Source organism: Hemibagrus wyckioides, unplaced genomic scaffold, assembly GCF_019097595.1.
Source record: "Hemibagrus wyckioides isolate EC202008001 unplaced genomic scaffold, SWU_Hwy_1.0 Contig23, whole genome shotgun sequence".
NCBI lineage: Eukaryota > Metazoa > Chordata > Actinopteri > Siluriformes > Bagridae > Hemibagrus > Hemibagrus wyckioides.
In genome coordinates this window covers 111,983-184,071 of record NW_026690784.1, presented here as the reverse complement: position 1 = coordinate 184,071, position 72,089 = coordinate 111,983, and the positions used below count along the sequence as shown (strand labels likewise).

Here is a 72,089-nt window from a genome sequence, read left to right as displayed (position 1 = left end):
CCTACACAAATCTCTACCCATCTACACCCCACCTACACAAATCTCTACCCATCTACACCCCACCTACACAAATCTCTACCCATCTACACCCCACCTACACAAATCTCTACCCATCTACACCCCACCTACACAAATCTCTACCCATCTACACCCCACCTACACAAATCTCTACCCATCTACACCCCACCTACACAAATCTCTACCCATCTACACCCCACCTACACAAATCTCTACCCATCTACACCCAACCTACACAAATCTCTACCCATCTACACCCAACCTACACAAATCTCTACCCATCTACACCCAACCTACACAAATCTCTACCCATCTACACCCAACCTACACAAATCTCTACCCATCTACACCCCACCTACACAAATCTCTACCTATCTACACCCAACCTACACAAATCTCTACCTATCTACACCCCACCTGTACAAATATCTCCCTAGCAGGGATAACTAGCATGCACAGGTCTGGTGAGCGGTGAGCAGAGGCCGCCGGGCTAGGTAGGCAGGCGGGGCGGGCCGGACGGGCCAGGCAGGGCCAGGGCAGACTACGTGGACAGGCAGAGCAGGGCAGGTCGGGGGGGGTTAGCCATATGGGGCAAGCTGTGTGAGCTGGGCTGAGTGGGGCAGGCTGGGTGATGCAGGCCGGGTGATGCAGGTAAGGTGAGGCAGAATAAGTGATGTGAAGTACGCTAGCTGAGGCGTGATAGGATAGGAACGGTAGGAATAAACTTACATATTAGAATTGTTTTGATTATTCTCAACAATTTTGATCTGAACTTCAGTTCTCAGTTCAAAGAACTCAATATCCAATGTCAGGTGATGTACACGTGATGTCAGGTGTAATAATAATAATGTAAATATTATAGACATCACTTTTCATAATACATAATGTTTAGTCTGTGTACTTGCCAGTGATGTTTTATAGTAAAAAAAAAAAAACCTTAACATTTATGACTGCATTAATAACTATAGCACTGATAACAAAATCTTATCAAATAAAATCTAAATGTAAAGGTGATGAGGAGAGTTTACAAACTATACTGAAACTCTAATATCACAAAATCTCCTCAGATAAAATCTAAATGAACAGTCTGTACAGGTGATGAGGAGAGTAATGGGCTTTGGTTTTGCCTGAGTGATGAACTTCATCCATCTACATCTGGAGAGCAGACCATCACGCTCACCAGGACAGAACCACAGGCCAATGGTGATTCAACATCTGGAGGACAGACCATCAGGTTCCCCAGGACAGAACCACAGGCCACTGGACATTGATGAATCATCATCTGGAGGGCTGACCATCAGGTTCCCCAGAACAGAACCACTGGCCACTGGTGAATCATCATTCATTCGTTTATCTGCCTTACGGACTCCAGTGTAGACCGACACACACACATACAGTAATTCAGTTAGTAATCCATCCTGTCTCAATGTTGCTCTGAATATGAACATCTGGAGTAAATATAAGAGTCTGAATAGAAAATGATACGAATCCTTCACTAGCTACTCGGCAGTGTAGATACCTTGCTAAGTGATTTAGAAATGTTAACAATAGTCTGTGAGGATTGTAATGTACTGTGAACTGAAGGGTCGAACTCCAGATGTTGCTCAGATTTAAAGCTGGACTCTTTCTGTTCATCAGAAGGGCTACAATGTTCTGTATTGTCTGGCAGCAGCTGGCGAAGTTTCATCAACCACTTGGGTTCTTCTGCTTTCTGCCTTCGCAGCACCTTCTCAGAGAGCTAACAAGACACAAGACTTCCCCTGGAGTCAAAGTGAGCGAGAAGAAGAGGAAGATATGTTGTGATCATGGCTGGAAGGAGCTAAAAGGACAGTGAGGTTGTGGAGCTCAGGATGTTCAGTGTGTTTTAGATTCACTGCATGAATAACGTTCATCTTCTTCTTCTACAGTATGAGGCACAAAAAACTCAACGTGTTTTCTCATCACCTTCGTTGCAATAATCTTCACTGAACTTCTACCAATCCGCACAACAGCAGAATTTTATAGAACAGGACTCTCCAACCTGTTTTCCTTTAAGACCTACTTTGACTAAATGGATAATGTTTTCATTTAGATCATTAAATTAGAGTTTTAAACACTTGTCAGTTTGAAGACACAAAAAAAATCTCTCTTAACTCAGTCTGAAAGTGTGAACCGTCTCCAAAGTAGAAACATGTCCTAACACGCCCTCAGTCACATGTCCTAACACGCCCTCAGTCACATGTCCTAACACGCCCTCAGTCACATGTCCTAACACGCCCTCAGTCACATGTCCTAACACGCCCTCAGTCACATGACGTCAGTCACACGCCGTCAGTCACATGAAGATTTAATTAATCCGTTTCTTAAATGTGTGTCTATTGTAGTATCGTGTCAAACTTCCTGTTATTATGCTAAAGAGTATTTTAATGAACTGGACAAGTGTATCATTGTACAATCATTAGCATCATAGCATAACATTATTGTTGCTCAAACAGTAGAGTAGTGCGCTAACAGCACTAAGCTCATGTGTTCAGTTTCATCATGATGAAATGTAGAGCTTTAAAGTAATGTCATTCACTTTGTGTTTACTCTGATCTCTGTATTAACCCAGACTCTTAATCAGAGTCCTGTATCACCATGTCCACAGGTTCAGGTCAGCCAGATACAGGGTCAAATACAGGCTCAGGTCAGTCGGATACAGGGTCAGATACAGGTTCGGGTCAGTCAGATACAGGGTCAGATACAGGCTCAGGTCAGTCAGATACAGGGTCAGATACAGCCTCAGGTCAGTCAGATACAGGGTCAGATACAGGCTCAGGTCAGTCAGATACAGGGTCAGATACAGGCTCAGGTCAGTCAGATACAGGGTCAGATACAGGCTCAGATCAGTCAGATACAGGGTCAGATACAGGTTCAGGTCAGTCAGATACAGGGTCAGATACAGGCTCAGGTCAGTCGGATACAGGGTCAGATACAGGCTCAGATCAGTCAGATACAGGGTCAGATACAGGTTCAGGTCAGTCAGATACAGGGTCAGATACAGGCTCAGGTCAATCAGATACAGGCTCAGATACAGGCTCAGGTCAGTCAGATACAGGCTCAGATCAGTCAGATATAGGGTCAGTTCAATCAGATACAGGCTCAGGTCAGTCAGATACAGGGTCAGATACAGGCTCAGGTCAGTCAGATACAGCGTCAGATACAGGCTCAGGTCAGTCAGATACAGCGTCAGATACACGCTCAGGTCAGTCAGATACAGCGTCAGATACACGCTCAGGTCAGTCAGATACAGGATCAGATACAGGCTGAGGTCAGTCAGATACAGGGTCTGGTCAGTCAGATACAGGCTCTGATACAGGGTCAGGTCAGTCAGATACAGGGTCAGGGGCTGCAGGATCAGAGACGGACACATGCACTAATCAGGACATGGCCATTCCAGAAACCAGGAAAGATAAAAGCTTTAGTCTGAATGTTCATGGCTGCCATTACAGCAGTGTTCTTGCTTATACAAGATCTACATGTTTGATATATAAAATACAGTTGTTGGTTTGTTTTTTTTGCATAATGTTTTTAAAGTATTTGACTCTGCACTTCTGTTTCTGCCCATTGCAGTAGTTTTATCATTTATAATAAGTTTTTTTTAAGTTTTTGTAATTCTGTGTCAAGGGCTGTTACTGCTAGTTCTGTCCTATGTTGAAAAAAAGAAAGAAATAAAATAAAGTTTTATTAAAGCGGTGAGTGTGATCATGTATAACAGTGCAGTGTGTGTTACAGTGTGATCATGTATAACAGTGCAGTGTGTGTTACAGTGTGATCATGTATAACAGTGCAGTGTGTGTTAGTGTGATCATGTATAACAGTGCAGTGTGTGTTACAGTGTGATCATGTATAACAGTGCAGTGTGTGTCACAGCGTGATCATGTATAACAGTGCAGTGTGTGTTACAGTGTGATCATGTATAACAGTGCAGTGTGTGTTACAGTGTGATCATGTATAACAGTGCAGTGTGTGTTAGTGTGATCATGTATAACAGTGCAGTGTGTGTTACAGTGTGATCATGTATAACAGTGCAGTGTGTGTTAGTGTGATCATGTATAACAGTGCAGTGTGTGTTACAGTGTGATCATGTATAACAGTGCAGTGTGTGTTACAGTGTGATCATGTATAACAGTGCAGTGTGTGTTACAGTGTGATCATGTATAACAGTGCAGTGTGTGTTAGTGTGATCATGTATAACATTGCAGTGTGTGTCACAGTGTGATCATGTATAACAGTGCAGTGTGTGTTAGTGTGATCATGTATAACATTGCAGTGTGTGTCACAGTGTGATCATGTATAACAGTGCAGTGTGTGTTACAGTGTGATCATGTATAACAGTGCAGTGTGTGTTACAGTGTGATCATGTATAACAGTGCAGTGTGTGTTACAGTGTGATCATGTATAACAGTGCAGTGTGTGTCACAGTGTGATCATGTATAACAGTGCAGTGTGTGTCACAGTGTGATCATGTATAACAGTGCAGTGTGTGTCACAGTGTGATCATGTATAACAGTGCAGTGTGTGTTACAGTGTGATCATGTATAACAGTGCAGTGTGTGTTACAGTGTGATCATGTATAACAGTGCAGTGTGTGTCACAGTGTGATCATGTATAACAGTGCAGTGTGTGTTACAGTGTGATCATGTATAACAGTGCAGTGTGTGTCACAGTGTGATCATGTATAACAGTGCAGTGTGTTACAGTGTGATCATGTATAACAGTGCAGTGTGTGTTACAGTGTGATCATGTATAACAGTGCAGTGTGTGTCACAGTGTGATCATGTATAACAGTGCAGTGTGTTACAGTGTGATCATGTATAACAGTGCAGTGTGTGTTAGTGTGATCATGTATAACAGTGCAGTGTGTGTCACCCTGTGATCATGTATAACAGTGCAGTGTGTGTTAGTGTGATCATGTATAACAGTGCAGTGTGTGTTAGTGTGATCATGTATAACAGTGCAGTGTGTTACAGTGTGATCATGTATAACAGTGCAGTGTGTGTTACAGTGTGATCATGTATAACAGTGCAGTGTGTGTCACAGTGTGATCATGTATAACAGTGCAGTGTGTTACAGTGTGATCATGTATAACAGTGCAGTGTGTGTTACAGTGTGATCATGTATAACAGTGCAGTGTGTTACAGTGTGATCATGTATAACAGTGCAGTGTGTGTCACAGTGTGATCATGTATAACAGTGCAGTGTGTTACAGTGTGATCATGTATAACAGTGCAGTGTGTGTCACAGTGTGATCATGTATAACAGTGCAGTGTGTTACAGTGTGATCATGTATAACAGTGCAGTGTGTGTTAGTGTGATCATGTATAACAGTGCAGTGTGTGTCACAGTGTGATCATGTATAACAGTGCAGTGTGTGTCACAGTGTGATCATGTATAACAGTGCAGTGTGTGTCACAGTGTGATCATGTATAACAGTGCAGTGTGTGTTACAGTGTGATCATGTATAACAGTGCAGTGTGTGTTACAGTGTGATCATGTATAACAGTGCAGTGTGTGTTACAGTGTGATCATGTATAACAGTGCAGTGTGTGTTACAGTGTGATCATGTATAACAGTGCAGTGTGTGTTAGTGTGATCATGTATAACAGTGCAGTGTGTGTCACAGTGTGATCATGTATAACAGTGCAGTGTGTGTTACAGTGTGATCATGTATAACAGTGCAGTGTGTGTTAGTGTGATCATGTATAACAGTGCAGTGTGTGTTACAGTGTGATCATGTATAACAGTGCAGTGTGTGTTAGTGTGATCATGTATAACAGTGCAGTGTGTGTCACAGTGTGATCATGTATAACAGTGCAGTGTGTGTTACAGTGTGATCATGTATAACAGTGCAGTGTGTGTTACAGTGTGATCATGTATAACAGTGCAGTGTGTGTTACAGTGTGATCATGTATAACAGTGCAGTGTGTGTTACAGTGTGATCATGTATAACAGTGCAGTGTGTGTTAGTGTGATCATGTATAACAGTGCAGTGTGTGTTACAGTGTGATCATGTATAACAGTGCAGTGTGTGTTACAGTGTGATCATGTATAACAGTGCAGTGTGTATTACAGTGTGATCATGTATAACAGTGCAGTGTGTGTTAGTTTGATCATGTATAACAGTGCAGTGTGTGTTAGTGTGATCATGTATAACAGTGCAGTGTGTGTTAGTGTGATCATGTATAACAGTGCAGTGTGTGTTACAGTGTGATCATGTATAACAGTGCAGTGTGTGTTACAGTGTGATCATGTATAACAGTGCACAGGTATAAATGTGATTCACAGGATGAATGTCATGTCATATGCACAGACAGTGTACAATGCACAGTGTGTTCACAGCCTGTGCATATGATTGCAACAGAGCATAGAAATAGAAATCACATTCATTTAACTAACATTGTGTGTGTAATAATCGGGAGACTTCGCTGGAAGCAGGGACCAAACCCAGATCTCTGTGGTCGTCTCCAAAGTAGAAACATGCCCTAACACGCCCTCAGTCACATGACGTCAGTCACACGCCCTCAGTCACATGTCCTAACACGCCCTCAGTCACATGACGTCAGTCACACGCCCTCAGTCACATGTCCTAACACGCCCTCAGTCACATGTCCTAACACGCCCTCAGTCACATGACGTCAGTCACACGCCGTCAGTCACATGACCTCAGTCACAGCTGGTAAATAACACCTGAATAGCAGTGAATAAACCCCTAACTAGACACTAATAATCAATTAACTAATTATTAACTAATAATCGCTGCTATTAAAACTGATCAGAACTAAAGGTTGTGAAGTCTAAATGTACAAACTACAACAACATGACAGAAGTACACCCAATCAATACAGGAGCTTTCTGAACTAATAGATTTGATCAGATCATTAATCTCCAGCTTTTTTGGACAAACTCTTGCTAAATGTCATGCATGTGCACACCGGACACGGCACGTGCTTTTGCAGCTCACGGTCTCGTGCTCGTGCCGCTGTCCGGTCAGTAACCCCTCTGTCAGAAATACACCGTCTTTCTCATGGCATATGCAGGACTAAAACCCTACATGGGGAGCAGAAGCACGGTCTTGGTGCCGGACGAGAATCAGGGATCGATCCACTAACATTAGTGTCTGTCACAGTATCTTTAGGAAGCAGAAATCTGTACATTTCTAGTGCACAAGGCGCAGTCTCTGCTACTAGCTCGTGTGTAGCTAGCCTGAACTAGCTAATGTTAGCTAAATTAGTATTAGGGAGAAACTACGTGTTAAAAGGACGATAATAAAAAAGGAGAACTAGAACAAAAACCTTAACGTGTTTTCTCATCACCTTTGTTGCCATCATCTTCACTGAACTGCTACAAATCTACACAACAACAGCAGAACTTTATAGAACAGGACTCTCCAACCTGTTTTCCTTTAAGAGCTACTTTGACTAAATGGATAATGTTTTCGTTTAGATCATTAAATTAGAGTTTTAAACACTTGTCAGTTTGAAGACACAAAAAATCTCTCTTACCTCAGTCTGAAAGTGTGAACCGTCTCCAAAGTAGAAATGATCAACCCTTCAGCAGTTCCACGTCACTGTTCTGATTCTGTAACGTCAGAACATTTCCATGGTAACCAGGGGCGTGGCTAGGGCTAATCCTTATCAATAGCTCTCGAGACCGGAAAGAGTTTAATCCAGCCCTGAATGTTTTATATAGCGCCAAATCCGCACCATAAATATCGTACTCGTAAAAATAAATAAAACACGTGAATCACAAGGATGCTAGTTTGTTCTTTCCAGCATGCTAGTGTTTGTTATTCCATAAATCACGCGTAGAATTTTATGCAGATTAGGGGGCGGGATAAAAGTCCCCATTGGTCCACTGCTCAACCTACTGCCCTATCACAGCCTATCAGTAAAGGGACGTCACTGACGCGCTACTCTGCCGGTTAGTGTTTGAACCTGTCTTAATCAAGTGAGAAGATTTAATTAATCCGTTTCTTAAATGTGTGTCTATTGTAGTATCGTGTCAAACTTCCTGTTATTATGCTAAAGAGTATTTTAATGAACTGGACAAGTGTATCATTGTACAATCATTAGCATCATAGCATAACATTATTGTTGCTCAAACAGTAGAGTAGTGCGCTAACAGCACTAAGCTCATGTGTTCAGTTTCATCATGATGAAATGTAGAGCTTTAAAGTAATGTCATTCACTTTGTGTTTACTCTGATCTCTGTATTAACCCAGACTCTTAATCAGAGTCCTGTATCACCATGTCCACAGGTTCAGGTCAGCCAGATACAGGGTCAAATACAGGCTCAGGTCAGTCGGATACAGGGTCAGATACAGGCTCAGGCCAGTCAGATACAGGGTCAGATACAGGTTCAGGTCAGTCAGATACAGGGTCAGATACAGGCTCAGGTCAGTCAGATACAGGGTCAGATACAGGCTCAGGTCAGTCAGATACAGGGTCAGATACAGGCTCAGGTCAGTTAGATACAGAGTCAGATACAGGCTCAGATCAGTCAGATACAGGCTCAGGTCAGTCAGATACAGGGTCAGATACAGGCTCAGGTCAGTCAGATACAGGGTCAGATACAGGCTCAGGTCAATCAGATACAGGCTCAGATACAGGCTTAGGTCAATCAGATACAGGCTCAGGTCAATCAGATACAGGCTCAGATACAGGTTCAGGTCAGTCAGATACAGGCTCAGATCAGTCAAATATAGGGTCAGGTCAATCAGATACAGGCTCAGGTCAGTCAGATACAGCGTCAGATACAGGCTCAGGTCAGTCAGATACAGGGTCAGATACAGGCTCAGGTCAGTCAGATACAGCGTCAGATACACGCTCAGGTCAGTCAGATACAGCGTCAGATACACGCTCACGTCAGTCAGATACAGGATCAGATACAGGCTGAGGTCAGTCAGATACAGGGTCTGGTCAGTCAGATTCAGGCTCAGATACAGGGTCAGGTCAGTCAGATTCAGGGTCAGGGGCTGCAGGATCAGAGACGGACACATGCACTAATCAGGACATGGCCATTCCAGAAACCAGGAAAGATAAAAGCTTTAGTCTGAATGTTCAGGGCTGCCATTACAGCAGTGTTCTTGCTTATACAAGATCTACATGTTTGATATATAAAATACAGTTGTTGGTTTGTTTTTTTTGCATAATGTTTTTAAAGTATTTGACTCTGCACTTCTGTTTCTGCCCATTGCAGTAGTTTTATCATTTATAATAAGTTTTTTTAAGTTTTTGTAATTCTGTGTCAAGGGCTGTTACTGCTAGTTCTGTCCTATGTTGAAAAAAAGAAAGAAATAAAATAAAGTTTTATTAAAGCGGTGAGTGTTACTGTTTCATATTAAGGCCAGAGAGAGAGAGAGAGAGAGAGAGAGAGCTGTTTATTCATATTAACAATGGCTTCTTGTCAGAGTCAAGCTCAAAACAACTCTTTAAATTAGAAATGATTTCTAGACTCTTTATTTATGTCTGTGTGTTAGAGACAGATCAACATCATTATGGAGTTGCATGCCACCATAAAAGCTGCAGAAGGATTTAGGGTTAAATGCATTGCAAAATGATGCTATAAACGTAATTAAAACACATTTTTTCCACAATTTGCTGCACATAGTTTAAAACTAATAAATACAGATCTCTTCCAAAGTCTCAGGATGGGGAGTTTGGGTCAGTGTGTGTCCTAAACTGTGCCTGTGGTCACAGCATCCACTCAGTCTCTGTAAGCACAACCCCAGCACTCTGCTCCTCTAGAAAGAAAGCACCATGTCCTCCACACCTACACAAAACAACTGGGGTCATTTAACAACCATTTTAGACATATTATACCTGATTCCTTGGACAATAAGGGCATCTAACTAACGTATACATTGATATGGATTACATGTAGCTGTGTGGAATCGCCCATCTTCTCACTTGCTTAAGACTAGCGATGTGTCGTTCATTTTGAACGAATCTTTCCCATGACTCGAGAACATCGAGTCGTCTCGGGGAGTGATTTGTTCATTTTGTGTTCACCGCGCATGCGCAACATCGCATAAGATCAGTAAACAGAAAAGATTAGTTCACCTTTCGAGTCTTCGGGTTCGAGTCTTTCGTTTTTGTACCGTGACATGACCGCTTTATTGGATACAGAAATGAGTTCATTCTCAACCGTCCTTACAGTTTTTTTACTTTTACTTTCATGTGATGCATTATAGCTTTTTATTTCCTACAGACTATAAATGTGTGAATATCTGTCATTATGGTTCTTTTCCATAACACTAAATGTTTTAATAAAGAGTTGGTTAATGCTTTAAACTTCATTAGGGAAAATCTTTCTTTCTTTCTTTCTTTCTTTCTTTCTTTCTTTCTTTCTTTCTTTCTCTTGTTTATCTACTTACTTTTTATTTTATTTTATTCATCAACTTACTGTTTATTTATTCTTTGTATTATTTATCTGAATAAACATCAGCTAACCCTGCAGTGTAGAAAATAGAAATGTATAAATTCATGCATAAATCTGAGTGTTGTTTTTAATCCATATGCAGTTATTTAATAATATAGATTGCCTGTGTAACCTACACCTTTGTAACATAGCATATTATAACAATGTACAGACTCTTGAATTGTTGTTTATTGTTTATTTTTATTCATAAAGATTTATAGCAAAGGAAATAACTATCCCAAAATGAATTTAAATAAAATCAGTGAAAACTCAAGCAAACTATAACGCCACAGAGCCTAATAGTCATTACCATTTAACTTTTGCAATATAAAGCCTAAAACAATATTGAACAACAAATTGGGCTTTTAAATTATTTAGAGATTGTCTGTGTAACATACACACTCTTGAATTATTACAAAACTGGAAGCTTGGAAAACTGGAAATTGAAGCTTTTCTGCTGCTGTCCCAGGTGGTAAATTCATGTCACAGCCAATTTAAATTTATTAAAACGTTTGTCAGGAACGGGGTTCGAATCCCACTCAGTGCAAATGAATGAAATTTTTTAACTGAGTGAAAATTGCTGCAATGCTACAAAAAAATGCTGCATACGGCTTTGTGAACTATAAGCACAAAGACAGCATGCAGTTCATGAAAGAGTTTATGTAAACACACATTTATGAATAATATATAATGAATTCTGTAAATAGAGACACAACAACAAAGAAATCAGTGTTTATCAATCAATTTATTTATTTGACATTTTTAACACTAAAGAGCAATCGAAACAAAAGACACAAAAAATGTGAAAAAACACACACCAGAGACTGCACACACATATATACATATTATTGCAAACTTTAAACACTAATTAATTTAATACACATTAAAATAAAGACAAAATATATACAAAATATATCTAAAAATAAATACAAATTCTATCTGAAAATCTATAGAAAAGTCTGGGTACACTACCAGTCAAAAGTTTGGACACACCTTTTAATTCAATGTTTTTTGTTTAGGGATTTATTTTCTACATCCTAGAACAATACTGGAGATTTCAAAACTATGAAATAACACACATGGACTTAAGTAATCCATATGTAACGACAACAAAAAACAGTCAGTTGTTATTTTAAGACACGAAGGTCAGGTGTTCTGGAATAGTTCTTGCAAGAACAGTATTGTCAAGTGCATTTGCAAAACCCGTCAAGCACCATGATGAAACTGGCTCACATGAAGACCATCCCAGTAAAGCAAGACCAAAACTGACCTCTGCTGCAGAGGAGAAGTTCATTTAGAGTTACCAGCCTCAGAAATCACCAATTAACAGCACCTCAGATTAGAGCCGTTATGAAGGCTTTACAGAGCATCAGTAGCAGACATGTCTCAATAGCAACTGTTCAAAGGACATTATTGTGGATTTCGGCCACCTTCAGCATTGTTTTACAATGTAGAAAGAAATAAACATCAGGAAAGACCATGGAATTAGAAGGAGTGTCCAAACTTTTGACTGGTAGTGTATATGTGGACTGTTCGGACCCTGCTTTAGTTCCATCTTACAAAACCTACACGGGCGTCCGACATGGTCAAAAGTCAAAGAAGCTTTATTACCATATATAGCTGATGCAGTACACGGTGAAATGAAACAACGTTCCTCCTGAACCAGAGGTCCTATACTACAAGTATACAACTATACTACAAGGTGCATTCTTTAGAAACTAAACATACAACATAAGTGCACAGGATGACAAGACAAGACAGTGCAGACAAACAAGACACATAACGCTGACGCAAAAGAATAGTGTTTGACCGTGAGTGCAAAGAGATACAAATATTAAAGTGACGTGTACATGTGAACAAGAAATATGTGTGTGTGTGTGTGTGTGTGCTGTTCAACAGTCTGGTTGTGTGGGTCTGAATGCTTCAGTACCTCTTTCCGGATGGCAGAAGGGTGAAGAGTGTGTGTGAGGGGTGTGTGGGGTCGTCCACAATGCTGTTTGCTTTACGGATGCAGCATGTGGAGTACATGTCCATAATAGAGGGAAGAGAGACGCTGATGATCTTCTCAGCTGATGGTGAGCTTCAGGCCTCTTACGTTTCTGCAGTCTTTTCTCCTCCACCTGTTGCTTGGTAGATGCAAGTTCTCTCTGAAAGAACTCAGGTGGTATGGAGAGGGCAGCAGAAGGCACTGCAAGATACGAAATCTTGTCAGGCATTTGTGTATAAGAATATAAAAGGTTTTAAATACTCCATTCTTACATTACCTTTTACTTTTAACTTTAGTGATTAATGCACAACAGATGAGATGAGATGAGATGAGATGAGATGAGATTATTTGTGTGTATTATGATGACAGGCTTTTCCCTTCAGGGGTCGCCACAGCCAATCATCTCTCTCCACCTATCCCTATCTTCTGCATCCCCAACACTTGCACCCACTAGCTTCATATCCTCATTTATTACATCCATATACCTCCTCTTTGGCCTTCCTCTTTTCCTCCTGCCTGGCAGCTCCATGTCCAACATTCTCCTACCAATATACTCACTCTCCCTCCTCTGAACATGTCCAAACCATCTTAATCTGTCCTCACTAACTTTGTCCCCCAAACCTCCAACATGAGCTGTCCCTCTGATGTACTCATTCCTAATCCTGTCCAACCTTGTCACTCCCAAAGAGAACCTCAACATCTTCAGCTCTGCTACCTCCAGCTCTGACTCCTGTCTCTGTCTCAGTGATACTGTCTCTAAACCGTACAGCATGGCCGGTCTCACCACTGTCCTCTACACCTTCCCCTTGATTCTTGCTGAAATTTTTCTATCACACAGAACTCCCGACACCTTTCTCCACCCATTCCAACCTGCCTGCACTCGCTTCTTTACCTCTATCCCACACTCTCCATTACTCTGGACTGTTGACCCCAAGTACCTAAACTCCTGTACCTTCTTCACCTCTTCACCCTGTAATCTTACTGTTCCACTTCCCTCCCTTTCATTCACACACATGTACTCAGTCTTACTACGACCGAGTTTCATTCCTCTTCTCTCCAGCGCAAACCTCCACCTCTCCAGGTTTTCCTCCACCTGCTCCCTGCTCTCACTAGAGATCACAATGTCATCTGCAAACATCATTGTCCAAGGAGACTCCCGTCTGACCTCCTCTGATAACTGGTCCATCACCATAGCAAACAGGAAGGGGCTCAGAGCCGATCCCTGATGCAGTCCCACCTCCACTTTGAAATCCTCTGTCTGCCCTACAGCACACCTCACCACTGTCCTGCTCCTCTCATACATGTCCTGCACCACTCTGACATACTTCTCTGCTACTCCTGACTTCCTCATACAGTACCACAGCTCTTCTCTTGGCACCCTGTCATACGCTTTCTCCAAGTCTACAAACACACAGTGCAACTCTCTCTGACCATCCCTATACTTCTCCATCAACATTCTCAGAGCAAAAACTGCATCTGTTGTGCTCTTTCTGGGCATGAAGCCATACTGCTGCTCACAAATTTCCAATACCTTCCTTAACCTAGCTTCCACTACTCTTTCACATAGCTTCATTGTATGGCTCATCAACTTTATCCCCCTATAGTTGCTGCAACTCTGCACGTCACCCTTAATCTTAAAGATCGGCACTAATACACTAATAACTTTCTGAGGCTGTGGCATTTAAGCAGCCCAGCAGGCCCAATGTGCCATAAAAACATTTCCCACACCGTTGCACCACCTCCACCAGCCTGGACTGTTTTAAATAGTAGATTATAGAAATGATTTTAAACCTCTCTTTTCTCTCTTGAAGTGAACATGATTGCATGTAGCCAGTTCACCTGATTGCATGTTTTGGGGAGCAGGGAGGAGGAAGAAACTGACACAAACATGATCATGTAGATCATGTAGAATGGGATTACATTTTTTTATGTGCTACAGAAATTTGGTTTTGGTAACACATTCATTTCCTGGATTAAAATTTTATATTCCTTCCCAGTCTCCTCAGTTTGGACAAATGGAGTATCTTCCTCTTATTTCCCCTTGAAACGTGGCACAAGACAGGGCTGCCCACTTTCACCTTTGCTTTTTGCATTGGTAATTGAACCCTTAGCAATTGCCATTCATACTGAACAATTGGGAGAGCTGGTACAGTTCACAAAATCTCAGAATGATTTTGCTCGCTGGTCAGCTCTCCCCATTTCTCTGGCTGATCGTTTAAACTCAGTAAAGATGAACATTTTGCCTAGATTTCTGTATTTATTTTAGTGTGTTCCAATTTTTATATCTAAAACTTTCTTTAAGACTTTAAAACAACACATCTCATCTTTTATTTGGAACAAATGACCAGCCAGAATCTGCGGGGAAATACTTTTAAAACCAAATTGCCATCTCACGTTTTCCTAACAGTAATTCCATTGTCCGGCAATTATTTGTACAGTTGTTAATTATATCTACATTGATAATATTTTTCCTAGCTTTTCTAACACAAAAATTCCCCTTTCCGTTCATGTTTTTAGATATTTTCAGTTCCAAAACTTTGTTAAAAACTAATTTCCCAACTTTTCGAATCTTCCACAAAAAATCCCATCTAGATCAAATTCTTGAAGTACCTTTAGATAAAGGTTGTTTCCAACACATTAACATATATTTTGCACTTAAAAAAAAAAAAGTACTTGAGTACTTTTTACAGTGGATCAAATTGACCCGAAGATAACAGGAGGGTTAAATGATTGGAGTTTTTAGAGAAACAATAATCAGACAGAGGTCATTCTTAAAAAAGAGAGATTTGATTTGAAACCTGAACTGCTATCAGGGCCATGCTGAACACCTTCTGACCAATCCAAATCAAGTATAAATTTTAATGTCAATACTGCACATAATTATCAAATAAAAGTCTATCCAGCTGTTATGCAAAAGTCTGTAATAATGTTTCTCTTAAGCGTTTTAATTAAAATCCATATTTTGGTGTAATTTATACACATTGATTTGTCCATCATGACTTTTGGAGGCTTTATTATGTCCATTTTATAATGAAACAGCAAAAGACTTTGAAAATCATCTGTCATTTTCTGATCATGTTAAATATCAACACAACTAGACTGAAATATACAGGAAAAATATCTACTGGTTTCCTGTCAGGGTTGTGACTTTTTCTGGCCACTAGAGACCCCCACTGCCTTTTTGTTGGTTTCCAGTCTCTGTCATTATGTCTAATAGGTGTCACCTGTGCTTTGTTTAGGTTTGTGTATTTAAGTACAGAGTAATGAGAGTGTTTCTGCATGAGTGTGTGATGTACAGAGCAGTATGGCATCCATGGCTTATGGCTGCATGTAGACATACAGTAGGGTCTGATTGGTTTTCTTTAAAACAATTCTCCAAAGAAGAGTTGACTAAATTTTCTCTACAGTGATGTGAAAGACTCCTTGCCAGTTATTATTTATGCTCGATTGCAGTTGTTGCTGCTGAAGGTGGCATAGCCAGTTATTAGTGTGGGGGAAATGACTTTTTTACATAGGCAAACCAGGCAGGTTTGGACAGCTTTTTTCCCTTAATAAATGATATAATTTAAAAACTGCATTTTGTATTTACTTGGGTTATCCTTGTATAAAAAATAATTTGCTTGATGAGCTGAATCATTTAAGTGTGACAAATGTGGAAAAAAAATTAGGAAGGAGCAAATTATGGTTCATTGTGACCACCTGCTGAAACAGCCCTGAGCCGTCATCCACTGACACCTTTCTATCAGAACCAGCATTAACTTCAGCAAGGTGAGCAACAGTAGCTTGTCTTTGGGATCAGATCAGATGGGCTAGCATTCGTTCCTCATGTGCATCAATGAGCCTTGGCTGCCCATGACCCTGTCGGTTCCCCACTGTTCCTTCCTTGGACCACTTTAGATACTGACCACTGCAGACCTGGAACACCACCACAAGAGCTGCGGTTTTGGAGATTCTCTGATCCAGTCGTTTAGCTGTCACAATTTGGCCCTTGTCAAGTCGCCCAAATGCCTACACTCGCCCATTTTTCTGCATCTAACACATCAACTTTGAGGACAAAATGTTCACTTACTGTCTAATATATATCCCACCCCCAAAGAGGTGCCATGATGAGATAATCAGTTCAGATAATTATTCACTTCATCTGTCATATATATATATATGTATTAATAACATACATATAGGGATCTAGAGGAGACCACACCTCTATGGAGCAGGGCTGCAGGGCAGATTTGGCAGCAAAAGGGGGACCAACACAATATTAGGCAAGTGGTCATAATGTTATGGCATATATCAGTTTATATATATATATATATATATATATATATATATATATATATATATATATATACTTTACTATTCAAAACTCATACAATATGTGTGCATGTGTAAAAATAAAAACAAGAAAAAAAGCTCAGACATTTAGAAACACCTTTTTTTATTTATATATCTATTCAGTATGAGTGAGGGGAATCACGGAGGTCTGCGCATGCGCTTGTCACGCTGCAGGGTCACGTGATCTAGTTTCTGTGGAGTGTTTACTTTTAAATCCTAAAGTGTTGCGGTTCTGAAGGTCGCAAGATTTGGATTATTTTTTGGCATTTTTGCTTCACACCTTTCGGATTTCTCTTTACTCCACTACTGGATTTGACTCCTACACCGACTCTACAGCGCAGCGATGATGAACTTCGGGGGAGGAGCCGAGCCTCAGCACCAGGATGTGGATCCCGAGCCCGGATGGAGCGGACTGTACGACCCCTGGAACGGTGAGTTACTGAATTTCCTCTTTTTCACTTAAGTATAAAGTCTTTTAAGCAGCGCGTTATTACAAAAAACCGCAATCAGGAATATCGTTTTATATGATTAGATGGTTTGAGAAATTCTGTTCGGCTAATCTTTATTTGGCTAATCGCTTTACGGACACGATCAGTATGCTAAAGCTAGCGGACAAAGCGGCAGACTCCAGTGAAACGAGCAGGGAAGAAGAAAACAGTGTTCATGTTTTCAGATATGTTAACATCAGCTTTTCATAAAAGTCCCAATGTTTATTTAACGTTTGCTAAAGTTTACTAAGTCAAGCCGAGGAGAGTTAGCAAAGATTAGCTAGACGGCTAGTTAGCATGTAGCTAAGTAATTGTTTTTCAGTGTTCATAGTTTTTTTTTATTTGATGGAGTGAAAAGAAAGAGTTAAAATGCTTATAATAACATGAAGTAACATATTATTTTAAGGATTTTTCATTGTCCGTGTTTGTCGAGTTGTTAAAGCGGAGAGAGAAAGGGGCTGTGAGGAAAGGCAGCTAGCTGAACAAAACCAATCGGTACAAATAAATGGAGCTAGTGTGGCAATGTAGAGTGCAGCTTAGGCAAAAATATCAAGCTGTTTGTTTCAGTTCTGTTCAGCAAGGCTTTGTTTCTAGCTGTCGTGAATAAAATAGTTAGGAGTAGTGTAATTTATGATAAAGGGCGAATTTTTGAGAGGAGACACGATATTTTGAAGCATTGAAATAAATGCCCAGTGTGACTAACAGTGAAGCCGTGATACTGGAAGAGCCCTGTATAACACCTATAAATGCAGCTTAAATGTAAATACTGAGTTTTTAATGCACTTTTACAGGAAGATTACAGTAATATAACTTGTGTAAATACTTCTTGTTTTCATAGTGAGGCTTTGCTGCTTTATAAAACATACACAGTGCTATTAAAATGAAGGTTTCTGCTTTCTTTTATGAGATGTTAATAGATGTGTTGCATTGTCTGTTCATCTTCTTTGACACAGGGAGTCGGAGGGAGACGTTTGTGTTTCCGCAAGATGAGCTCAACTACAACAGAGAGCTCAGCGATTACGAGGACGATGACAGCCGGCCTGCTCAGCAGAATGAAGCTGGAGATGGTGGTGAATATCAGGTTTCGACGAGGAACCCGTCCATTGATAGAAGTCCATCCCCACCGATGAGAGGCCTCTCTCCTATATGGAGCCCATCCCCTGTGAGGAGCCCATCCCCTGTGAGGAGCCCATCCCCTGTGAGGAGCCCACCCCCTGTCAGGAGCCCATCCCCTGTCAGGACCCCACCCCCTGTGAGGAGCCCATCCCCTGTGAGAAATCCATCCCTTGTCAGGACCCCACCCCCTGTGAGGAGCCCATCCCCTGTCAGGACCCCACCCCCTGTGAGGAGCCCATCCCCTGTCAGGACCCCACCCCCTGTGAGGAGCCCACCCCCTGTCAGGACCCCACCCCCTGTCAGGACCCCACCCCCTGTGAGGAGCCCATCCCCTGTCAGGACCCCACCCCCTGTGAGGAGCCCATCCCCTGTCAGGATCCCACCCCCTGTGAGGAGCCCATCCCCTGTCAGGACCCCATCCCCTGTGAGGAGACCATCCCCTCTCAGGACCCCATCCCTTGTCAGGACCTTACCCTTGACAAGATATCATTTGCTGCCTTATTATGAAATCAGCCTCAACAACATTGTGGATGATAGGGGCTATGTTCCTGCCACAATGATGACTCCTTTCCGACGCCGGGGCATAAGGAGGAGGCGGGACGAAGAGGATGGCTATCAAGAAGCCCCTCTGAGTAGACGGCAGCGTGTGGAACCTGATGGGGATGTGGATTTCATCGGGAGGGATGTCCTAGTCCCCAGTAGGTTTGTAAGGTTTTATGTGAGTGAGATGTAACTTTAAAAAGCTCAGTCTTCACCTCATATTCATCACCTCGTATTCATGATGTAAGGTATGTATCTGTGGTAAGTATGTGTGGTAAGTATTTCACCCCTAGATTTCAGCATTAGTCTTATCCCTAGTATAATCTATAAATGTAAACCATTTTAATGATATAACTGTGGCATCATTGAAGTAGTCATGGCATCTAGTTAAAATAAAATGTCTGCTGGTTTTTGTATTTTTCATATGTATTTTGATTTTGTTAAATGTTTAGAATTTTTAGATTATTAATGTTGTTTTTTATTGTTCTGTTGTTAATTTGGTGTTAAATTATGCATTGCTGTAAATATGTAAATATTACATTTTTAAGATTAAGATTTTTTTAAGTTATACAAATGTAGTGTACTCCCACCCCCCAAACCCCCCTCTCTTCCCCTTCTAAACCCCCTAAACACCCCCACCAGCAAGTTTAGAGATTATTAAGATATTTATACCACAGCGATTTGTTTTTGTTTTATTTATTAAACATTAATGTTAAATAAGCATTTCATAAAAAATTGTCACAACACTTTATTAAACGATAATCAGTTTTTAAATTCATTCATAGTCTCTGATTATGTCTGGCATACACGTCCCTGTGAATGCACTTTTATTATGGAAATATTCATATTATTATGATTATTAATATTAATATATCATATTAATATATATACATATATACACATATATCATATCACACTATTAATATTAATCTTAACATATAATAAATGCTGCTAAAATAATGCTAAGTAAGGAATCATACTAAAATATTTTAAAATTATGCACACCTTATTTCAATTAGATTCAAGCATTTCGTTGTGGTATAAAATATATTATCTGTAATAAGTTTATAGTTCATCGTTGCTTGTAAATAGTTCTAAATAGTTAATAAATTATTTATTTGTTCAATACTCGTGTCTCAAGTGTCTTCTTTTTTTTTCTAACACATCATAAGCATTTCTCATTTATTTCTCATATAATTACACTGTAGAAATTCTCCATCAGCTGGAACCTTGGTGTTCAGAAGTAATTACACTGTTTTCCTCTCACAAGCAAATACTTTCTAGCCAACAGTCTAAACCTGTTAAATCTGTATAACTAATGATCTGGTGTTGTTGTAATGTCAAATAAACTGATAACAAGTGAAGCACAAGATATGATTTTAATTGTACATGTTCAAGTTAATTCACAAAGGTGATCAAGTGATTAGTTCATAGATGAGACTTAGGAACTAATGCACCATGAGGAAGAAACTTCAGAGTTCAAAGCAGCATCAGCTCTAAATATGGAGGAAAAGCTGTCAGAGAGATGCTGTGGTCAGATAGACACCAAGTTTGCATTTCCTTACAACTCTTAATAATTATCCACAACACTTCTTTTTTTCTTTCACACAGATTTTGTTTTACATTATGCGTTATTTTTATTTTAGATTATGCATTATTAAAAACAAACTGGTCCATCTGTGGTGAAAAACACTGGTAGCTGTGGTTGCTAGAACTTTCCAAAAATGATTGTTACTGTTTATATATATATATATACAGTATATCACTCATGGGATCAATAAAGTCTATCTATCTATCTATCTATCTATCTATCTATCTATCTATCTATCTATCTATCTATCTATCTATCTATCTATCTATCTATCTATCTATCTATCTATCTATCTATCGTGTTTCTATTCTCTTGTATCATTATTCTTTTATTATTATAAAAGTTCAATAAACAGGTTCCGCAAAAGGAAAAAAAACAGAAAATGAATGAAATAAAGGAATGAAAGTTACATAGTGTTATTGGAATCTCCTTCAGTATATGTTAAACATTCTCCTTACAGAAAGTTTCAGCATTACAGTAGTTCTATTTTCTATCTACAGGCTGTGAACACACTGTGCATTGTACACTGTCTGTGCATATGACATGATATTCATCCTGTGAATCACATTTCTACCTGTGCACTGTTATACATGATCACACTGTAACACACACTGCACTGTTATACATGATCACACTGTAACACACACTGCACTGTTATACATGATCACACTAACACACACTGCACTGTTATACATGATCACACTGTAACACACACTGCACTGTTATACATGATCACACTAACACACACTGCACTGTTATACATGATCACACTGTAACACACACTGCACTGTTATACATGATCACACTAACACACTGCACTGTTATACATGATCACACTGTAACACACACTGCACTGTTATACATGATCACACTGTAACACACTGCACTGTTATACATGATCACACTGTAACACACACTGCACTGTTATACATGATCACACTGTGACACACACTGCACTGTTATACATGATCACACTGTAACACACTGCACTGTTATACATGATCACACTGTAACACACACTGCACTGTTATACATGATCACACTGTAACACACTGCACTGTTATACATGATCACACTGTAACACACACTGCACTGTTATACATGATCACACTGTAACACACACTGCACTGTTATACATGATCACACTGTGACACACTGCACTGTTATACATGATCACACTGTAACACACACTGCACTGTTATACATGATCACACTGTAACACACTGCACTGTTATACATGATCACACTGTAACACACACTGCACTGTTATACATGATCACACTGTAACACACACTGCACTGTTATACATGATCACACTGTGACACACTGCACTGTTATACATGATCACACTGTAACACACACTGCACTGTTATACATGATCACACTGTAACACACACTGCACTGTTATACATGATCACACTGTGACACACTGCACTGTTATACATGATCACACTAACACACACTGCACTGTTATACATGATCACACTGTAACACACTGCACTGTTATACATGATCACACTGTAACACACACTGCACTGTTATACATGATCACACTGTAACACACTGCACTGTTATACATGATCACACTGTAACACACTGCACTGTTATACATGATCACACTGTAACACACACTGCACTGTTATACATGATCACACTGTAACACACTGCACTGTTATACATGATCACACTGTAACACACACTGCACTGTTATACATGATCACACTGTGACACACTGCACTGTTATACATGATCACACTGTGACACACTGCACTGTTATACATGATCACACTGTAACACACACTGCACTGTTATACATGATCACACTGTAACACACACTGCACTGTTATACATGATCACACTGTAACACACACTGCACTGTTATACATGATCACACTGTAACACACACTGCACTGTTATACATGATCACACTGTGACACACTGCACTGTTATACATGATCACACTGTGACACACTGCACTGTTATACATGATCACACTGTGACACACTGCACTGTTATACATGATCACACTGTGACACACTGCACTGTTATACATGATCACACTGTGACACACTGCACTGTTATACATGATCACACTGTAACACACTGCACTGTTATACATGATCACACTGTAACACACACTGCACTGTTATACATGATCACACTGTAACACACACTGCACTGTTATACATGATCACACTGTAACACACACTGCACTGTTATACATGATCACACTGTAACACACACTGCACTGTTATACATGATCACACTAACACACACTGCACTGTTATACATGATCACACTAACACACACTGCACTGTTATACATGATCACACTGTAACACACTGCACTGTTATACATGATCACACTGTAACACACACTGCACTGTTATACATGATCACACTGTAACACACACTGCACTGTTATACATGATCACACTAACACACACTGCACTGTTATACATGATCACACTAACACACACTGCACTGTTATACATGATCACACTAACACACACTGCACTGTTATACATGATCACACTGTAACACACTGCACTGTTATACATGATCACACTGTAACACACACTGCACTGTTATACATGATCACACTGTAACACACACTGCACTGTTATACATGATCACACTGTAACACACACTGCACTGTTATACATGATCACACTGTAACACACTGCACTGTTATACATGATCACACTGTAACACACACTGCACTGTTATACATGATCACACTGTGACACACTGCACTGTTATACATGATCACACTGTAACACACTGCACTGTTATACATGATCACACTGTAACACACACTGCACTGTTATACATGATCACACTGTAACACACTGCACTGTTATACATGATCACACTGTAACACACACTGCACTGTTATACATGATCACACTGTGACACACTGCACTGTTATACATGATCACACTGTGACACACTGCACTGTTATACATGATCACACTGTGACACACTGCACTGTTATACATGATCACACTGTGACACACTGCACTGTTATACATGATCACACTGTAACACACACTGCACTGTTATACATGATCACACTGTAACACACTGCACTGTTATACATGATCACACTCACCGCTTTAATAAAACTTTATTTTATTTCTTTCTTTTTTTCAACATAGGACAGAACTAGCAGTAACAGCCCTTGACACAGAATTACAAAAACTTAAAAAAAACTTATTATAAATGATAAAACTACTGCAATGGGCAGAAAACCCATAAAAACATTATGCAAAAAAAACAAACCAACAACTGTATTTTATATATCAAACATGTAGATCTTGTATAAGCAAGAACACTGCTGTAATGGCAGCCCTGAACATTCAGACTAAAGCTTTTATCTTTCCTGGTTTCTGGAATGGCCATGTCCTGATTAGTGCATGTGTCCGTCTCTGATCCTGCAGCCCCTGACCCTGTATCTGACTGACCTGACCCTGTATCTGACTGACCTGACCCTGTATCTGACCCTGTATCTGACTGACCTGAGCCTGTATCTGACCCTGTATCTGACTGACCTGAACCTGTATCTGACCCTGTATCTGACTGATCTGAGCCTGTATCTGACCCTGTATCGGACTGACCTGAGCCTGTATCTGACCCTGTATCTGACTGACCTGAGCCTGTATCTGACTGACCTGAACCTGTATCTGACCCTGTATCTGACTGATCTGAGCCTGTATCTGACCCTGTATCTGTCTGACCTGAGCCTGTATCTGACCCTGTATCTGACTGACCTGAGCCTGTATCTGACCCTGTATCCGACTGACCTGAGCCTGTATTTGACCCTGTATCTGGCTGACCTGAACCTGTGGACATGGTGATACAGGACTCTGATTAAGAGTCTGGGTTAATACAGAGATCAGAGTAAACACAAAGTGAATGACATTACTTTAAAGCTCTACATTTCATCATGATGAAACTGAACACATGAGCTTAGTGCTGTTAGCGCACTACTCTACTGTTTGAGCAACAATAATGTTATGCTATGATGCTAATGATTGTACAATGATACACTTGTCCAGTTCATTAAAATACTCTTTAGCATTTACACTCTTTAGCTTCCTAAAGATACTGTGACAGACACTAATGTTAGTGGATCGATCCCTGATTCTCGTCCGGCACCAAGACCGTGCTTCTGCTCCCCATGTAGGGTTTTAGTCCTGTATATGCCATGAGAAAGACGGTGTATTTCTGACAGAGGGGTTACTGACCGGACAGCGGCACGAGCACGAGACCGTGAGCTGCAAAAGTACGTGCCGTGTCCGGTGTGCACATGCATGACCTTTAGCAAGAGTTTGTCCAAAAAAGCTGGAGATTAATGATCTGATCAAATCTATTAGTTCAGAAAGCTCCTGTATTGATTGGGTGTACTTCTGTCATGTTGTTGTAGTTTGTACATTTAGACTTCACAACCTTTAGTTCTGATCAGTTTTAATAGCAGCGATTATTAGTTAATAATTACTTAATTGATTATTAGTGTCTAGTTAGGGGTTTATTCACTGCTATTCAGGTGTTATTTACCAGCTGTGACTGAGGTCATGTGACTGACGGCGTGTGACTGACGTCATGTGACTGAGGGCGTGTTAGGACATGTGACTGAGGGTGTGTTAGGACATGTGACTGAGGGCGTGTTAGGGCATGATCACACTGTAATATACTGTGCCATGTCTACTGTGTATACTCTATAATAATGCATCATATGTCATTACCATACTGTTTATCCAAGTATATGTTTAGATTGCAATTTAGACTGTACAGGCTGATTACAGACTATATATAGAAGTATTTAAATTTGTACATTACATATTCTACTACAATGTCTGGAGCTGTACTCAAGAATTTCACTCACTTCTACATGTGTGGATTGTGATGTGACAATAAAGTGATTTGATCTGATCTGAGTTAAAACTACAGACAGCTGTTTACAGACACCAAACTCCTGAAATATCACCTGTGTGCTGTTTATTTTGTGAGCATGTACTCCAATAATACAGCATAAATATTTTAGTTTGTAGTGTTTCAATTAGAACTCCATCACCATATCATACAAAAATAATAATAAACATAATTTATTTAGAGTAAGCGCTCTGTGTGCTGCCATTGTCCAGTATAAAGTCCACTATGATTAACTCATGTTAATAATAAGAATATGAACAATAAAATAATTACAACACAGGACAGCTGTTCTAACTGTTAGATAAGCTTTATTTCAACTCCACTGATCAAAATGTTTGCTTACAGTTGCCTTTTAGTCCTACTGCCAACACGATTTTTCCATTTTCAGACAGTTCACATTTATCTATGACAAGAAGCAAGATATGCCACAAATGATCTAAAAGCACACCATCAGACTGAGCTTTGTCCAGCAACTTCCATGTACATTAGTGTCTTAAAAATCAATTTTAGCCACAGCAGTATGTCAGAGCTTGAGATGCATTTCCTCAAAACACCTGGAATCAGTTATAAATGTTGCCTGCACAGACAAAACAAGGACATTTTAAGACACATTGAGGCCATTTCTGTCAAAAATGAACACACTTAAATTAATACACTAGCCTTCAAAATAAGGGATGTACAAAACAGAAAAGAAATATATAAAAGGTGGACACTTTATAGCCTTGCTAAGGCCATAATAAAATATTTAGTGGGGTCCAAATGTCTGAGACCACTAGTAAAAATGCTTCTTTTTTGCATTTTTTTTCTAATTTAATACATTAATTTGTATTACAGATTATATTATTTGACAACAATTTGAAGTCAAATCTTTGAAATTTATGCAAGATGCCTTTCTGAGTTTCTAGCATTTAGCATGTTGCCTTTTTTGCTTTAAATGAGTGTGTGCATGTGAGCTGCATGGACACCACAAGTTTATGCAAAACCTTACAAGTCATTTTAGATCAAATGCATCAGTGTGTCACTTGAACACATGCTTCAGTAAAAAAGATCAGACATGAGGAAAATCTGACCTTTAAATAGACACCTAGAAAGAGTACAGAATCTTAAATTAACTATTGTTTATTTTCTACATTTTAAATAGGAAAAAGTGCAGTTGAAGAAAAATCCCAGATTATTAATGTGGTCCCAGAATTTGTTGTTTTACCCGAGTTGGTTTCTTCAAGTCTTTTGTTTTGCGGTGATTGAATGAATCTGACATTTGACAAATTCAGACTTTCAGCATGTGAAATGTTAAAAAAAAACTGTGAGGGTGGACTAATGCAAATTTTGTTTGTCCAAAATTAAGAGATGACTAGAGCACAAGCCTCCATTCAAGAATATTGAGGATTAATATTATTATAAATATTATATATATTATAAAATTGTCGTCTAGATACTTGTCATGAAAACCAGTCGGGAGTTTGTGAGAATGATGTCTAATGTCACGCGCTTTGGTGCCTTTTTGTAACATTGCTAATGAATAAATGGCATATTTTATACGCCAATCGCGTTAGCAGCTAATCGCTAATGCTAATCGCTAGCTTGGTCTGTGCCATTACTAAGCCTGTGATTGGCACAAATAATTGATAAGTGGTATTGGAAAAAGAAGCCGTACGAGATATTGGGCTACTTTTCTTGCCGAAAGCCCGGTGAGTGTATAGCATGTTCACCTTTAGCTCGTAGCTGTGGCTAATATGCTAACAAGAAATGACACCACACTTGATATTGTTGTCTAGATACTTGTCATGAAAACCAGTCGGGAGTTTGTGAGAATGATGTCTAATGTCACGCGCTTTGATGCCTTTTTGTAATATTGCTAATGAATAAATGACATATTCTACGCGCCAATCGCGTTAGCTCTAGCAGCTAATGCTAATCGCTAATGCCAATAGCTAGCTTGGTCCTGCTGACTGAAACTTTCTGTTGGTGTTGACTTGTTAGTTCAATTATTATCTTGATGTGTGGTTTTCGGGCATTCCAGTTTCGGGGTGCAGCTAAATATATATATTTTTCTTTTTTTACTTTTGGGTACTGATGGACGGACAAGCAGAGAGTCGAGCTGCTTCTTCTTCTTCTTCTTGTTTAATGGTGAATAACTCCTTAGGATCATTATCGCCACCTACTGTACTGGATGTGAAGTAAGTTGACATAGGTGATGAGTCTGAAATTTGAGAAGGGGATATTTTGGTGGATGTTCCGTTTTCCTTCCAATCTATGGCGCACTCAGTTCACATGCTCATGCTAGCGCTGCGTGTTTAGCTCCTCTAACACTCACAATTAGCTCTTCATGCCCCAGATTAGGTAGAATACATATATATAGGTAGGTAGATAGGTAGAATATATATATATATATATAGTGCTTAATTTGTAATTGAATAATTTCCGGAACAAAACCAGCAGTCTCTCACCGCTGTGACCGACACCAACCACACAACTTAAGTTTTCCCGGAACATGACGTCACTAAACTGTGGTAGCGCAATTATAAACATTAACTTCTTCTTTCGGCTTTACCCTTCAGGGGTCGCCACAGCGAATCATCTCTCTCCACCTATCCCTATCTTCTGCATCCTCAACACTTACACCAACTAGCTTCATATCCTCATTTATTACATCCATATACCTCCTCTTTGGCCTTCCTCTTTTCCTCCTGCCTGGCAGCTCCAGGTCCAACATTCTCCTACCAATATACTCACTCTCCCTCCTCTGGACATGTCCAAACCATCTTAACCTGGCCTCTCTAACTTTGTCCCCCAAACGTCCAACATGAGCTGTCCCTCTGATGTACTCATTCCTAATCCTGTCCAACTTTGTCACTCCCAAAGAGCATGAAGCCATACTGCTGCTCGCAAATTTCCACTACCTTCCTTAACCTAGCTTCCACTCTCTTTCCCATAGATCCTTGTATGGCTCATCAACTTTATCCCCCTATAGTTGCTGCAACTCTGCACATCACCCTTATTCTTAAAGATCGGCACTAATACCCTTCTCCATTCCTCAGGCATCTTCTCACTCTCTAAAACCCTGTTAAACAACAGTAACAAAGTTAAAATTCCACTGCCGCCTCTCCTAGACACTTCCAGACCTCCACCGGGATGTCGTCAGGACCAACTGCCTTTCCACTTTTCATCCTCTTCAAAGCATTCCTGACTTCATCCTTTCTAATCTTATCTACTTTCTGTTCCAGAGTTCACCCCTTCAACTCTTTGTTCCCTCTCATTTTCCTTATTCATCAGTTCTTCAAAGTACTCCTTCCATCTCCTCCGTACACTCTCCTCACTTGTGAGCACCTTTCCATCTCTATCCTTAATAACTCTAACTTGCTGCACATCCTAAGGATAGAGATGGAAAGGTGCTCACAAGTGAGGAGAGTGTACGGAGGAGATGGAAGGAGTACTTTGAAGAGCTGATGAATGAGGAAAATGAGAGGGAACAAAGAGTTGAAGGGGTGAACTCTGGAACAGAAAGTAGATAAGATTAGAAAGGATGAAGTCAGGAATGCTTTGAAGAGGATGAAAAGTGGAAAGGCAGTTGGTCCTGACGACATTCCGGTGGAGGTCTGGAAGTGTCTAGGAGAGGCGGCAGTGGAATTTTAACTAGTCTGTTTAACAGGGTTTTAGAGAGTGAGAAGATGCCTGAGGAATGGAGAAGTGTATTAGTGCCGATCTTTAAGAATAAGGGTGACGTGCAGAGTTGCAGCAACTATAGGGGGATAAACTTGATGAGCCATACAAGGATCTATGGGAAAGAGTAGTGGAAGCTAGGTTAAGGAAGGTAGTGGAAATTTGTGAGCAGCAGTATGGCTTCATGCCCAGAAAGAGCACAACAGATGCAATTTTTGCTCTGAGAATGTTGATGGAGAAGTATAGGGATGGTCAGAGAGAGTTGCACTGTGTGTTTGTAGACTTGGAGAAAGCGTATGACAGGGTGCCAAGAGAAGAGCTGTGGTACTGTATGAGGAAGTCAGGAGTAGCAGAGAAGTATGTCAGAGTGGTGCAGGACATGTATGAGAGGAGCAGGACAGGTGTGCTGTAGGTCAGACAGAGGAGTTCAAAGTGGAGGTGGGACTGCATCAGGGATTGGCTCTGAGCCCCTTCCTGTTTGCTATGGTGATGGACCAATTGTCAGAGGAGGACAGACGGGAGTCTCCTTGGACAATGATGTTTGCAGATGACATTGTGATCTGTAGTGAGAGCAGGGAGCAGGTGGAGGAAAACCTGGAGAGGTGGAGGTTTGCGCTGGAGAGAAGAGGAATGAAACTCGGTCGTAGTAAGACTGAGTACATGTGTGTGAATGAAAGGGAGGGAAGTGGAACAGTAAGATTACAGGATGAAGAGGTGAAGAAGGTACAGGAGTTTAGGTACTTGGGGTCAACAGTCCAGAGTAATGGAGAGTGTGGGAAAGAGGTAAAGAAGCGAGTGCAGGCAGGTTGGAATGGGTGGAGAAAGGTGTCGGGAGTTCTGTGTGATAGAAAAATATCAGCGAGAATCAAGGGGAAGGTGTAGAGGACAGTGGTGAGACCGGCCATGCTGTACAGTTTAGAGACAGTATCACTGAGACAGAGACAGGAGTCAGAGCTGGAAGTAGCAGAGCTGAAGATGTTGAGGTTCTCTTTGGGAGTGACAAAGTTGGACAGGATTAGGAACGAGTACATCAGAGGGACAGCTCATGTTGGACGTTTGGGGGACAAAGTTAGAGAGGCCAGCTTAAGATGGTTTGGACATGTCCAGAGGAGGGAGAGTGAGTATATTGGTAGGAGAATGTTGGACATGGAGCTGCCAGGCAGGAGGAAAAGAGGAAGGCCAAAGAGGAGGTATATGGATGTAATAAATGAGGATATGAAGCTAGTGGGTGCAAGTGTTGGGGATGCAGAAGATAGGGATAGGTGGAGAGAGATAATTCGCTGTGGCGACCCCTGAAGGGTAAAGCCGAAAGAAGAAGAAGTTAATGTTTATAATTGCGCTACCACAGTTTAGTGACGTCATGTTCCGGGAAAACTTAAGTTGTGTGGTTGGTGTCGGTCACAGCGGTGAGAGACTGCTGGTTTTGTTCCGGAAATTATTCAATTACAAATTAAGCACTATATATATATATTCTACCTATCTACCTACCTATATATATGTATTCTACCTAATCTGGGGCATGAAGAGCTAATTGTGAGTGTTAGAGGAGCTAAACACGCAGCGCTAGCATGAGCATGTGAACTGAGTGCGCCATAGATTGGAAGGAAAACGGAACATCCACCAAAATATCCCCTTCTCAAATTTCAGACTCATCACCTATGTCAACTTACTTCACATCCAGTACAGTAGGTGGCGATAATGATCCTAAGGAGTTATTCACCATTAAACAAGAAGAAGAAGAAGAAGAAGAAGCAGCTCGACTCTCTGCTTGTCCGTCCATCAGTACCCAAAAAGAAAAAAAGAAAAAATATATATATTTAGCTGCACCCCGAAACTGGAATGCCCGCAAACCACACATCAAGATAATAATTGAACTAACAAGTCAACACCAACAGAAAGTTTCAGTCAACAGGACCAAGCTAGCGATTAGCATTAGCTCTTAGAGCTAACGCGATTGGCGCATAAAATATGCCATTTATTCATTAGCAATGTTACAAAAAGGCACCAAAGCGCGTGACATTAGACATCATTCTCACAAACTCCCGACTGGTTTTCATGACAAGTATCTAGACAACAATATCAAGTGTGCTGTCATTTCTTGTTAGCATATTAGCCACAGCTACGAGCTAAAAGTGAACATGCTATACACTCACCGGGCTTTCGGCAAGAAAAGTAGCCCAATATCTCGTACGGCTTCCAATAAGTTGTGGTTAATTCATTTGAATTCACTTATTTAAAGGAAAAGTGTTTAAAGCCATATTTGTTTGAAGCCAAAAAGAACGTACAATGGAATGTAAAATGATATGAAATAAAATGAAATGATGTACAGCTTTGAAAAACAGTAGAAAAACCAGGTACTAATAACATATATGATTGTAACATATACACTATATTGCCAAAAGTATTCGCTCACCCATCCAAATAATCAGAATCAGGTGTTCCAGTCACTTCCATGGCCACAGGTGTATAAAATCAAGCACCTAGGCATGCAGACTGTTTTTACAAACATTTGTGAAAGAATGGGTCGCTCTCAGGAGCTCGGTGAATTCCAGCGTGGAACTGTGATAGGATGCCACCTGTGCAACAAATCCAGTCGTGAAATTTCCTCGCTCCTAAATATTCCACAGTCAACTGTCAGCTGTATTATAAGAACGTGGAAGTGTTTGGGAACGACAGCAACTCAGCCACGAAGTGGTAGGCCACGTAAACTGACGGAGCGGGGTCAGCGGATGCTGAGGCGCATAGTGTGAAGAGGTTGCCAACTTTCTGCAGAGTCAATCGCTACAGACCTCCAAACTTCATGTGGCCTTCAGATTAGCTCAAGAACAGTGTGCAGAGAGCTTCATGGAATGGGTTTCCATGGCCGAGCTGCTGCATCCAAGCCATACATCACCAAGTGCAATGCAAAGCGTCGGATGCAGTGGTGTAAAGCACGCCGCCACTGGACTCTAGAGCAGTGGAGACGCGTTCTCTGGAGTGACGAATCGCGCTTCTCCATCTAGCAATCTGATGGACGAGTCTGGGTTTGGCGGTTGCCAGGAGAACGGTACTTGTCTGTCTGCATTGTGCCAAGTGTAAAGTTTGGTGGAGGGGGGATTATGGTGTGGGGTTGTTTTTCAGGAGCTGGGCTTGGCCCCTTAGTTCCAGTGAAAGGAACTCTGAATGCTTCAGCATACCAAGACATTTTGGACAATTCCATGCTCCCAACTTTGTGGGAACAGTTTGGAGCTGGCCCCTTCCTCTTCCAACATGACTGTGCACCAGTGCACAAAGCAAGGTCCATAAAGACATGGATGACAGAGTCTGGTGTGGATGAACTTGACTGGCCTGCACAGAGTCCTGACCTCAACCCGATAGAACACCTTTGGGATGAATTAGAGCAGAGACTGAGAGCCAGGCCTTCGCGTCCAACATCAGTGTGTGATCTCACAAATGCGCTTCTGGAAGAATGGTCAAAAATTCCCATGAACACACTCCTAAACCTTGTGGACAGCCTTCCCAGAAGAGTTGAAGCTGTTATAGCTGCAAAGGGTGGACCGACGTCATATTGAACCCTATGGATTAGGAATGGGATGTCACTTAAGTTCTAAGCACTATGCGAGTCAAGGTAGGTGAGCGAATACTTTTGGCAATATAGTGTATATATATATATATATAGTGGCCTGACAACACGTAATGTGTAAAAATACAGTAGTTAGTGTAATAAGTAGTGAACAATATAAGTTGTGTGTGTGTGTGTGTGTGAGAGAGAGAGAGAGAGAGAGAGAGAGTTTTGTACAGTTCAGTCCTGGGTGTTGAGGAGCCTGATGGCTTGTGGAAAGAAACTGTTACACAGTCTGGTTGTGAGGGCCCGAATGCTCCGGTACCTCTTTCCAGATGGCAGGAGGGTGAAGAGTGTGTGTGAAGAGTGTGTGTGAGGGGTGTGTGCGATGCTGCTGGCTTTGCGTATCCATCATTGTGATATGATAATTAGGACACACAGAAGTGTCACATGACTTTCTGCACTCCTCCTGTCTCATTAACACAAAAAAACTTGTATGGGTTTTTTAAAAATTCAGTTTTATTTTATTGTACAATAATTAAAGAATTTATTGTTAAAGAATGACAGATTTCTTTAACATGTGAATGAACATGATTTGGGTCTAACACTGGGCTCCAGTCTGCTCCATCATGTAGGACTTAAATTAAGTTGTTGAGATTGAATTGTTCATTAAATTGAATTGTTGAATGTTTTCTGTGCAGTAACTTCCTGTGTTCAGCTCCACACACAATACTGCAGCACCCAAGAGACAGGAAGTGATCATGTTACTGAGACAGAACAGTTACTGCTTCAGAAAGGTTTGTGACCAAACACACCTCAAACACCTGAATTGTTATGTTTCACTCACACTCACTGTTTATTCTGTAATTACACACAGTGGACATGACATGTATACAACATATACTGTATACAAAACTGGGTCACAACAACAATAAATCAATCAGCATACCTGTTACCATGGCTACAATTAAACACAGATTAGCAAACAAAGAACAGAGATATGAAAATAAGTCATTTATAAAGAAATAAAATGATAAATATTACAGCTGTAACTCAATCATCTGTGGAGAAACAAATGTGATATAAAAATAAGGAGGTAAAAATTCACTATAAACATCTCCAACAGCTGGATGTGTGTTTGTGTAATCAGTGTGATGGTGTGATGATATCTCTGTGTTGTGTGTAGATGCTGAAGGATTGGACTGTAAAATATGTGATTAAAGCCTGAAGTAACTTGTAGCTGAGTGGATAAAAAGATGTGGTCAGTCACGGTTATTGTTCTGGAACTTCTACATCTGAATATGAATGATTCAGCTCCCAAACTGCTGGAAATGTGGGACGGGTTCTAACACTACACCACTACTGCTTTACCTTGAACAAGAGGTTTGAGACCTGATGAATTTATAATCTTGAATTCTGAAAAACAGAAGAGGACAGAATTACAGACAACGTTAAACAGAGTCACTCATCACATTCCTTATGAACAACAGAAGCGTAATGCACACACTAGATGTGACATTTTACAGAACACACTGAATATTACTCAGTGTCTTACAATACAGTAGAGTAAAGAGACAGGAAGTCATTAACTCACTGTAGTGTCTCCAGGTTACAGTGTGGATCCTTCAGTAGATAACAGAACAGCTTCACTCCTGATTCTCCTGGATTATTACCGTCCAGATCCAGTTCTCTCAGGTGTGTTGAGGAGTTTGACCTCAGAGCTGAAGCCAGAGCAGCACAACCGTCACCTGTAATACTGCAGTTCCTCATCCTGCAAGAAAGAAAACCTTCTCACACTTAACACACTCAGTCTTAAAACATGAACTACACAAAATCTTTATATACACTACATTTACTCTCCATCTCACACACACAATGACAATATATCAGATCTCTACAATTACAGTTACAACAGATGAGAACTGGAGGTTGCTGATGTTTATTAAAACTCTGATACATGTGTGTGTGTACCTCAGTATCTCCAGTGTACAGTGTGGATTCTTCAGTCCTGCAGAGAGGAGCTTCACTCCTGAATCCTGCAGTTTATTCTTATTCAGGTTCAGTTCTCTCAGACTAGAGGAGTTTGAGCTGAGAACTGAGGACAGAGCTCTACAGCTTTCCTCTGTCAGATTACACCCACGCAGACTGGAAGAGAAATGATGAAATATCAGAACACCGATCTCAAACACACACAGCCATAATCCAGCTAAAGTTGAAGCTGCAACAGAAATGTGAGTGTGTTTCTCTCTCACACACAAATCAGAGGACAGGACACCACATCAGGACATTTACAGGAGCAGGGACGTCTTTCTGAACTCCACAATCTCTCAGCTACAGGAGTGTAGCTTCCAGGGAGAATTGGGGTAGCAGTAACTCTCCCAGTAATCAGAACTAACTATAACAACCCACCAATACTGACACCATGATCAACTGAAACATTTGTAGAAGTAAGAAGTAATTAGTGTTCTGAATTGATTGTTAGTTTATCATAATAAATCAGATAAAAACACTAAAAGCTCCCTCTCACAACATAGTGCTTGATTACTGCTGTTTAACTGAGAGAGCAGGTCACAGGCAACTGTTTAGCATCACTGGTCAGAGAGAGAGAGTAAAAAAATAAAACATGATAATAATCAGAAGGAGGTAGGACAATATGGTGTAATCTAGCTAATGACACTACACATATATTGTAGCTAACTAGCAAATTCATCGTAATTTAGCCATAAAATCAATCACATATCAATAAACAGCCTTGTGTTATCTTCCATAAATATTATTTAAATAATTCCCATTATTATGAACAACAATAAGGTCATTCACACTGGACAACACGTAAGGACCAGTGATTAATGTGAACCTCATTAGCGCCATTAATTCAGGCTGTTTAGAGTTCCATGGAGATTACAGCTATAAAAGACAGAGTCCATGCTCTTATATAGAGAGAGAGTGAGGAGGGTTCCAGCAGAGTCATTTTCATAGCAGCAGTGAGTCTAGCAACATCTAGACATTTTTTGGGTTTAGAAATGTTCTAAATCAGGCTCTGAATCTAGATCATCTCATCACCATATACACTCTAGAGGAAGTGGCAGATAAGAGACTTTCAGTTAAGTTAGGTGTTTTTAACCTCATGTTCAGCATCAAGTGCTATATTCATACAGGAGCAAGAGTATAAATAATAAATGAATACATGGGTAGATGTACATAAGCTCCTGTTCTCTGAACCTCAATAAGCTGGAACTATCAAGCACAGAGTCCCACATTGTTTTAAAGTCACTGACTACTATTATTAGTGAGGACAGCTGAGAAGATCATCGGAGTCTCTCTTCCCTCTATTACAGACATTTACTCCACACGCTGCATCCGCAAAGCTAACAGCATTGTGGATGATTCCACACACCCCTCACACACACTCTTCACCCTCCTGCCATCTGGAAAGAGGTACCGGAGCATTCAGACCCTCACAACCAGACTGTGTAACAGTTTCTTCCCTCAAGCAAACAGGTATTTCAACAGAGAACTATCTATACTGTGCTGGACACAGACACACACACAAAACTGTCCTGTTTGCACGCATATGTCACTTTACATTACACTTTATATTGATCCTGTTTACATGTTAACTTTAATATTTGCACTCACTGTCAACACTGTTCTTTTGCACAGAGTCGGCTATATGTTGTTTGTCTTGTCTTGTCATCCTGTGCACTTCTGTTGTATATCTAGTTTTACTAAAGATTGCACCTTAAGTATAGTTTAACTTTATCTCTACAGTATGTTTAGCTCTATGTTTGTCCGCGTCACCTGTACTTTGTTTTTGTTATGTGTAGCACATTTGGTCCAGGAGGAACGTTGTTTCATTTCACAGTGTACTGCATTAGCTATGTATGGTTGAAGTGACAATAAAGCTTCTTTGACTTTTGACTTGACTTTGACTAATGAATAATGAGGAAATTCTTGCATTTTCTGGGTAACTGTATGATAGTATGTTTTGCCAGATGTGTTTGGAATACACACACACACACAGAGAGATAAGAGCAATTTTCCTGCTGTTGAGTTCTATCTTCTATCTATATAGCAAATAGTTCTCCTACCTGCAAGGTCTGCCCACATTTCCACATTTATTTAAGATTATGAAGCTACAACAGCTACACCTTTGCTTTTGTCTCAAATGATGAAAATGTGATCTGAAGTCAGAACACAACAGATGTGTCTCCTGTAACAGCACAATATCTTTTTCTGATTCAGTAGATTTAAAATACTGATTGGATTGTGAGGAGCGTTCAGTCCACCACAGTTCAAACCAAAATTATTAAGCTGACTCATTATTTAATGGTATACAATACCTTCTTTATTGCACCACCTATAATCATTTGCTCATTTGCACTCATTGCATTTACCTCCCTCTGTATACTGTTTATATACTGTTATATATGCAAATTATTTATATATTTTTATATATTGTTTATATATGCAAATTATTTATTGTTTATATACTTATATATGCTAATTATTTGCACTGCGAAAATGCACTTCTGGTTAGATGCTAACTGTATTTCGTTGCCTTGTATCTACATGTGCAGTGACAAAGTTGAATCTAATCTAATCTAATCTAATCTAATCTAATCTAATCATAGATAATATCGGGAGAAATAAAGTCTGTCAGTTATCAAAGCAGTAATTCTATAAAAGCAAATCACCAAATAGAGACAATAAACCACAGCGACAGTCTTTCCTGAAATGAGACGGTCTTTGTAAACAGTATATAAGGTGAGTGGATCCATTACTCAGACTAATTGAGGAAGCTCCCCAGAGAATCCTCCCAAGCGGTAATCCACAATATACGGCTGAAAAAAGGTCTTCCTTTAGTGGAGAAATCCTTGAGGAGAAGTAGCAATAATCATTGCGGTTAAACTAGCCGCTCTTTCTTAAAGCAAGGTCAAACTAGCTGAACGTATAAAGTAGGGACGCGGTTTTAGATATATAGCGGTAATATCGCTGAAACAGGAAAGCGAGGGTCCGTGAGCTCCTACATCACAGAACCATAATATAAAACAATCATTTTTAATAAATACATAACAAAATGCATATACAACAATTTCTAGCATTTAAGAAAATAAATGCTGAATGTTTTAATAATAATTTACATTTTAAAATGGGGAACAAAGGTTTAAAGAGTAAAAATGTACTAAGCTAAATTCATTTTACTGGAATTTTTCAAAATCCTTTTCAGATTGTTTTGCAACAATAAGGTTGTGAAGGTCTTCAGAGAGCGCTTTGCTTTTACCCATCATGAGATGTTTCTTGTGTGACCCCTTGTTAATGAGACTCCGTTTTATAGACCATCCGTTGGGACTGAAGGGGCCAGCTCCAAACTGTTCCCACAAAGTTGGGAGCATGGAATTGTCCAAAATGTCTTGGTATGCTGAAGCATTCAGAGTTCCTTTCACTGGAACTAAGGGGCCAAGCCCAGCTCCTGAAAAACAACCCCACACCATAATCCCCCCTCCACCAAACTTTACACTTGGCACAATGCAGTCAGACAAGTACCGTTCTCCTGGCAACCGCCAAACCCAGACTCGTCCATCAGATTGCCAGATGGAGAAGCGCGATTCGTCACTCCAGAGAACGCAGCTCCACTGCTCTAGAGTCCAGTGGCGGCGTGCTTTACACCACTGCATCCGACACTTTGCATTGCACTTGGTGATGTATGGCTTGGATGCAGCTGCTCAGCCATGGAAACCCATTCCATGAAGCTCTCTGCACACTGTTCTTGAGCTAATCTGAAGGCCACATGAAGTTTGGAGGTCTGTAGCAATTGACTCTGCAGAAAGTTGGCGACCTCTTCGCACTATGCGCCTCAGCATCCGCTGACCCCGCTCCGTCAGTTTACGTGGCCTACCACTTCGTGGCTGAGTTGCTGTCGTTCCCAAACACTTCCACGTTTTTATAATACAGCTGACAGTTGACTGTGGAATATTTAGGAGCGAGGAAATTTCATGACTGGATTTGTTGCACAGGTGGCATCCTATCACAGTTCCACGCTGGAATTCACTGAGCTCCTGAGAGCGACCCATTCTTTCACAAATGTTTGTAAAAACAGTCTGCATGCCTAGGTGCTTGATTTTATACACCTGTGGCCATGGAAGTGATTGGAACACCTGATTCTGATTATTTGAATGGGTGAGCGAATTCTTTTGGCAATATAGTGTATATATATATATATATATATATATATATATATATATATATATATATATATATATATATATATATATATATATATAAAGTATATAAACATGGTCATTATGTGGCTAATATTACATATGAAACTTGTGGCTCTCGTTTTGTGTAGTCCAGTGGAAAAGAAAAAAAAAGACAAGTTAATTCACTGCATTATGAAGTATGAAAGTGAATTGTTTTTGTAGCAGCATTAGCAAGGCTAGCTACAAAAGAATAGGCTAGGCAGATTATGGCACGTGACAAGTGGCTGTCAAGTTCAGGAAATCCTCCTTACATCACCTTAATCTTCTAGCTGAAGCTCCACTGACTGTAGGTTTTTTATGTCTGCTAAGAACACTGGAACTGCTCTTCACCCCGACTCTAGCTTGTTGATTTTTGAGTTTACTGAGGTGATGCTTGTTGTTAGCGTGTCTAACAAGCAAATGGTCTAAGCAGTCATCATGTTCAGTCTGTCACGTGACTCCCCCTGTTTTGGACACGTAACCGAGTCCAACAGCACAACCAGCGGTGGTAAGAAAAACACACAGAATGGTATGAAGAGTGAAGAGTAACGAGTCCAGTGCTGTAGATTCAAGGTGATGCAAGGTGATTACACAGAGTGACACGCCCCCTACATTAGAGCTTAATTAGGGCTATAATCTTTTATCCCGTTTCAGTGATGTGTCCGGTAAACGTCATCAGCAGTCGTGTTCCAGACACAGTCGCGAGTGTAATGAACATGACCGAGGTGGATTATTTACTCTACCATCATTTTTTTCCTAAAATGTGTCTGGAGGAGAAACTAATAGTGTATAGATTGAGCACACATTGTATAATGAAAGTACAAATGATAGAAAAGGACAGATGACAGAACTGTAAGTTTAGTGTTTTTTAGTTTAAACAAGAGTTACAGCTTTTCTGTTTACTGTGTTTGTTATTCAGAGGAAACGCAGCATGAACCCAGTCCAGCACTTTATACACCACTAATGAAGCTGACCATCTACTTTAAGTGTGTGTGTGTAAATATTATATGACCTGTGTGTGTGTGTGTGTGTGTGTATGTATGTGTGTGTGTACCTCAGTATCTCCAGTGTACAGTGTGGATTCTTCAGTCCTGCAGAGAGGAGCTTCACTCCTGAATCCTGCAGTTTATTCTCACTCAGGTTCAGTTCTCTCAGACTAGAGGAGTTTGAGCTGAGAACTGAGGACAGAGCTCTACAGCTTTCCTCTGTCAGATTACACCCACTCAGACTGGAAGAGAAATGATGAAATATCAGAACACTGATCTCAAACACACACACAGCCATAATAATCAAGCTAAAGTTGAAGCTGTAACAGAAATGTCAGTGTGTTTCTCTCACACACAGAAATCAGAGGACAGGACACCACATCAGGACATTTACAGGAGCAGGGACGTCTTTCTGAACTCCACAATCTCTCAGCTACAGTTTATTATAAGACCATTAGGTCATGTACATAACACACACAGGTGAGAGTGAGCAGCCTACAAACACTACACTCTGATCTGTGTTCAGGTTTCTATACCCAACACTGCAGATCCAGTGCATTTTATTACAGAAAATAAAGAATTATAGAGCTGTACACTAGCAGTTAATAACATGCCAATACTAGTCGTACTTTACACTGAGTTATATGCTGAATTTCACAGAGACAGTAAAACACTTGGTGTGTGTTGTTCTCTGTGCTCGTACAGGTACAAATCTGTCACCTGGAGACCTCTGATTTTACACACACACTGGTTCAGGTGTTTGGTGTGGACCCGAGTACAGGTGGAGTCTTCACATATGTCCAAACAGATCCAAACTAAAGAAAAAGGTTGATTTGTTCAAACTAAACCAGGTAATTAAACAAGGTAAAGCCAGTCATGGGAGCCTGTGTGTGGTCATGCATATGGAACTGGTCAGTTACAGTCCTGTCTCAGAAGGTGGTAAGGGCTAGGCAATTTTATTCTTTTAAAATTATACTTAAGAAAATAATTTTAACAGCAATATGGATTTATAGTTTTTTATTTATTAGAATGGACTTTGGAAAATACAGATGTGCAAAAAAGTAAGAACCTCTTTCTCAAATAAACAATGATTCTTTTAAATAAAGAGTATAAGAAAGGAAATGTAATAAAAACTGCACTATTTGTTACAAATGGCCCTGTTACTAGTTTATACTATTTAAAGAAAATCCAACTTGACTCTTTCCAGTATGGAACAGTTCAGTAGTTTGTTCCCAGTTAGATGGTGGGAATCAGCCGTGATTAAATTAGGAAGAAAATGTGAAAAATTGGAAGAAATTAAAGCATGACAGAGTGAATCTCTCCACAACACTGTCACAGAACAAAAGATGAGGAACTTGAACCTAAACAGGTACTTGAAGGTGAACAGAGTGTTTAATATTTACTTTTTATATTTTCTATTCATATTGATCCCATTTTCACAGCTTGGTGTTTTTCTTGTTCTCATTTGTGAGAGTTCTGTTCAATGTCACTTTCAGAATAAACAGAGAAAAGAAAAAGTGTCTTTCACTGCTGTTTAGTTCAGAAATGTGTTTAGTTCTTAAATGCATGCAGTTATTTTGTATGGATTTTATATATAAATTTTAGAGAAAACAATATATCATGATTCATATATAAAAGATATAAAATGATTCATATCATGATCCATAAGATTTTGTCCATAAGGCCCAGCCCTCAGTGCAGACGTGACGTGTTAGTGTAAAAAGTGAAATAATCTTCTGTAAAAGTACCAGAGGTTTGATTAAAGAGGATTAGAGTAACCAATTAATTAATCCAAACACTGCAGTTCAGTGTTACATTAAAATAACAAACCATGCAGTAATACATTTATAAATAAAAATACTCACACAGCTTTTCTGGAGGCTTTGACCACTGGCAGCAGTTTCAGAAGACATTCCTCTGATTGATCATATTTACTCAAATTAAACTCATCCAACTCCTGTTCTGAGGTCAGTAACACAAACACCAGAGCTGACCACTGAGCAGGAGAGAGTCTGGTTCCTCCGAGACAATAGAATTTTTTTCTGTTCATGTAAGTTTGTACTTCCTGCACTAGAGAATGATCATTCAGTTCATTCAGACAGTGGAACAGATTGATGGATTTCTCTGGAGATGGATTCTTCCAGATCTTCTCCTTGATGTACTCGACTGTTTCCTGTTTGCTGTGAGAGCTACTTCCTGTCTGTGGCATTAAGTCTCGTAAGAGAGTCTGATTGGACTCCAGTGAGAGACCCAGAAGGAAGCGGAGGAACAGGTCCAGGTGTCCATTCTTACTCTGTAGGGCCTTGTCCACTGCACTCCTGAGGAGAACAGACATCTTTGGATTTATGAAGAAATTACAATGTCCAGTGCTTTGCTCCACAAGCACGTTTGTTTTTCTAACATTAAAGCAGAAAAACACGTATAAAGCAGCCAGAAACTCCTGAACACTCAGATGTACAAAGCTGAAGACCTTCCCCAGGTGAAGCCCAAACTCCTCTCTGAAGATCTGGGTACACACTCCTGAGTACACTGACACTTCTCTGACATCAATGACACACTCTCTCAGGTCTTCCTCATAGAAGATCAGATTTCCTTTCTCCAGCTGCTGGAAAGCCAGTTTTCCCAGTGCCAGGATAGTCTCTCTGGTCTGCTGAGGATCAGGGTCACGTTTCTGATGGTACTTTTCATCCTTGTGTTTGATCTGAACGATCAGGAAGTGTACGAACATTTGAGTCAGAGTCTTGGGGATCTCTCCACTCTCTGCTTCACCCAACATTCTCTCTAGAACAGTGGCTGAGATCCAGCAGAAGACTGGAATGTGGCACATGATGTAGAGGCTTCTTGAAGACTTCATGTGTCTGATGATTTTATTGGCCAGGCTATGATCACTGATCCTCTTCCTGAAGTACTCCTCTTTCTGAGGATCATTGAATCCTCGTACCTCTGTTACCTGGTCTACACATTCAGGAGGTATCTGATTGGCTGCTCCTGGTCGAGAGGTTATCCAGAGGAGAGCAGAGGGAAGCAGATTCCTCTTGATGAGGTTCGTCACCAGAACATCCACTGAGGCTGACTCTGTCACATCACACAATCTCTCATTATTCTGGAAATTTAGAGGAAGTCGACACTCATCCAGACCATCAAAGATCAACAACACTTTGTAAGAGTCACAGTCTATTGATTCTAGTTTTCTTATTTCTGGGAAAAAGTGATGAAGAAGATTAATCAGACTGAGATTTTTCTCCTTCATCAGATTCAGCTCTCTAAAGGGAAGTGGAAACATGAAGGTGATGTCCTGATTTGCTTTTCCTTCAGTCCAGTCCAGAATGAACTTCTGCACAGAGACTGTTTTTCCAATTCCAGCAACTCCTTTAGTCAGCACACTTCTGATGGACTTGTCTTTAAAGAGGTCATTACAGTTGATGGGTGTCTCCTGTGTTGCTGGTCTCCTGGACACTGTCTCAATCTGTCTCACCTCATGTTCATTATTGATGTCTTCACTCCAACCCTCTGTGATGTAGAGCTCTGTGTAGATCTCATTCAGAAGTGCTGATCTTCCATGCTGTGAGATTCCTTCATTAATTCTCATAAACTTCTTTCTCAGGTTGGATTTCAGCTTTGGCTTATACACAGAGGTGAGTTCTAATAAACAGTAATAACATGTTTTAATGCAGAATCACTGAGCAATATATAAAATGTAAAATTCTTTCAAATGCTGCTGTTCATTCCTGATTCATGTACTAAATATTATTGAAGGAACAGGACCATTGTACAGAGTGACCACAAGCTGGACCATGAACAGAACAGAAAAGCAGCAGATGTACATGATACTAAAATCAAAGTTAAAACTAAAAGTCTTCATATCTAAAACTATTTCCTCTCTCTAAAGTGAACCTGATGGAATAAAGCCATGACTCAGAGCTCTTACTGTTCTGCAGTGTGTTAGCGAGATCTGTGTGGTTCATGTTCTTCAGGAAGTGCAGTGTGATCTTCAGCACTCCCTCTCTGACACTGTGCAGATCCTCCTCATCCTCCACCTCCCTCTCAGTGCATGCTGGGTAATCTGGACTCAGGAGGTTCCTAAAGCTCTTCAGCTCATTCTTTATCAGAGTGATGACTTTGTGTTCCAGCTCCTGGTCAGAAACACACAGGAACAGATCTAAATATTATAATCTTACACAGTGAATGGTGCTTTGTTAATGATTTTAATTATGAAAATAATTAAAGTCTCTTCCTCTTGCCTTTAGTTGCAACTGAAATTCTGCTTATTCATACAAATGATTACCCATAATTCTACTGGACTTCAAGAAATGACAAGGTATGACAACACACACATTACACACTATAAAACACACACACACACCTTGAATATGGAGTCCAGCGGATTTCTGCTGATGTTTGATTTCTTCTTTTGTAGTCTGTGAACAAATAAAACACATCATGTAATATGGACTATATGTATTCATACTGTAGCTGCAGAAATTACAGTAATAAATACAGAGACAGATATTTAACACTATCCTCTTAACACAATACACTGATTTCAGGATTTCATCACTGACACTAACATGTTTAGAAACAAATGATTGAATTAATGAATAAAATGATTTATATTTAAATGTTCTTCTGTAGCACCACAGACCCTCCAGCTCAGGGACTGCAGGCTGAACTGACCTCTTAAAGCAGTTGTCCTCACTGCCGGACCGAGAGCTGCAGCATGGCACAGTTAAGTGTTTTACTGCTTCAACACCTGATAAAGCTCATGAAGGGCTTCATAATGAGACCAGTGAGTTTGATCAGGTGGAACACTGCTGTAAAACACCTCACTATACTGACCTCACATCAGTAGAACTGTCTCTGAAGAAAATTGGAATTCTCATTGACTGGTCACTCTTCATGGACACACAGCTGGGTTCTGGTGAGTCTGATCTCTTTCCCTCCATCATTCTAGAATTACAACAGAAATATCAGCAATAATTAAAACTCTGCTGTCTCAGCACTGTTAAACACTGTGTTGATCAATAAACACCAATAATTCCATCTTTTTAATTCAGCTCCAGTCTGCACACTTCTTCAAACAGGAGACCGGCCTCATACCTCAGGAATTACACTCAGGTCAGGAGTCCCAATCACAGATAACTGACTCAGCTGGGTCTTAAAGCCTGTCGAGTTCACTGACTCAAAGCTACGATGCTCTTATGCTCCACATTACACAGTCCTTTTTACTCTTCTGTCACTGAATGATTTCTCTAAACTGTTCTTAGATCAGATCAGTGATATATTCACTGCTATTAAACACCTTAAACCAAAGTTTAGTTCCTGTGTTAACTAGTGAATGTTTAGAGATACAGATCTGTTCCCATGAGACGGTGTGTATTTATTGCTGGTGAATGTAAAAGTTACTCACCTCTCGTCTTTCTTTAAGTCCTGTTTTCCAGACACACTCATGTTGGAGGTCATGTCTCCTTCTCCAGATTACAGCAGGAAACACGTTTTCTTCACTCCAGCATCGGTGTGTTAAATCAAACACTATACACACGATATCAAGTCATAAAACAACCTGTGTACATTAAAAACTTCAGTACAAACCAACAAAACTCGTTATATTAACTCTAAACGTGTTAATTTAGAGCGTTTATACATCAGAGATTTAGTTTTTACTCCTGAAATATTTTATTTTCCTCTCGTGACAAAATGGAGCAGCTGAGTTTCATTTTCTTAACGGTTTATTCCGCAGGTGTGGGTGTGTGTGTGGGGGGGGGAGCAGTGACGCGGCCGCGCACGCGCACATAAGCACGCACGCGCACACACTCTCTCGCGCGCTCTGTCACAGGATGTGGTGCTGGTTTGTTTATCAATGATGTAATGACTGCTCAAAATAAATAATTAAAAATAGGTGTATTTATGTCAGTCTGTAAGTGTGTAGTGGGAAAAGATTTTAGACACTCTCTACATTGTTCTATTAGTAACACTACTTCTCCTAGGGCTGATAATTCCCTGCTTGTTGAAATGGGGAGCAACTTATTCCCCAAACAGGAGAGCCAGCAAACACAGAACCTTCTCCTAACATTAGCATAGGATTGCCCTTTGGTTATTTTTTCAAAACCAAATAATAACGTTCTAGAAATGTTCTCTAATGGTTATTTTTTGGTTTTATTTTTATAATCGAAATCTAACCTTCCCAGAACCTGATTTTTTTTAATAACCTGAATAGAACCTGTAGAGAACGCTCTCTTGTGGATATTTTTAGGTTTTATTTTAATGACCATTAGGGAGTTTTTGATAAAGGAACTCGGTATAAACAATAAATGTATGTGATTTGAGGTAAACATGCATTAATGACAGAGACATGTTAAAGATCTAAACATTCACAGCTGAAGCTAATTTAAATTATTTAGATGTAAACACATACAGATCTCCAGCCAAATCAAGTGTGTGTACAATAAAAATATTAATTATTTCATTTAATTCACCTGAACTACATTCAGTTACATAGTTCCAGGGCATTTCTAGGATTTGAAAACATCAGGGGCCGAGCCCGAAACAGCCGAATGATGGAGTCTGTTCTGGTCCATTGTTCACCTAAGTCATGTATGTATTTTAACTTAAATACTGCATTAGTAGAATAATAGAAAGTCATGATGTTCAGACTGTAATGTCTTAGCGCTTTAACAGTTTATATTTTATTTAGATCTATCTTTAGGCTTATTTAATTTAAGGCTTTTGTACATCTTGGGTATGGAATAATATTCAAAAGCGTCCTTATGTCAGGGGTTTTCAGAATCAGAAACAGTGGGCCTCCTTTTTGACACAACATACATTTATTAGCCGACTTTTATCAACTGTGTTAACATTAAAAATTAAAAGTTAGGCTATTATCTGAATAATAACATTGTTGTGTTTTCTGACCGTTTTTTTCATTGCTGTCGCGCTCAAGGGCTGTAAGGTGTTTCAGTAAACGGTAACAGTGCTCATATAAAACAGTCAACATTTACTTACTTCCTCTACACTCTTATTTGAGATAACACATTCGGGCTAGATTAAAATCATTCGGGGGTCGAGCCCACAATGAATAGCTCTAGCGACGCCCCTGTATGTCAGTGTTTACAGGGCACAGGTATTTGTGCATAGACACTACATAAGAAACAGAACCCTTATATAAAGACAGGGTCTGTAGCGTGTAAGCTGTTTCCTACATAAAGTGCTTAAAAATGAAAAAATAAACATCACAGCAGAAGAAAATATGAAGTTTACATACAGCGGGACAGTCGGACTTGGTCACTCATACAGAATAACTAATGTGTGCTGGGCACTCCTGTGTCCTGGGAATCAGTTTTAAACAAATGACCAGTGAGGATCTAAGCAGATTTTAACAGAAACTTGCTGCTCTACAGATTCAAAGGAAAAAAAGTTCAAATTCAGTCAATATTTCAGTATTCAGTAACTAATGCTTTGGTGTGTGATGGACAGTTACAGTATTTGTGCAGTAATCTTATTCTGCTTTACATAATAAACTATAAAAAATAAATGTTACTTGGTGACTGGTCAAATATCAACAATAAAAGTTGAGCTCTTGGGTTATTGTGTTGCTGTAGAACATCAGTAACTTTAATGTAGACTGCTGCTCAAGAGTTACTCATTACCTTAGCTTACTTAGCTAACTAAAGTGTAACTAGCCATACATGACATCATTAAGATAATGGCAGATTTATTCACATACACAATAAAATCAGCACTGCAAACTAACATTAGATTCATATTAAAGAAAATGGCCATTATGATGACCACAGGACGTGCTGACCTCTACCTTTTCACCAATATGATGTTGAATTGTTGTAAGATGAAATGGTATGCTACTGAGGCAGAGCAGGAATCTGAATAGAGTCTTTCTTCTGTTCTACAACTTAAAACTAATCCTGCGGGTCAGGCCACAGGCCATTGGTGGTCAGGTGGTGGGATAGTGTCAGGGTTTTCTTAAATCGTAGGCTACAGTATTTCAGGCTGTGACACTGCAGTGTTAATGCTCTACAGAGGTCAATAATAATGCATGTGCTGTTCCTCGGTGTACTCGCTGTGTTGTAACTGGACAACTGCTTCTTTTATTTTGGACAACAACGTTTTTTATTTTATTTTTTTTACAAGAGTAACAGAAAGTTTGATTTGTTACTTCAGAATGTAGAGCAGTGAAAATAAAAAGTCTCAAAGATTTCTATAGACTTTAGTGAAGTACAAACACTTAAAAAGATACTTAAGTACAGGAAGGACGTTATGACTTGCATAAGCCACTATATATGTGTCCATCATGCCAGCAAGAGTGGACCCCTGATCTGAAAGACCTCCTGAGAAGTGGATATTAGCCAGCCTCTGCCAGCACTTCCACTCTGTACATAATAGATCCACCTTTCAGGAGCTCAAGGTCATTTTTTTGGGTCAAGGTTAGGTTTTTGTAAAGCTGTTGGAACATCGCACCAAGTGTGGAGGAAAAGTAAGTGTATTTGTTCTTTACTACATTATATAAATTCTTTATAACATCCAGTCTGGACATATCTACAGTGATGCCTTGCAGCACAGCTTTTTAGAGTTTTCATACTCTTCGTTTGAGGAAGACCAACTCTGCTGTGGTGCTCCTTTCACCTGCCCAGCATGCACACCAGAAATGTTGGCTGTTTCAGCAGATGGAAACAGAAAGCTATACCGCTTTCATCTAAACGGAAGGTTGCTCTCTGCTTCATTGTTTGTATTGATTTATTTCTTTACCCACATATTTGGATGCTATGTGGATTTCTCATTTTTCTTTCTTGCTTAGCTCTGATGACCCTGCCTTTTTTGTGGGAGTCTTTGTGGCTGAAGACAGAGCAGTGTCTGCATTTATTGACACCATACAGAAAGCTGTGAAAAACGTTTTGCTAAGAATTTTAGTAGCTGCGTTGCTAAAATACACATTGCATCTACCTTTAGTCCAGAAACTTCAAAATCCAATTTGTAGAATTAATGGCATACATTATATTAAACCAATGTTTTTATTAATTCATATCTTGTGTTATGTGCGTCACAGACACATGGAAGAGGCACATTCGGGGACTCCCAGTAGCCAGCAGCGAGGGAGACTTCAAGAAGGACTTCTAAATTGGATGAGGAGGGGATGGAGGTTGCTGTGTGTCATCATGGATTCCTTCTGAAAGCTCTTAATATGTACAGGGGGAGATATTTGCCTAGCCCATGTACCTTTAAAAGGTGCTTATACCAACCAAGGCACACTTCTTTGCCATGGTATGGCCTGATGGATACTGGCCGTACCTGGAGAAAGTTGCCAGTGTCCTGCCTGCTCTACAGGAGCTCACCACCATGAAGCCCTTCCTCAGTGTCATGCATGCTCGAGCCCATGCTACCAAGTGTGAGGTATGTTTGATATTTTTGTATATGTTTACAAGCACAGAAATATTATGGCATAAAAATTGATATTTAAATATATAAATAAAGGTTTTGCATTAGCTTTTCACCCATTCTTGTCTGACAGATTAATTGAAGTGGTAAGAACCAGGAAGGTGCAGGGACAACAGCTAGTGAGGAGGTGGAGCAAGTCAACAGCTATCTCTCTCGTTGTGGTCTGACAACAAAATATATGTTAAAAGCAGGTGATTGTGTTTACTGTATTCTGCCATACTTAAAAAGAAATTGCCCATCATATAACCTATTTTGCTGTTTACAACAGCACGAGTGGATATGCTTACCCTGCATGCAGTGGGGTGGAACCAGAAGAAAAGCCTCTCTCTACATATTACACTTTCCATAATATATGTTAAGGCAAGTTTCTTATTAATGTTTTGTTGTTTCCTTTGTTGTGTGCTTTTGGCCTGTTGTTAATCATACAAAGTCAATATTGTATAACTCTGTTTATCAGACATGTCAGAGGCTCCAGGATGAGACTGAAAGAACAACAAAACTAAAAACAGAACTACAGTGCTCTGATGAAATGCTGTCACAGTGGATATCGGATGTGAAGGAATGGGCAGCTGGTGGTAAGCATGAGAACATAACAGAAAACACACTGTATCCTTTATCCAGTACTATTTGAGCTGTCAGGTTTGCAGATGTTTACACAAATTCCACTGTTGAAATTATGTGTTATATCATATATATATAGACAGATTTTCTGCTATGCAGTATATGAAGTATATGTTTATAGTTTCCTAATTGCTTTAATGATGTTGTGCAAGATTGCCTTGTGTATAGATATAATTGTGTTTTTGTTTGTTCTGTTGTAGCAAAACTTGCAGTCAAGAAGAAGATGCATGATCAAGTCATGTTAATGTTGCGACTACAAGAAGAAAAGAGCATTTTGGTGTTGGAGATGGTGCGACACTGCACATGGTTGTAGAACCTTGCAGTTGTTCTTAAGAAGAAGGTTGCTGAAGAGGGTGTGTTTAAGCCAAATAATAGTCCATTTGAAGTATGTATAATAATATGAGACCTTTCTACTCCATTAAAGTTCTGTGGCCTCAGGAATTAATCTTACTTTTTTGTGTCTGTTTTTGAGATGCAGAGAAAGGAAACAAAGGACTTTGCTGTTTGTTAAGAGGGAAACTTTCAGAGGTATCTGAGAGGTTACAAGTTGTCCTCCACCAGTACAAGACTGCTTTAGGTCCTGAGGCCTCTGTCCCACAGTTCAAAGAAGAACATCACACTGACCTTAGCAGTCCAGAATCCAGTGAGGATGAAGAGGCAAACACACTTGAGGTTGGGTATTTACTTATATCAAGAAGTATACATGTTCATGTTACTAGTGAAGCCTTATTTAATTGTGCATTTTAACACTTTACACACATTGTACATTATATAAAACAGACCATCTGCAACTTCTAAACTGACTTTTTTTGCTTGTATTTCCCCAGATTTAATCTGCACAGAAGATTTGCCTGTTGCCTTTGGCCACGTCAGACGCTTTACATGAACCCAGCATACTGTAAATGTCGTGGATAGAATTCTACATAATTGTCCTGAGAATTGTCATACTTTCCATACAGCAGTTATTAAGCAAAATGCCATGAAATATGCAGACAATCATGGCCCTTAAAGGTTGAATCTTGTTAACTTGAGTGACCTCATGATTTCTAGCACCATGAATTATTCATTTTTGTTTATCTTGCTTTAAATGACCGGTGTTCTTCACTGATCTATTTGCATAATTGAAGATATTGTAAGAATAGCTCGATAGTTCAGATACATTGGATTATAGATATATGTGATACTTGAAGGAGCAAGGAGTTAAGCTCAGAAAAAAATAAGACTTTTAATAAAACTTTGCTTAGTTTATTTAACAGGATATAAATAAACAAAGTGTAGCCAATCATGGTATTTTTGGCAGGTGGAAGACATTTTTAGTGGTAAAGTACTAAATCACCATTGATACTGAGTTTCCTGGACAAGTGTTGTTAACAGGAAGTATTTCATGAAAATGTGTAAATGGGTTAAAACGTATCTGCCGCTGTTATTATTGTCCTTAGTAGCGAACTATACATTGTCATGGAGTTTTACTTTCACATGACATATTTGTATATTTATTATATAATTTTAGCATTAAACTCTACTGTATTACAAAATACAACTATGCTTTTTTAGCAAATATGCACTGTTATTTATTTTGAAATGCAACAAATAAACTCCTTCGAATGTTGACTAATTGTTTTTTTATATTTTATAATTACAAAAGACTTTCCCACTTAATAAAAGGTTATGTATAAAGAGAAATGTGAATTATTTATTATATTTATTGTTTTAAAAGTGACATTAGGTAGCACCTTCCTTGGTACTCACTTTGATTACCTTCTTTAGCAAGTAACTTATTCACTTGAATTTTAAAATTTCTGTCAAAATCAGGTTCTGACTTTACAGATACACAGGGCCTGGACCCCTGAGTAAGCAGCTATTCAGTTTTATATACAGAGCTTCTTTTAAAAATCAGTATTTCCTGTAGGTGTGTAGAATCCCATACCTGCAAGCAAGCACAATTCGTGTGTGTGTGTGTGTGTGTGTGGGTGTGTGTGTGTGTGTGTGTGACAACCACTGTGTTTCTGACCTCTTAAAAACATTTATGGTACCTGCAGTTTTACAGTACAACTTTCAATTATGAAAAAAAAAATGCAAATTTATTAACCCAAAATCATTAACCCTATACACAGTGTTGTATAAAGTACCCAAAAGCCATACTTGAGTAAAAGTACAGGTATTTGGTTAGAAAATGACCCAAGTAAAAGTTAAAGTCAACCATTACAATTCTACTTGAGTAAAAGTCTTAAAGTATCTGAAATAAACTGTACTTAAGTATCAAAAGTAGTATTTTCATGAATGTATTCATGTATGGAAAGTAAAAGTAGAAGTAAATTAATAAAAAAGCAAGACTAAAAATTTGGAGAATTATGAATTTTATTCTGTATTGCTTTCTTTCTTAAACTTCTCAACAAGTGCACCACCAAAAAAATAAGACTTGCATGAAAGAAAGAAGAGGCCTTTAGAACTTAGTGAACTGTATTGTAATGAAGTGTACAGTATCAGTGTTTCCATACATGTGCACTTGTAACTAAGGCCATGTCCACACGTACCCGGGGATTTTTAAGAAGTGAAACAGAAAATGTATCGGCGTAAAAGTATAGAATTTGTTTCAAAAAAGTAGTGAAGTAAAAGTGAAAGTTGACAGAAATATAAAAACTCAAGTAAAGTACAAAAACTCTCAAAAAATACTTAAGTACTGTAACGAAGTCATTTTACTTCTGTTGCTGTATGCTGTGGATGGATCTGTGTGGACAGCCTGTGACCAGGAGACAGCAGTGGACAGAACCACTTGGAGACTATCACACCGTCACGGATCTGCCGTTACATCTGTCAGCTTGTGCCAGCAAGGAATTAGTGTCTATAATGAACTACAAAGAAACTACACGGACAGATACTAGTGAGTACAGATGGATAAACTATATTTTATATACTTCTGTAAAGCTGCTTGGAGACAATGTCCATTGTTAAAAGAGCTATACAAATAAATTGAATTGAATTGAACTGAATTGAACCTGTGAAAGGGCGACTTATCACTGAAATTCAGTCAATGAACCAGACCTCAGATCTCAATTCAGTGTCTGTTCCTGTGCTCAATCTCGGCCACAAGCTCTGCCTCAGCAATGGCTATTGCAACTACCTCAAGCTCCCCTGCAGGGGCACCTGCAAAAATTGGGATATGGACAGAGTTTGACTCTCAAGTCCTTGCATCCCAGCTGCATCACACAACTGGCACTGACGCCTTAACTGAAATGAAGCGGTACTCAGAAGAGAAGCCGATTCCAAGACTGACTACTTTGTTGAAAAAAGAATGAACCAGTGTTCCCATCTATTAGCAAGCTTGCCAAGAAACACCTGGGAGTCACTGCATCATCTGTACCCACAGAAAGGATTTTCTTGAAGGCAGGACAGTTAGTATGCCAGAGAAGAAGTGCAATAAAATGGGAACATGCTATTGTTTCTGAACAAAAACCTCTAAGTCTTAACAGGGTGTATAAAAGGGGCTACAGGGAATATTTCCTTGGACATAGGAGGGCTTTGGGGGTATAAAGCCAAAGACAGAATCAGATGTATGTGCTTTTCTTTCATTATTTGCACTTTATTTACTTCATTTTTACAAGCAATTGTGTGCACTTTTTTTTAATAAAATGAGGCAGATGTGTCTAATGAAAGGGATAAAAGTTTTACAAATATTTCTTCTCCAGTAATAATTTTGTGCACTTTGTTTATTTAAAATGTATTTGAAATGTATATTTGTTTTAAATTTATTTGTTTCAAAACAAAGAAGTGCTAAAAGAGCATTTTTTACTATATTATTGTTTCTAAATGAAAACCGAAAAAACAATATACATAGTATAAAAAATATAGTATAGTGTGGTCTAGTATAGAATAGTATAGTATAGTGTAGTATTGTATAGTGTCGTATAGTATAGTGTAATAGAGTATAGTATAGTATAGTATAGTGTAGTGTAGTGTAATAGAGTATAGTATAGTATAGTATAGTGTAATAGAGTATAGTATAGTATAGTATAGTATAGTATAGTATAGTATAGTATAGTATAGTATAGTATAGTATAGTATAGTATAGTATAGTATAGTATAGTATAGTATAGTGTAATAGAGTATAGTATAGTATAGTATAGTATAGTATAGTATAGTATAGTGTAATAGAGTGTAGTATAGTATAGTATAGTATAGTATAGTGTAATAGAGTATAGTATAGTATAGTATAGTGTAATAGAGTATAGTATAGTATAGTATAGTATAGTATAGTATAGTATAGTATAGTGTAATAGAGTATAGTATAGTATAGTATAGTATAGTATAGTGTAATAGAGTATAGTATAGTATAGTATAGTATAGTATAGTATAGTATAGTATAGTATAGTATAGTATAGTATAGTATAGTATAGTATAGTATAGTATAGTGTAGTATAGTGTAATAGAGTATAGTATAGTATAGTATAGTGTAGTATAGTATAGTGTAGTATAGTATAGTATAGTATAGTATAGTATAGTATAGTATAGTATAGTGTAGTATAGTATAGTATAGTATAGTATAGTGTAATAGAGTATAGTATAGTATAGTGTAGTATAGTATAGTATAGTGTAGTATAGTATAGTGTAATAGAATATAGTATAGTATAGTATAGTGTAGTATAGTATAGTGTAGTATAGTATAGTATAGTGTAATAGAGTATAGTATAGTGTAATAGAGTATAGTATAGTATAGTGTAATAGAGTATAGTATAGTATAGTGTGGTGTAGTGTGTAGTGCAGTATACCATGGTAGTATAGTATAGTGTAGTATAGTATAGTGTAGTATAGTATAGTATAGTATAGTATAGTATAGTATAGTATAGTGTAGTATAGCATAGTATAGTATAGTGTAGTATAGTGTAATAGAGTATAGTATAGTATAGTGTAGTATAGTATAGTATAGTGTAATAGAGTATAGTATAGTATAGTGTAGTATAGTATAGTGTAATAGAATATAGTATAGTATAGTATAGTGTAGTATAGTATAGTGTAGTATAGTATAGTATAGTGTAATAGAGTATAGTACAGTATAGTATAGTAAAAAGTAATGTAGCATATGATATGGTGCTATGTGGTATAGAAGTGTACTATAGTGTTATATAGTATAGTGTAGTATAGTGTGGTAAAGTATAGCATAGAATATTATATCGTAATATAGTGCAGTATCTATTTTATTTTATTTTATTCATATTTTATATTTATAAACAAGATCTGCTATGAACCCTCTGGTTTTGGTAGAAGTAAATGTTGCTGAGACAAAAGTGTTCAGCAATGATAGATTAAAATGCTTAAAAAAACGATTAAAAAAGTTTTCATCATTATTATTTAAGTATAGTTTAGTGTTATATTGTATTGTAGTGTAGCAGTGAAGTATAGTATACTTTAATACAGTATAATAGTGGGTGTAGTATGGAATAGTGTAGTATGGTATTTTGACATAGTGTTCTAGTATATTTCTGAAATATTTATTATGAGTTAAAAGTCATTGTATATTTCTTTTATTGCTAAATTGATCTTAATTCATTTTATTTCGGCTTTGTGTATATGTTTGATTGGGGGACTACAGTAATGCTGATAAAGAAACCGCCTGCTGTAACACAAAAATTCCCTTATGGGATCAATAAAGTCCGTCCGTCCGTCTATCCATCCATCCATCTATACTCACACGAGTATCTGTCTGTCTATCCATCTATCCTCACTAGTATCTGTCCGTCTATCCGTCTATCCTCACTAGTATATTTTTATTTTATTTTTATTAGATTATAATATTTATTAGATGATTATAGTAGTAGATTTAAATGTTCTTGGATAAATAAACATACACAAAGTTGATTTTGAAAATTTAATGAAAATACAAATGAGGTAAAATAAAATCAGGTCTAATATTATTTACAATAATGTCAGTGTAAGTGATTATTATTTACAATAATGTCAGTGAATAATGAAGTGAATTACAATAAAGGTTTAATATTAAGAATAAGAATAAGAATAATACGAATAAGAATTAAAAATATAATAATAACAATAATATAACAATATAACAATAAGAAGAGGAATAAAAAAATAACAATAATAGTAATAATAAAAAGAAGAAGAAGAAGAATGATGGGGTTTATAAATTCTTCCTCGTATTCTTCTTCTTTCTCTTCTTGTTTCCATCTCTAAAAGTCCTCTTGAGGACAGAAGTCAGAAATTCATTTTATTTCCTGTGTTCACTGTGATGTGATGTAATGATCCATTTAAATATGAATCAATATCAGAAACATAATCATACACGATCTTTAACATGTAATATTTAGCATGCAGAATATTGTTATTGTTGTGTGTGTTTGCTTTTTGTTGTGTTTCGGACCTGAAGTGGAGCTGGAACTCTGATTTCTGAGACACTTGTGTCAACAGCTGTGTCCTTACGGACAGCTGTCTCCACGGCTTCCAGAGTTTCCTCTGGGGCAGCTGTCTCAGTAGATTCCACCCTGTCATCTTAGGCCGTTGTCTCCATTGCTTCCACATGTCCCTCTGAGACCGGTGTCTCCACTACTTCCACAGTTTCCACCGAGGAAGCTGTCTCCACAGCTTCCACAGTTCCCTCTGGGCCAACAGAGAAGCTGCACTTAGAATCTAAACCCTGCTGTTAAAAGTTATGTCCTCAGCAGTGGAATTACCACCTGATGTTGACTGAAATACCCTCATAAGACCAAACATATCTCTGTTTCGACAATATAAAGAGTTCAATGCAATTAGTTTAAAAAGGAATGTAAAAAATCCTGATATTTGAACCCTGGCTGGTAAAAAGACACTAATTTACACGTGACTTACACTTGCTGGTCGTTCAGGAGTTTTCCGTTCAGCCGTTCGATGGCCAGCGCCGCCGCCTCCGCTGACTCGTACTGAACGTACCCGAAACCTTTTGATTCCACAACCTTCAGGAGAAACACAGCGTGTCAACACACAACAACACACTAATCATGAAACTCAGATATTCAGCTATTCAGATATATATATTCATATATAACAGCTCAAAGCTCGAACCTTGCATGACACGATCCTCCCGAACACAGAGAAAGTGTCAAACAGGGAGGTGCAGTCAATGGACCAATCAAGGTTCCTGATGAATATGTTCCCTCCCTTGATGGGCTTGGCGGTGGGTTCCCAGTTAGACCACATGACACGCATGGGTCTCCCCAGGAGGAGTTCAAAATTGAACATATCGATGGCTCTCTCAGCTGAGGGAACAGAAATAAACCATTCATTTTTAATTAAAGTCTATTATAGTCTATATATAACTCATCCAAATATCTTTTCATATCTTTTTAGTACCATTTAAAACATGACCATATCCATATAGTAAAACTATAAAATACTACAGAAGTTACACATGTAGCCTTAAATCTGCTGCAAAAACAGGTAAGAAACAGTGTAGAAAAAAGAAAAGGTTTGTTTTACCGTCATCTCGATAGCGAAAGTTGACGTACGCGTATCCGAGAGGAGAGCCGGTCTTCCTGTCCCTGCAAATGTGGACAGATTGGACGTGTCCTGCAGGTCTAAATCTATTAGAAAGTATCACCTCTGATACTTCAGGGTGAAGATCTTTCACAAACAGTGCAGCCATTGTATAAAACAGTTAAAAGTGGTGAAATGCTGCTAAATGGTGTAAAATCGCTGCTACACAAGGGGCACTGTTTCTCTGTCGATAGCTAAAGGTGGTCTGAGGTTGGTTGCTATGTACGTCATCAGGTGATGTTCAGAACAGAATTCGGAATTCTACATGACCTCATGACATCATGTAAGCAGTTAACATTAAACAGTTAAGTTCCAAACCCCAATAATGAATCCAATTCAAAATGGCTTTTAATATTAATATAGAAACACTGTATAGGCCTGGACAGGAAAGAGGCTGAGCTGCAATTAATCCCCAAAAAACATTCACTGACTACATTTTCAATGCATAGATATTAACCTAACGTAAACACTACTCTTTCAAGCTGCATTTAAACTTTTGCATTTAATATACATATATATATATATATATATATATATATATATATATATATATATATATATATATGAGAGAGAGAGAGAGAGAGAGAGAGAGAGAGAGAGGGAGAGAGATTTAATTTATTTTTTTAAATTCACGATTGTCATGGATATGGAACAGGATAATACATGAGACCATTCAGCAACGAATCTTTATAATCTTTATAATTGTGCTACCACCGTTTTGTCACAGCGGCGAGAGACTGCTGGTTTTGTTCCGGAAATTATTCATTTACTAATTAAGCACTGAGCGGGAACATGCACTAGGAGAATATTAAGAACAAAAGGCCACCCTGGCAGCGGTGGGATTTGAACCCACACCTCCAAAGAGTTGAAATGTGGATTGGCTGTCCATATCCTCCACCTCCTGTTGAAGTGGCTTGTTCATATGAACTTACAGCATGTGTGTCCAACCAGCATGGGAATGCAGCCCAAGGTTGTGAATCACTTATGTTCACACTGCACGATTTTCAAAGTAGTCGGATCACTGTTGTTTTCACGCTGCACGACTGTCTGGGGGAGCATTCAGTTGCTGCTGTGTGGCACATAGCGGTAAAGGGGAAGCACACGCACGACAAGGGTGGGACTCGACCCCACGTGGGCAGAGCACAACAGATTAGCAATCCAACGCCTTAACCTCTCAGCCACCTCATCGGGTGGCAGCGCTTCCAAGGAGCCTTGTCAAAAGCAGGGGTTTTCTAATGGCGTGCAGGCTAGGAGGCTACCTTGCCAATGATTTGTATGCAGGTATTGAGGCATACGGTCACGTAAACTGAAGGGTGCAGGCTAAGCGTTCAACAAGAACCTAAGAGTTCTGTAGCATACTAGTATTTTGCTCTCGCCTCAGACCAGGGGGCTTTCAGATCTTTATCCTGCGCTATTTCCACGTTTTGCCGTTTTCAAGTCTGAGGCATAAGTTGCAGAACTGCGCTGGTTGACTACACCGCCTCCAGCTGCCGAAACCCGGGATCGAACCAGGGACCTTTAGATCTTCAGTCTAACGCTCTCCCAACTGAGCTATTTCGGCACCCCTGCCAGGCCTCTCCTGTATGTGTGAGTGAGCAGGATTTTGTCGGCACGACTGCGCACCACGTCCAGACCGGAGAGGCAAACTTCTTTTGAAAGCGGTAGAGCTTTTTCCTTAAGGGCATAGACAGAAGGCATGGGAGCCTTACACCACTCAAATCCCACGCTACCCGAGGGCGCTGGTGGGGTTACGCGTGCGTGGTAAGAAGATGACCAAGTCATTCGGCCAGACAAGGAGGAAGCCTGGCACGGGCACTACAAATGGTCTGCCGTGCGACTAACACGCCTTCCACTTCACCAGCTCTACAGGAGACATCTAACCATTCCCAAGGAAGGAGGGAGCTCGGCCTTGGCTCGCGGCCGGTCACTGACCTTGAATGGTCTCGGCTTAAGGCCCCGTGGTCAACCGCCACCCCTGTAGCCATGGGAGGAAGGAACGCTTCTGCTTAAAGAAGAATAAGAAATGTGTTTGAATCCACATTTTCTAAAGGTGACTATATTATTATTACTATTATTTTTTAAATTATTTTTTAACCAGTCTGCTCTGATAAAAATATTCAGCCTGATCTACCTAATAAAAATAATTATGTAGTTCAAGTAAGACTAGTCTTTGTATTTATTACTTAATTTTCTATATGTAAGAAATACTTCTTGCTCTTAATTTCTGCATTTCCTTAGTCATTGTTTTGGGTTTGCTCTACTTAACTTTGAGAGTTTTAAAAGTGTATTTTTATTGAAACTTAAACCTAATTTTTTTTAAAGCTTCCATATTACTTAACTTTGAGTGGACCCTACTTTGTTTTTCTAAATGTACTAGTCACATTTGAAAGTTACATTTACTCCCATTTTCTGGTCAGGAACTAGGCATTTCCTATGCATTACAGGTAAAATATGAATTGTGTAATTATGCATTTTGAAATGCAACTTCACCCAGCACAAGAATAAAAGGAAGGAGATTTTTTATTATATGCACACACTCATGAACAGTCAGTTCTTCCAAAATGCACTTGGTCCTGAATTTACACAACATGAAATAAAGTAAATACCAGATTTAACAAAACAACAACAACCACAGAGTAGTGCGACATGCATTGGGAGAACCTGAGAAAATGCTGTTTAACATGAACAACTGTAAAACAGGGAGCTTACTGTGACTACCTTCACTGCCATCTGTATGGCTTTTAGGTTTGCAAGCTGACCTTGAGACTATGTACCTTAGAGGAAATGTTTTGTTCACATCCTCATTTTAGCACAGGGTTCTCAATCGTGGAGATCAAGGACCCCTGCCCTGCCCACTACAGATGACATAAACCAGGAGTCTTCAGTGAATCAGAAGCATGAAGACACCATCTGAGTCTCACTTCCACCATGAGAGTGAAGTGGGGAAAGACAACGTGAACAGGTATACAGAGCACTGATTAAATACAGTATATATTTATGACTCAGGTTTAGGATCTAGAGGAGGACCAACACAATATTAGGCAGGTGGTCATAATGTTGTGGTCGGTGTATGTAGCTATATATTGCATCTACCTACATAAAGCACTAATCTGGTGTGTGATTTACAAGTCATACGCTACGCCTTGTTCTCAGATTAGATTAGCAAAGTGATCTATACTAACTACTAGGGCTGCACAATTAATGGATTTTCTAATGGTGATTACGATTACAGATGCCACGATTACATAATCGTTCAAAGCTGCGATTACAAAAAAAAATCTACTTACGTTATTCAGCGTGCTTAAGGGGTGTTTATTGCATGTTACGTTGTGAGGGGCGAATAAAGACTTTTAATTGGCCTGATAGTCTGTAGGCGTGTCCTTATCAACTCCGATTATCCACTTGTGCATGTCTATCTCATCATGTTCATTTAAAGAAACATCAGATAGTTTACAAAGTGTTGCTGAGAAGAATCAAGAATTAGAACCGAAAAGACATGACTTTTGACTAACATCTTCTGTGCACACACACACACGCGCGCGCGCACACACACGCGCGCACAGGTCAAAATACAGCAAGAGTGTGCACTGGAATATGCTCTAGAACCATGCTCGCGGTACTGTAATGTTCTACACCTATCGGTCTGCACAGCGCCGCTTTCACACCATGTGACTAAAACACCTTACAGCTCTTGAGCATGACAGCAATAAAAAACGGTCAGAAAACACAACAATCTTATTCTTGAGATAATAGCAACTTTTAATATTTAATGTTAACACAGTTGATAAAAGTCGGCTAACAAATGTACACTATATTGCCAAAAGTATTCACTCACCCATCCAAATCATCAGAATCAGGTGTTCCAATCACTTCCATGGCCACAGGTGTATAAAATCAAGCACCTAGGCATGCAGACTGTTTTTACAAACATTTGTGAAAGAATGGGTCGCTCTCAGGAGCTCAGTGAATTCCAGCGTGGAACTGTGATAGGATGCCACCTGTGCAACAAATCCAGTCGTGAAATTTCCTCGCTCCTAAATATTCCACAGTCAACTGTCAGCTGTATTATAAGAACGTGGAAGTGTTTGGGAACGACAGCAACTCAGCCACGAAGTGGTAGGCCACGTAAACTGACGGAGCGGGGTCAGCGGATGCTGAGGCGCATAGTGTGAAGAGGTTGCCAACTTTCTGCAGAGTCAATCGCTACAGACCTCCAAACTTCATGTGGCCTTCAGATGAGCTCAAGAACAGTGCGCAGAGAGCTTCATGGAATGGGTTTCCATGGCCGAGCAGCTGCATCCAAGCCATACATCACCAAGTGCAATGCAAAGCGTCGGATGCAGTGGTGTAAAGCACGCCGCCACTGGACTCTAGAGCAGTGGAGACGCGTTCTCTGGAGTGACGAATCGCGCTTCTCCATCTGGCAATCTGATGGACGAGTCTGGGTTTGGCAGTTGCCAGGAGAACGGTACTTGTCTGTCTGCATTGTGCCAAGTGTAAAGTTTGGTGGAGGGGGGATTATGGTGTGGGGTTGTTTTTCAGGAGCTGGGCTTGGCCCCTTAGTTCCAGTGAAAGGAACTCTGAATGCTTCAGCATACCAAGACATTTTGGACAATTCCATGCTCCCAACTTTGTGGGAACAGTTTGGAGCTGGCCCCTTCCTCTTCCAACATGATTGTGCACCAGTGCACAAAGCAAGGTCCATAAAGACATGGATGACAGAGTCTGGTGTGGATGAACTTGACTGGCCTGCACAGAGTCCTGACCTCAACCCGATAGAACACCTTTGGGATGAATTAGAGCGGAGACTGGGAGCCAGGCCAACAAACAAAAGACTTGAAGAAACCAACTCGGGTAAAACAACAAATTCTGGGACCACATTAATAATCTGGGATTTTTCTTCAACTGCATTTTTTCAGTGCAGTGTGTGTTACAGTGTGATCATGTATTACAGTGCAGTGTGTGTTACAGTGTGATCATGTATTACAGTGCAGTGTGTGTTACAGTGTGATCATGTATAACAGTGCAGTGTGTGTTACAGTGTGATCATGTATAACAGTGCAGTGTGTGTTATAGTGTGATCATGTATAACAGTGCAGTGTGTTACAGTGTGATCATGTATAACAGTGCAGTGTGTGTTACAGTGTGATCATGTATAACAGTGCAGTGTGTTACAGTGTGATCATGTATAACAGTGCAGTGTGTGTTACAGTGTGATCATGTATAACAGTGCAGTGTGTGTTACAGTGTGATCATGTATAACAGTGCAGTGTGTGTTACAGTGTGATCATGTATAACAGTGCAGTGTGTCACAGTGTGATCATGTATAACAGTGCAGTGTGTGTCACAGTGTGATCATGTATAACAGTGCAGTGTGTTACAGTGTGATCATGTATAACAGTGCAGTGTGTTACAGTGTGATCATGTATAACAGTGCAGTGTGTTACAGTGTGATCATGTATAACAGTGCAGTGTGTGTCACAGTGTGATCATGTATAACAGTGCAGTGTGTTACAGTGTGATCATGTATAACAGTGCAGTGTGTGTTACAGTGTGATCATGTATAACAGTGCAGTGTGTGTTACAGTGTGATCATGTATAACAGTGCAGTGTGTGTTACAGTGTGATCATGTATAACAGTGCAGTGTGTGTTACAGTGTGATCATGTATAACAGTGCAGTGTGTGTCACAGTGTGATCATGTATAACAGTGCAGTGTGTGTTACAGAGTCCTGACCTCAACCCGATAGAACACCTTTGGGATGAATTAGAGCGGAGACTGGGAGCCAGGCCAACAAACAAAAGACTTGAAGAAACCAACTCGGGTAAAACAACAAATTCTGGGACCACATTAATAATCTGGGATTTTTCTTCAACTGCATTTTTTCCTATTTAAAATATAGAAAGTAAACAATAGTTAATTTAAGATTCTGTACTCTTTCTAGGTGTCTATTTAAAGGTCAGATTTTCCTCATGTCTGATCTTTTTTACTGAAGCATGTGTTCAAGTGACACACTGATGCATTTGATCTAAAATGACTTGTAAGGTTTTGCATAAACTTGTGGTGTCCATGCAGCTCACATGCACACACTCATTTAAAGCAAAAAAGGCAACATGCTAAATGCTAGAAACTCAGAAAGCATAAATTTCAAAGATTTGACTTCAAGTTGTTGTCAAATAATATAATCTGTAAAACAAATTAATGTATTAAATAAAAAAAATGGCATTTGGACCCCACTATATATATTATGGCTTTAGCAAGGCTATAAAGTGTCCACCTTTTATATATTTCTTTTCTGTTTTGTACATCCCTTATTTTGAAGGCTAGTGTATTAATTTAAGTGTGTTCATTTTTGACAGAAATGGCCTCAATGCGTCTTAAAATGTCCTTGTTTTGTCTGTGCAGGCAACATTTATAACTGATTCCAGGTGTTTTGAGGAAATGCATCTCAAGCTCTGACATACTGCTTTGTCTAAAATTGATTTTTAAGACACTAATGTACATGGAAGTTGCTGGACAAAGCTCAGTCTGATGGTGTGCTTTTAGATCATTTGTTGCATATCTTGCTTCTTGTCATAGATAAATGTGAACTGTCTGAAAATGGAAAAATCGTGTTGGCAGTAGGACTAAAAGGCAACTGTAAGCAAACATTTTGATCAGTGGAGTTGAAATAAAGCTTATCTAACAGTTAGAACAGCTGTCCTGTGTTGTAATTATTTTATTGTTCATATTCTTATTATTAACATGAGTTAATCATAGTGGACTTTATACTGGACAATGGCAGCACACAGAGCGCTTACTCTAAATAAATTATGTTTATTATTATTTTTGTATGATATGGTGATGGAGTTCTAATTGAAACACTACAAACTAAAATATTTATGCTGTATTATTGGAGTACATGCTCACAAAATAAACAGCACACAGGTGATATTTCAGGAGTTTGGTGTCTGTAAACAGCTGTCTGTAGTTTTAACTCAGATCAGATCAAATCACTTTATTGTCACATCACAATCCACACATGTAGAAGTGAGTGAAATTCTTGAGTACAGCTCCAGACATTGCAGTAGAATATGTAATGTACAAATTTAAATACTTCTATATATAGTCTGTAATCAGCCTGTACAGTCTAAATTGCAATCTAAACATATACTTGGATAAACAGTATGGTAATGACATATGATGCATTATTATAGAGTATACACAGTAGACATGGCACAGTATATTACAGTGTGATCATGTATAACAGTGCAGTGTGTTACAGTGTGATCATGTATAACAGTGCAGTGTGTTACAGTGTGATCATGTATAACAGTGCAGTGTGTGTCACAGTGTGATCATGTATAACAGTGCAGTGTGTGTCACAGTGTGATCATGTATAACAGTGCAGTGTGTTACAGTGTGATCATGTATAACAGTGCAGTGTGTTACAGTGTGATCATGTATAACAGTGCAGTGTGTTACAGTGTGATCATGTATAACAGTGCAGTGTGTGTCACAGTGTGATCATGTATAACAGTGCAGTGTGTGTTACAGTGTGATCATGTATAATAGTGCAGTGTGTGTTACAGTGTGATCATGTATAACAGTGCAGTGTGTGTTACAGTGTGATCATGTATAACAGTGCAGTGTGTTACAGTGTGATCATGTATAACAGTGCAGTGTGTGTTACAGTGTGATCATGTATAACAGTGCAGTGTGTTAGTGTGATCATGTATAACAGTGCAGTGTGTGTCACAGTGTGATCATGTATAACAGTGCAGTGTGTGTTACAGTGTGATCATGTATAACAGTGCAGTGTGTTACAGTGTGATCATGTATAACAGTGCAGTGTGTGTTACAGTGTGATCATGTATAACAGTGCAGTGTGTGTTACAGTGTGATCATGTATAACAGTGCAGTGTGTGTTACAGTGTGATCATGTATAACAGTGCAGTGTGTGTTACAGTGTGATCATGTATTACAGTGCAGTGTGTGTTACAGTGTGATCATGTATTACAGTGCAGTGTGTGTTACAGTGTGATCATGTATAACAGTGCAGTGTGTGTTACAGTGTGATCATGTATAACAGTGCAGTGTGTGTTATAGTGTGATCATGTATAACAGTGCAGTGTGTTACAGTGTGATCATGTATAACAGTGCAGTGTGTGTTACAGTGTGATCATGTATAACAGTGCAGTGTGTTACAGTGTGATCATGTATAACAGTGCAGTGTGTGTTACAGTGTGATCATGTATAACAGTGCAGTGTGTGTTACAGTGTGATCATGTATAACAGTGCAGTGTGTGTTACAGTGTGATCATGTATAACAGTGCAGTGTGTCACAGTGTGATCATGTATAACAGTGCAGTGTGTTACAGTGTGATCATGTATAACAGTGCAGTGTGTTACAGTGTGATCATGTATAACAGTGCAGTGTGTTACAGTGTGATCATGTATAACAGTGCAGTGTGTGTCACAGTGTGATCATGTATAACAGTGCAGTGTGTTACAGTGTGATCATGTATAACAGTGCAGTGTGTGTTACAGTGTGATCATGTATAACAGTGCAGTGTGTGTTACAGTGTGATCATGTATAACAGTGCAGTGTGTGTTACAGTGTGATCATGTATAACAGTGCAGTGTGTGTTACAGTGTGATCATGTATAACAGTGCAGTGTGTGTCACAGTGTGATCATGTATAACAGTGCAGTGTGTGTTACAGTGTGATCATGTATAACAGTGCAGTGTGTGTTACAGTGTGATCATGTATAACAGTGCAGTGTGTTACAGTGTGATCATGTATAACAGTGCAGTGTGTGTTACAGTGTGATCATGTATAACAGTGCAGTGTGTGTTACAGTGTGATCATGTATAACAGTGCAGTGTGTGTCACAGTGTGATCATGTATAACAGTGCAGTGTGTGTTACAGTGTGATCATGTATAACAGTGCAGTGTGTGTTACAGTGTGATCATGTATAATAGTGCAGTGTGTGTTACAGTGTGATCATGTATAATAGTGCAGTGTGTGTTACAGTGTGATCATGTATAACAGTGCAGTGTGTTACAGTGTGATCATGTATAACAGTGCAGTGTGTGTTACAGTGTGATCATGTATAACAGTGCAGTGTGTTACAGTGTGATCATGTATAACAGTGCAGTGTGTGTTACAGTGTGATCATGTATAACAGTGCAGTGTGTGTTACAGTGTGATCATGTATAACAGTGCAGTGTGTGTTACAGTGTGATCATGTATAACAGTGCAGTGTGTGTTACAGTGTGATCATGTATAACAGTGCAGTGTGTGTTACAGTGTGATCATGTATAACAGTGCAGTGTGTGTCACAGTGTGATCATGTATAACAGTGCAGTGTGTGTTACAGTGTGATCATGTATAACAGTGCAGTGTGTGTCACAGTGTGATCATGTATAACAGTGCAGTGTGTGTTACAGTGTGATCATATATAACAGTGCAGTGTGTGTTACAGTGTGATCATGTATAACAGTGCAGTGTGTTACAGTGTGATCATGTATAACAGTGCAGTGTGTGTTACAGTGTGATCATGTATAACAGTGCAGTGTGTTACAGTGTGATCATGTATAACAGTGCAGTGTGTGTTACAGTGTGATCATGTATAACAGTGCAGTGTGTTAGTGTGATCATGTATAACAGTGCAGTGTGTGTTATAGTGTGATCATGTATAACAGTGCAGTGTGTTAGTGTGATCATGTATAACAGTGCAGTGTGTGTTACAGTGTGATCATGTATAACAGTGCAGTGTGTGTTACAGTGTGATCATGTATAACAGTGCAGTGTGTGTTAGTGTGATCATGTATAACAGTGCAGTGTGTGTTAGTGTGATCATGTATAACAGTGCAGTGTGTGTTACAGTGTGATCATGTATAACAGTGCAGTGTGTGTTACAGTGTGATCATGTATAACAGTGCAGTGTGTGTCACAGTGTGATCATGTATAACAGTGCAGTGTGTGTCACAGTGTGATCATGTATAACAGTGCAGTGTGTGTCACAGTGTGATCATGTATAACAGTGCAGTGTGTTACAGTGTGATCATGTATAACAGTGCAGTGTGTTACAGTGTGATCATGTATAACAGTGCAGTGTGTTACAGTGTGATCATGTATAACAGTGCAGTGTGTGTTAGTGTGATCATGTATAACAGTGCAGTGTGTTACAGTGTGATCATGTATAACAGTGCAGTGTGTTACAGTGTGATCATGTATAACAGTGCAGTGTGTTACAGTGTGATCATGTATAACAGTGCAGTGTGTTACAGTGTGATCATGTATAACAGTGCAGTGTGTTACAGTGTGATCATGTATAACAGTGCAGTGTGTTACAGTGTGATCATGTATAACAGTGCAGTGTGTGTTAGTGTGATCATGTATAACAGTGCAGTGTGTGTTACAGTGTGATCATGTATAACAGTGCAGTGTGTGTTAGTGTGATCATGTATAACAGTGCAGTGTGTGTTACAGTGTGATCATGTATAACAGTGCAGTGTGTGTTACAGTGTGATCATGTATAACAGTGCAGTGTGTTACAGTGTGATCATGTATAACAGTGCAGTGTGTTACAGTGTGATCATGTATAACAGTGCAGTGTGTGTTAGTGTGATCATGTATAACAGTGCAGTGTGTTACAGTGTGATCATGTATAACAGTGCAGTGTGTGTTACAGTGTGATCATGTATAACAGTGCAGTGTGTGTTACAGTGTGATCATGTATAACAGTGCAGTGTGTGTTAGTGTGATCATGTATAACAGTGCAGTGTGTGTTAGTGTGATCATGTATAACAGTGCAGTGTGTTACAGTGTGATCATGTATAACAGTGCAGTGTGTTACAGTGTGATCATGTATAACAGTGCAGTGTGTTACAGTGTGATCATGTATAACAGTGCAGTGTGTTACAGTGTGATCATGTATAACAGTGCAGTGTGTGTTACAGTGTGATCATGTATAACAGTGCACAGGTATAAATGTGATTCACAGGATGAATGTCATGTCATATGCACAGACAGTGTACAATGCACAGTGTGTTTGCAGCCTTTGCATATGATTGCAACAGAGCATAGAAATAGAAATCACATTCATTTAACTAAGTTTGTGTGTAATAATCGGGAGACTTCACTGGAAGCGGGGACCAAACCCAGATCTCTGTGGTAGTCGCGAACTCCTGCACACAGTGTAACAGACCCACATGCTGAACAATTAAAGCGTTGCTTTATTAACATGAATCAAACGAAACCAACACAAGACACGGGACAAATAGAACATGATTAACAAAATACAAGGAGAACATGGAAACCTAGTTTTAGAATTTTTGTGTTCACTCTGAGAAAATTCCTGAGTCGCGCTGAATTAAGGGAAGAGATGCTAAAGAACTACGCAGAGACAGTGATTAAATAGCAGAACTCTTCGAAATTTAATGAGATGAACAGGGAGTATTTATACAGAAGAAAGGTATAATCATTATTATCTATAGGTAAACAAAAGACGTCAGCAGAATCAGACGTGGTGGTTGACGTGTTCACTGGCAATTTTGCGAGTTTACTACAACAAGGCCTATCTAAGATACAGAAGACTGTCACTGAGTGTCTGTGTTCAGCACATGTTGTCCAAACAGAACAGAAAGAACTTCTAGGACAAAACAAAGAATATCACGGTAATAAGATGAGGTCATGAACAAATGGTGACACACCCTCAGCCAAGGGCCGCAGTCAGCCCAAGACAGAGTGTGCCGAGATACAGAATATATCAATGCCCTCTTAGGTCCAAACAGGACCTGTGCACGTTCCTAGGGAGCATCAAAACAGTCTTACTGCCAACTGGGCCATCCCACAGCCCCAACCTCACACTAATTACCCTTTAAAGCCACACATGACAGAGGTTAGAGTGTGGTCCTGTCCAGCAGAAAGCAAGATGTACTTCATTGTACTGATTGGAACTGCTACATACGTATCGTGTTAACTAGGGCATCTACAGATTTATTTGACTGCAAACAAACAGTAGCATTTACATTTACTAGATTTATCAGATACTTTTATCCAGAGCAACTCACATTTACACAGCTGAGCAGTTAAGGGGTAAAGGGCTTTCAAGTGAGCAAAAGGGTGAAGCAAGTGAGCACAAGGCTGAAGGCAGGAAGTGATGAAGGAGTCTTCTTATAGGTTGCATGGAGTCAGCTGACCAGGCAGGGCGTGGCACCAAGTAGACTGGGGGAACCGATTAGGCTTCTTCCTAGACAGAAGACACAAACATCTCCACAAACAAAAGAAAACACAGACGTAATACCAAGAGTAGGGAGGAAACCAGAGTAAACCCACACTAGCACAGGGAGAACATGCAAACTCCACACAGAATGACCCCTGCCTGTTTAAACCCAGGATGTGAATCCAGGATCTTCTTGTTGTGAGGTAACAGTGCTAACCACTAGGCCACCATACTGCCCCCAGCTTTCACCTTTGCTTTTTGCATTGGTAATTGAACCCTTAGCAATTGCCATTCATACTGAACAATTGGGAGAGCTGGTACAGTTCACAAAATCTCAGAATGATTTTGCTCGCTGGTCAGCTCTCCCCATTTCTCTGGCTGGTTGTTTAAACTCAGTAAAGATGAACATTTTGCCTAGATTTCTGTATTTATTTCAGTGTGTTCCAATTTTTATATCTAAAACTTTCTTTAAGACTTCAAACCAACACATCTCATCTTTTATTTGGAACAAATGACCAGCCAGAATCCCCAGGGAAATACTTTAAAAACCAAACTGCCCTTCAAAATTTCTTATTTTACAACTGGGCGACAAATATACAATCTACACTGTTCTGGTTTCAGAGTCATTTCGGACTCTGTGATTGGGTCCCAGATTGAGTCAGTGTTGAAGAGGGTTCTTGCTCCCCAGTCTCACCATCCTGACCAGCTGCACTACTGTGTGGTCCTCTTACTGCCATCTCACGTTTTCCTAACAGTAATTCCATTGTCCAGCAATTATTTCTACAGTTGTCAATGATATCTACATTGATAATATTTTTCCTAGCTTTTCTAACACAAAAATTCCCCCTTCCATTCATGTTTTTAGATATTTTCAGTTCCAAAACTTTGTTAAAAACTCATTTCCCAACTTTTCGGATCTTCCACAAAAATCCCATCTAGATCAAATTCTTGAAGTACTTTCAGATAAAGGTTGTTTCCAACACATTAACATATATTTTGCACTTTTTTTTTAATATTTGGTATTATAAATCTCATTTATATAAAATTATACCTCATTTTTGAGTACTTTTTACAGCGGGTCAAATTGACCCAAAGATAACAGTGATTGGAGATAATGATTGGAGTTTGCCAAATACTTTGATTTAACTGTTTTTAGAGAAACAATAATCAGAAAGAAGACATTCTTAAAAAAGAGAGATTTGATTTGAAACCTGAACTGTTATCAGGACCATGCTGAACACCTTCTGACCAATCCAAATCAAGTATAAATTTTAATGTCAATACTGCACATAATTATCAAATAAAAGTCTATCCAGCTGTTATGCAAAAGTCTGTAATAATGTTTCTCTTAAGCGTTTTAATTAAAATCCATATTGTGGTGTAATTTATACACATTGATTTGTCCATCATGACTTTTGGACGCTTTATTATGTCCATTTTATAATGAAAAATGAATATAAACTGCTATCTACTGGTTTCCTGTCAGGGTTGTGGACTGTTTTCTGGCCACTAGAGGCCCCCACTGCCTTTTTGTTGGTGTCCAGTCTCTGTCATTATGTCTAATAGGTGTCCCCTGTGCTTTGTTTAGGTTTGTGTATTTAAGTCACAGGGACCTTCAAAGATGATTTGAATATATGATGTTGTTGATATATGATATATATAATGAAGATAGCTTGTAGGCAACCAGTTTAAAAAAATAGTAAACATTTTGCATTTAGTTCTATAAAAATTAAAATGGATCAGTTGGTCATAACCCTATTTGTCTTTATATACAATTGTCCTGATGTGAAGGAAAACTCACACGAACCAGTGAGTTAAATGCTTAGCTAGCCAGGCTGCAAATATAAACATGCAAAATAATAAGACACAGACCGCACAACATTTCAGTCACAACCTTACAAGCAGCATATTCTCAGCAGCTACTAATGAACTAATAGAGGTGTAGATGACATTTATAGGTACTGATATTCATACCTCTGGAGGAAACAAGGCACTGCTCATCATCTGGCCGGTTGTAACCCCTAATAACACAGTGGGATGTTTGTACATAGCAGGGACTGGGAGGAGGAATGAAGAGAAACGTGAAACAGTTACAAAACATATACTTATAAGTTACACTCATACAGTATGTGAAAAACTATACTTTTTGTTATGGTGTTTTTTGGAGAATTTATTTAATTTCAGAATAAGGGAGTAACCTATTAAAAAACAAGGAAACGAACGGTTTTGAATACTTTCTACAATATATCAATGTCCCATTTTATATACATATTACAGATGCAGCTCCACAATACATGTTTTTTCCCATTCAAGATTGGATGCTTCCCAGATGGGGAGAGTAAGCATGAGATTTGTGCGGAGTTCTTTTCACATTTCTCCTCTCTCTCTTCTGTCTTCACAGTAACCTTTGTACTC

At 39.3% G+C, this 72,089-nt stretch overlaps 2 protein-coding genes, 3 long non-coding RNA genes and 1 other non-coding gene across 6 annotated transcripts; 3 read left to right on the top strand and 3 right to left on the bottom strand.

Annotated features, from left to right (window-relative positions):
• Nucleotides 1-33,161: 33,161 nt before the first annotated feature.
• LOC131350135 (NLR family CARD domain-containing protein 3-like) lies at nucleotides 33,162-45,644 on the bottom strand. The gene is made up of 9 exons (XM_058385394.1): nucleotides 45,283-45,644; nucleotides 44,712-44,822; nucleotides 44,239-44,293; nucleotides 43,804-44,008; nucleotides 41,741-43,517; nucleotides 39,944-40,117; nucleotides 34,619-34,792; nucleotides 34,242-34,418; nucleotides 33,162-34,063 (listed from the first exon to the last, which is right to left on the bottom strand). The coding sequence occupies exons 1-9, from the start codon at nucleotides 45,333-45,335 to the stop codon at nucleotides 34,015-34,017; spliced, it is 2,775 nt and encodes a 924-aa protein (XP_058241377.1). The 5' UTR covers nucleotides 45,336-45,644; the 3' UTR covers nucleotides 33,162-34,014.
• LOC131350139 (uncharacterized) lies at nucleotides 43,976-44,704 on the top strand. The gene is made up of 3 exons (XR_009204140.1): nucleotides 43,976-44,011; nucleotides 44,123-44,193; nucleotides 44,508-44,704. It is a non-coding gene; the product is annotated as an uncharacterized LOC131350139 (long non-coding RNA).
• Nucleotides 45,645-46,629: 985 nt separating the features above from the next.
• LOC131350138 (uncharacterized) lies at nucleotides 46,630-49,682 on the top strand. Its single transcript, XR_009204139.1, has 3 exons — nucleotides 46,630-49,274; nucleotides 49,393-49,510; nucleotides 49,588-49,682. It is a non-coding gene; the product is annotated as an uncharacterized LOC131350138 (long non-coding RNA).
• Nucleotides 49,683-49,774: 92 nt separating this feature from the next.
• LOC131350137 (uncharacterized) lies at nucleotides 49,775-51,506 on the top strand. The gene is made up of 4 exons (XR_009204138.1): nucleotides 49,775-49,894; nucleotides 50,141-50,293; nucleotides 50,419-50,612; nucleotides 50,768-51,506. It is a non-coding gene; the product is annotated as an uncharacterized LOC131350137 (long non-coding RNA).
• Nucleotides 51,507-56,773: 5,267 nt separating this feature from the next.
• Nucleotides 56,774-57,570, bottom strand: LOC131350136 (polyadenylate-binding protein 1A-like). Its single transcript, XM_058385395.1, has 3 exons — nucleotides 57,405-57,570; nucleotides 56,991-57,184; nucleotides 56,774-56,881 (listed from the first exon to the last, which is right to left on the bottom strand). Exons 1-3 carry the CDS (start codon nucleotides 57,568-57,570, stop codon nucleotides 56,774-56,776), a joined length of 468 nt encoding a protein of 155 aa, XP_058241378.1.
• A 1,379-nt stretch (nucleotides 57,571-58,949) lies between these two features.
• Nucleotides 58,950-59,022, bottom strand: trnaf-gaa (transfer RNA phenylalanine (anticodon GAA)). The gene has a single exon. It is a non-coding gene; the product is annotated as a tRNA-Phe (tRNA).
• Between the last annotated feature and the right edge of the window lie 13,067 nt (nucleotides 59,023-72,089).

Excerpts from the sequence above, each read along its gene's own strand:
- LOC131350136 (XM_058385395.1), bottom strand. The coding sequence starts at position 57,570 with ATGGCTGCACTGTTTGTGAAAGATCTTCACCCTGAAGTATCAGAGGTG. Across the intron at positions 57,185-57,404 it reads CTTTCGCTATCGAGATGACG|CTGAGAGAGCCATCGATATG; the intron begins GTAAAACAAACC and ends CTGTTCCCTCAG. Across the intron at positions 56,882-56,990 it reads GGAGGATCGTGTCATGCAAG|GTTGTGGAATCAAAAGGTTT; the intron begins GTTCGAGCTTTG and ends TTTCTCCTGAAG.
- LOC131350135 (XM_058385394.1), bottom strand. The coding sequence starts at position 45,335 with ATGACCTCCAACATGAGTGTGTCTGGAAAACAGGACTTAAAGAAAGAC. Across the intron at positions 44,294-44,711 it reads GACAGTTCTACTGATGTGAG|ACTACAAAAGAAGAAATCAA; the intron begins GTCAGTATAGTG and ends ATTTGTTCACAG. Across the intron at positions 34,419-34,618 it reads TGTACACTGGAGATACTGAG|GATGAGGAACTGCAGTATTA; the intron begins GTACACACACAC and ends TCTTTCTTGCAG.